The sequence below is a fragment of the Cynocephalus volans genome, chromosome 14 (genome assembly GCF_027409185.1).
Source record: "Cynocephalus volans isolate mCynVol1 chromosome 14, mCynVol1.pri, whole genome shotgun sequence".
Taxonomy (NCBI): Eukaryota; Metazoa; Chordata; class Mammalia; order Dermoptera; family Cynocephalidae; genus Cynocephalus; species Cynocephalus volans.
In genome coordinates, this window is record NC_084473.1 from 7,285,868 (window position 1) to 7,357,956 (window position 72,089).

The 72,089-nt window shown below is 41.4% G+C and overlaps 2 protein-coding genes across 2 annotated transcripts; one reads left to right on the forward strand and one right to left on the reverse strand.

Moving 5' to 3' along the window:
- Positions 1–18,810: 18,810 nt before the first annotated feature.
- CMPK2 (cytidine/uridine monophosphate kinase 2) lies at positions 18,811–31,147 on the reverse strand. The gene is made up of 5 exons (XM_063078670.1): positions 30,495–31,147; positions 28,891–29,005; positions 26,262–26,463; positions 21,454–21,687; positions 18,811–20,293 (listed from the first exon to the last, which is right to left on the reverse strand). The coding sequence occupies exons 1-5, from the start codon at positions 31,101–31,103 to the stop codon at positions 20,176–20,178; spliced, it is 1,278 nt and encodes a 425-aa protein (XP_062934740.1). The 5' UTR covers positions 31,104–31,147; the 3' UTR covers positions 18,811–20,175.
- Positions 31,148–39,039: 7,892 nt separating this feature from the next.
- RSAD2 (radical S-adenosyl methionine domain containing 2) lies at positions 39,040–58,773 on the forward strand. Its single transcript, XM_063078668.1, has 6 exons — positions 39,040–39,391; positions 45,327–45,488; positions 50,058–50,287; positions 53,673–53,822; positions 56,662–56,694; positions 58,385–58,773. Exons 1-6 carry the CDS (start codon positions 39,040–39,042, stop codon positions 58,547–58,549), a joined length of 1,092 nt encoding a protein of 363 aa, XP_062934738.1. The 3' UTR covers positions 58,550–58,773.
- Positions 58,774–72,089: the final 13,316 nt, after the last annotated feature.

The following is a 72,089-nucleotide window of genomic DNA, read 5'->3' on the forward strand; positions in this document are numbered from 1 at the left end:
CCAGGACCCACCATTAACTGGCCACATGGCCTTGGGCTGGTTATGTAACTTCAAAATATCATAGCAGTAGCTGATTCATAGGCTTGATGTGAACAGTATGTACAATGATGTGTGTAAAATCCTTAGCAGATGTTGAGTGCTAGTCTTTTATTGATTAGAGTAGTGACTGTTTCTAAGGGAGGTACATTCTCCCTTGAAAAAATGTTTAGTTTTTAACTACAAATGGAAAGTGGCCTTCCTGAAAGTTTTTAATTCATAAAATAGGGTCTCTTGTGTTAGGTGATGGGGTAAATGCTTAACCTTATGCTACCTAGATGGCAAAAGTGCAGTTCTTAACCCTTAAGTTAGACAACTAATAAAATTAAATGATAAAGCACCATTGTTCTTGACTTAGGGGAAAAATATCATGGCCATGCTCAGACTCTTGGGTAAATCCTCTCTCATTGTGGCGATCCTGCCGGTGGAAAGTGATGTTTACATTTACCTCGCGTAATCATTTCAGCTGAGAAGTCTCATTTTGACAGCTGTGAATATTAGTACGTGTCCTTTTTTTCTGAGGCCAGAAATATGTGAAAATTTGGATGTGCTCAACCAGGTAGACAGAGGAAAAAGAAGGGAATTGACCTTAACCTGTAGACTTTCCTGGCCACAACCAAGATAGCTCCTTTTCCAGTATCTAATCATCCTCACAGCCTTTGAGAAAAAAATCATGACATCTTTGATTTAGAAATGGAAAAATGAATTTTATTGAAATTAAATAACTTATCCACAACCAAAGAGCTAACAGTAGTCAAAATCCAAATCCCACTTCAGGTCTGACAGACACTATGGAAAATCTGTTCATTCATCCAAAAGGTATAGATTGAGATCCTATTAGAACTAGCGCTGATCTAGACATTGAGATTATAGCAATGAGCAAAATAAAATCTCTGCCTTCAAGGAGTTGTATACTCCTGTGCAGGAGCACAGACACACACATACTTATAGATACATACATATCTAGTTACAGATATGGACACGAATGCAGATATAGGTATGGAAATGGAAATAGATATGGATATTAACATGGATATAGGCGAAGGTAGAGTTATGGACATGGATGTAGATACAGATGTAGTTATGACGTCAGATGGAGGTAGAGCCATGAGCATGCACATAGAACTAGATAGAGACAATAATGAGCTAGAGCCAAGGGGAAAAGAATGACGAAAGGCCCTATTTTAGTCCGAGTAATGGGGAAGGCCGTTCTTATTAGTAATGCTAAATAGAGACCCGTAACCCTAAGTGTGATGAACTGGGAAGCTGATCTGAATTGAGTTTTATGGGGTGCTGCACAATGAATAGACTGAAGGGGGCAGTACAGGGTACAGTCAGCAGAAACACCAGGAAAGAGCTTAAGGGTCATTTGTTCGCAGGGGAGATCGAGCCAGTAGGACTGAAAGGGAGTGATAGAAGTGGTCACTTAGTCACATTCCACTGCTTTGATATCCCTAGGGAATTTAAAGGGGGTTCTTTGTACAAAGGACTGATTGGCAAGGTTTTGTGGGAATCAATGCATTGGGGAGCACAGGATACAGTGATACCACGCTTTCCCATGTTATTAAAACAGTAACAAAATGGCACAAATACTACATGCCCTGCGTTATGATCCTGTGAGAATTTTAAGGGTTTCAAGACTATGAATGAAGTCCATTTCTTATACAGGTGAAGTCATGGCCCTCTAGAAATGGAGGGGCTCCTGGTACTCTTCAAATCTAATCTTCTTATTTTGCAATTAGAAACTTATTCAAGGTCACATGTCCACTTATTTGGGAATGATACCTACAGCTGGTGGCAGCCAGGAGTTCCTCCATTTACTACCTTGTATTTATGCACATAAAAGAGAAAACATCCATAATTTTTTTAGTTAAAAGAATGACCACAGTTCTTCCCATATTTCACCTTCGATTACTATCTCCAAATCCCCTAACCCAAACCTTTGATGCAAGCTCTCTTCAGGTAGAAATAGTCCAAGAGCTACCAGTCAGGATATGCACAGGCATGGGGAAAACCCCTTAGTGACAGTTCTAACTACAGAAAATGTGGAGAGAAATATTCTTTTAAGATTTCAAATAAGTACACTTTTGCTGATGGATTTTTTTTTTTTTTAAAACCACAACTTTAGAATAGAGGACTTGGGTGTTTTATATCTTTTCAGTTAAAATTCAGAAAATAATCTTACTTACCTCAAAGATGAACACAAAATGTATGAGGTTTGGAAGAGCTTACAGATGAGGTTCAGCCAAAAGTGAAATTTGATAGCTCCCCCAAATTCCTTATTATTTTAGGGAAATGGGACATACCCTCAATTACAGCAAAATAAGCACAACCATTAATGTCTACATGTGTTAATAAAAATTTTGGAGGCTCCACAGTAAAGTTTACAACATGCTTGTCTAAACCATGGTATTCTGAACCGTGATTGCTCAATAATTACTAGAGCTTGGACCTTGCAGAATCCATTAGCTATACTCAACATGAGCAGTGCCATTTGCATCTAGAGTTATATAATGAGGGAGTGGGGTGGTGAGGTTTTATGAGCAAATAAACAAAAATATATAAAAGCCCCAGTATGTTTCTTAATGCCAGAGCTCAAACCATAAACTTCACAAAGAAGAATGTATATGCATATATATATATATATACACGTACATAAATGAATATGTGTGTATGTATATTATTTACTGCATCAGATATGCTGACAACATATTGCATTGCACAGAGCACTACGAAAAGAACTGCAGAACATACTTCTATTCTTGCATGCATCTGCTGTTAACAAATTATATGACCCTGGGCAGGGCAGGTCCCTCTCTGGGCCTCATTTTCCACAACTATTAAAGAAAGAGATTGAAGTCTATGATCACTAAGGTCTTTCTTTGAATATTTTTCTGACCCCAGGGCTGTGTTTAGAATTCTTGAAGCAAGAAATGAGCCACTTTTAAAGATTTGCTACTTTGACCTAGAAACATTCCATGTTTTGTCCTTTGTTTTCCCATTAGAGCAGACACTTAAATAAAAGTGAAAGGGACGACTGTTGTTTTTCCAGGCATATTTTGTGTGTAATGAGGAAAGTGATTATCTTGGCAAAAGAACAGCTCCCTCTTAAATATTTAAAATCAGCACTTTCCCTCCCTCTAGTGGAAATGTAGCATATTCGCTGTAAGTGGAATTGGTTCAAATATGCATCAAACAAAAAGAGAAAAAGAGCTAGGATAACTAAATCATAACCAGGGACTGAGCCAAATGCAATTTGTTACAGGTTTTCCACACAAATGTCTTAAATGTTTTACTTGCTTGAAGAAACTCAAGATTAACAATGAAAATCTGCAAAGAAAATTTAGACCAATACATAGTCTCCAAATGAAGCACATGGGCTCAAATGAGATATTTTGCATTTAATTTATGCCTGCAAGCATCATAAAATCAGTTCACTTATGAAAATCATCAAATCAAAGCAATTGACAGATTTCAATTCAATTTAACATGGTTTATGTCTATTTTATGAGAGATTCTGCTGATGTCATCTCTCTGAAACTTTTGCTGACACCCCCAGGCAAAGTCAATCATGCCCTGATTTGTCTTACATGTTTATGGCAACCACAGGAAGGACCTCGATGATTACACATATCCTTGCATATGTCTGCATTTTCATGCAGGAAGTGCCTTATTCTCATAGTTTTCCTCAGAGTTGTAGAGGAATAGAGAGGTGGGACATGGCATAATTGGAGAAATTGTGACTCCAAAGGCATTCACATTCAATTGTCTAATAATCACTGTACTGATTTTTTGTTTTTTAAAGTGAAATCAAACAACCTCGTGCTGGCTGAATTCAGCCTGATAGACACTCCAGCGACAACCCTGCTTAGCCCTGGTAGAGAGTGGGAGATTTTCCACAAGGGAGAATTGTAATAAGATTTCACTTTAAAGAGTGAACAGGATAAGCGGAAGGTAGATAAGGGGGTCAGCTGGGCGACCACCGCAGTCACCCAGGAGACGAGGGCTGCACTTCACGAGAGGAAAAGCTATGCACAGAGTGTTCAGTCTTCCTGCTAAGGATGACCAGAATCTGGGAAAAGCATCTTACCTGGAAGATGCTAGTAAAACAAATAAACAAATGTCCGCCTTCGAGGAAACTGAGACTTTGTAGGAAGAACTGTAAACAAAGCAATAAGTAATAGTCTCAGACAGAGAAGTAAAGATATTGCAACCAAAATAAAGATAGTTTTAAAAGAACATCTAAATAATGCAATAGAGGCAGGAACGAAGAAAGGGAGGGAGGGAGGGAAGGAGGGACTTCTTGAATTTAGAAACCTGAGAGCAAAAATGAAAATCTTAATAGAAGATTTAAATACAAAATTGAAGAAATCTTACAAAATGTGGTAAAGGTATAAAAACTAATATGTGAGAGGAAGTGTGAGATGGCGAGACACAAGTCCTCAGTTTCCTCTCTCCAGGCTTTGCTCTGGGACCTCAAGCACAGCTCAGTGAGGGGAATGTGGAGGACAGAGAGGAAGCTCTAGCCCCCCTCCCCATTTTGGACTTCCAGCTTCTTTGCACCAACGTGGAGCAAGGCCATGCCAAAACCATCCAACTGTGCAGAGTGACTATTCAGTTTCCTGACAGTTGAATGTGCCCTGAAAGTTTGTGAGCCCTGGAGAGGAGGCTCCAGCAGGGCTGGGACTGAAAGGCAGCAAGCTGGCCAGCAAGGCGACCATGGCTGGGGTGAGTAGCACGCTCACAGCTGGAGGACGGCATGCCAGCAGGACCCGCATGGAAGACAGACACCAGTGAGAACCAAGCTAAAGCCAAGTTCATCGCAAAGGGCTACTAGACTCAGATTTCAGCTACCTGTGCGGGCAGAGCAATCCACACCCAGTGCAGAAAGAATAATGTGCCGTGTCCCATCTTCCAATCATTCTTTTTTTTTTTTTTTTTTTTTTTTAATTTTATTTTGTCGATATACATTGTAGCTGATTAATGCTCCCCATCACCAAAACCTCCCTCCCTTCTCCCTCCCCCCCTCCCCCCCAACAATGTTCTTTCTGTTTGCTTGTTGTATCAACTTCAAGTAATTGTGGTTGTTATATCTTCTTCCCTCCCCCCCCCGATTTGTGTGTGTGTGTGTGTATGTGTGTGTGTGAATTTATATATTAATTTTTAGCTCCCTCCAATAAGTGAGAACATGTGGTATTTCTCTTTCTGTGCCTGACTTGTTTCACTTAATATAATTCTCTCAAGGTCCATCCATGTTGTTGCAAATGGCAGTATTTCATTCGTTTTTATAGCTGAGTAGTATTCCATTGTGTAGATGTACCACATTTTCCGTATCCACTCATCTGATGATGGGCATTTGGGCTGGTTCCAACTCTTGGCTATTGTAAAGAGTGCTGCGATGAACATTGGGGAACAGGTATACCTTCGACTTGATGATTTCCATTCCTCTGGGTATATTCCCAACAGTGGGATGGCTGGGTCGTATGGTAGATCTATTTGCAATTGTTTAAGGAACCTCCATACCATTTTCCATAGAGGCTGCACCATTTTGCAGTCCCACCAACAATGTATGAGAGTTCCTTTTTCTCCGCAGCCTCGCCAGCATTTATCGTTCATAGTCTTTTGGATTTTAGCCATCCTAACTGGGGTTAGATGGTATCTCAATGTGGTTTTGATTTGCATTTCCCGGATGCTGAGTGATGTTGAGCATTTTTTCATATGTCTGTTGGCCATTTGGATATCTTCCTTAGAGAAATGCCTACTTAGCTCTTTTGCCCATTTTTTAATTGGGTTGCTTGTTTTCTTCTTGTAAAGTTGTTTGAGTTCCTTATATATTCTGGATATTAATCCTTTGTCAGATGTATATTTTGCAAATATTTTCTCCCACTCTGTTGGTTGTCTTTTAACTCTTTTAATTGTTTCTTTTGCTGTGCAGAAGCTTTTTAGTTTGATATAATCCCATTTGTTTATTTTTCCTTTGGTTGCCCGTGCTTTTGGGGTCGTATTCATGAAGTCTGTGCCCAGTCCTATTTCCTGAAGTGTTTCCCCTATGTTTTCTTTAAGAAGTTTTATTGTCTCAGGGTGTATATTTAAATCCTTAATCCATTTTGAGTTGATTTTAGTATACGGTGAGAGGTATGGATCTAGTTTCATTCTCCTGCATATCGATATCCAGTTATCCCAACACCACTTGCTGAAGAGGCAGTCCCTTCCCCAGTGAATAGGCTTGGTGCCTTTGTCAAAGATCAGATGGCAGTAAGTGTGTGGGTTGATTTCTGGATTCTCTATTCTATTCCATTGGTCAGTGTGTCTGTTTTTATGCCAGTACCATACTGTTTTGGTTATTATAGCTTTGTAGTATAGCTTAAAGTCAGGTAGTGTTATGCCTCCAGCTTTATTTTTTTTGCTGAGCATTGCTTTGGCTATTCGTGGTCTTTTATTGTTCCATATAAATGTCTGAATAGTTTTTTCCATTTCTGAGAAAAATGTCTTTGGAATTTTGATGGGGATTGCATTGAATTTGTATATCACTTTGGGTAGTATGGACATTTTCACTATGTTGATTCTTCCAATCCAAGAGCATGGAATATCTTTCCATCTTCTTGTATCCTCTCTAATTTCTCTCAGCAGTGGTTTGTAGTTCTCATTATAGAGATTTTTCACCTCCTTGGTTAACTCAATTCCTAAGTATTTTATTTTTTTGGTGGCTATTGTAAATGGGCAGGCTTTCTTGATTTCTCCTTCTGCATGTTCACTATTGGAGAAAAGAAATGCTACTGATTTTTGTGTGTTGATTTTGTATCCTGCTACTGTGCTGAAATCATTTATCAATTCCAAGAGTTTTTTTGTAGAGGTTTTAGGCTGTTCGATATATAGGATCATGTCATCTGCAAACAGGGACAGTTTGACTTCATCTTTTCCAATCTGGATGCCCTTTATTTCCTTCTCTTCTCTGATTGTTCTGGCTAGTACTTCCAACACTATGTTGAATAGGAGTGGTGAGAGTGGGCATCCTTGTCTAGTGCCTGTTCTTAAAGGAAAAGCTTTCAGCTTTTCCCCATTCAGGATGATATTGGCAGTGGGTTTGTCATATATGGCTTTAATTATGTTGAGATACTTTCCCTCTATACCTAACTTATAGAGGGTCTTTGTCATGAATGAGTGCTGAACTTTATCAAATGCTTTTTCAGCATCTATAGAGATGATCATATGGTCCTGGTGTTTGAGTTTATTAATATGGTGTATCACATTTATTGATTTGCGTATGTTGAACCAACCTTGCATCCCTGGGATGAATCCCACTTGATCATGATGAATAATTTTTCGTATGTGTTGCTGTATTCTGTTTGCTAGTATTTTAGTGAGGATTTTTGCATCTATATTCATCAAGGATATCAGCCTGTAGTTTTCTTTTTTGGTTATATCTTTACCTGGTTTTGGTATCAGGATGATGTTTGCTTCATAGAATGAGTTTGGGAGATTTGCGTCCGTTTCAATCGTTTGGAATAGTTTGTAAAGAATCGGTGTCAATTCCTCTTTGAATGTTTGGTAAAATTCTGCTGTGAATCCATCTGGTCCTGGGCTTTTCTTTGTTGGGAGCCTTCTGATAACAGCTTCAATCTCCTTTATTGTTATTGGTCTGTTCAAATTTTCTACGTCTTCACGGTTCAGTTTTGGGAGCTTGTGTGTGTCCAGAAATTTATCCATTTCCTCCAGATTTTCAAATTTGTTGGCGTATAGTTGTTTATAGTAGTCTCGAATGATTCCTTGTATTTCAGATGAATCAGTTGTAATATCGCCTTTTTCATTTCTAATTTTTGTTATTTGAGTCTTCTCTCTTCTTTTTTTTGTTAGCCATGCTAATGGTTTGTCAATTTTATTTATCTTTTCAAAAAACCAACTTTTTGATTCGTTGATCTTTTGAATTGTTTTTTGGTTTTCAATTTCATTCAGTTCTGCTCTGATCTTAATGATTTCTTTCCGTCTGCTAACTTTAGGATTGGATTGTTCTTGTTTTTCTAGTTCTTTAAGGTGAAGTGTTAGGTTGTTCACTTGCCATCTTTCCATTCTTCTGAAGTGAGCATTTAATGCAATAAATTTTCCCCTCAATACTGCTTTTGCAGTATCCCACAGGTTTTGGTATGATGTATCATTGTTTTCATTAGTTTCAATAAACTTTTTGATTTCCTGCTTGATTTCTTCTTGGACCCATATGTCATTAAGTAGAATGCTGTTTAATTTCCATGTGTTTGCATAGTTTCCAGAGTTTTGTTTGTTATTAATTTCTAGTTTTAATCCATTGTGGTCTGAGAAGATACATGGGATAATTCCAATTTTTTTGAATTTATTGAGACTTGATTTGTGACCTAATATGTGATCTATCCTGGAGAATGATCCATGTGCTGATGAGAAGAATGAATATTCTGAGGTTGTTGGGTGGAATGTTCTGTAGATATCTGCCAATTCCAATTGGTCTAGAGTCTTGTTTAGATCTTGTGTTTCTCTACTGATTCTTTGCCTAGATGATCTGTCTAATATTGACAGTGGAGTGTTCAGGTCCCCTGCTATTATGGTATTAGTGTCTATTTCTTTCTTTAGGTCTAATAGAGTTTGTTTTATAAATCTGGCTGCTCCAACATTGGGTGCGTACATATTTATGATTGTTATGTCTTCTTGATGGATCAGTCCTTTTATCATTAAGTAGTGTCCCTCATTGTCTCTTTTTATGGTTTTTAGTTTAAAGTCTATTTTGTCAGATATAAGAATAGCCACTCCTGCTCGTTTTTCTTTTCTGTTTGCATGGTAAATCTTTTTCCATCCTTTCACTCTTAGTCTGTGTGAATCTTTATGGGTGAGGTGGGTCTCTTGTAGGCAGCATATAGTTGGGTCCTGCTTTTTGATCCAGTCAGTCAGTCTGTGTCTTTTAATTGGGGAATTTAAGCCTTTAACATTAAGAGTTGTTATTGAAAGGTGTTGATTTATTCCTAGCATTTTGTTGGTTGTTTGGTTGTCTTAGGTGTCTTTTGTTCCTTGCTTTCTGATTTACTGTTTGGTTTCTTTGTTTGTTGGTTCCTTAGGTTGTAGATAGTGTTTTTGTTAGCTTGTTTTCTCTTCATGAATGCCATTTTTATTGTACTAGCGGGTTTAGATTTTTCTTAGGTTTTTATGGCAGTGGTAGTTATTTTTCGGGAACCAAACCCAGTACTCCCTTGAGGATTTCTTGTAAGGGTGGTCTTGTGGTAGTGAACTCCCGCAGTTTTTGTTTGTCTGAGAAATATACTATTTGCCCCTCATTTCGGAAGGATAGCCTTGCAGGGTAGAGTATTCTTGGCTGGCAGTCTTTGTCTTTTAGTATTTTGAAAATATCATCCCATTCCTTTCTAGCTTTTAGGGTTTGTGATGAGAAGTCTGATGTTAACCTGATTGGGGCTCCCTTATAGGTGATTTGACGCTTCTCTCTTGCAGCTTTTAAGATTCTCTCTTTGTCTCTGAGTTTTGCCAATTTGACTATGACATGTCTTGGAGAAGGCCTTTTTGGGTTGAATACGTTTGGAGATCATTGAGCTTCCTGGATCTGAAGATTTGTGATTTTTCCTATACCTGGGAAGTTTTCTGCCACTATTTTGTTGAATATGTTTTCAATGGAATCTCCATTTTCCTCCCCTTCTGGAATACCCATGACTCGGATATTTGAGCGCTTGAGGTTGTCTGATATCTCTCTCAGATTTTCTTCCATGTCCTTGATTCTTTTTTCTTTCTTTTTGTCTGCTTGTGTTATTTCAAACAGCCCATCTTCAAGTTCAGAGGTTCTCTCTTCAACTTCGACAAGCCTGCTGGTTAAACTCTCCGTTGTGTTTTTTATTTCGCTGAATAATTTCTTCAGTTCAGCAAGTTCTGCTACATTTTTTTTCAGGACATTGATTTCCTTGTATATTTCCTCTTTCAGATCCTGTATACTTTTCCTCATTTCATCATGATGTCTAGCTGAGTTTTCTTGTATCTCATTCAGTTTCCTTAGAATTATCACTCGAAATTCCTTGTCAGTTATTTCAAGGGCTTCTTGTTCTATAGGATCTAGAGTATGAGATTTATTAACTTTTGGTGGTGTACTTTCTTGATTTTTTGTATTTCTGGTGTCTTTTTTTTGGTGTTTATTCATTGTGGCAGGGGGTTTCACAGTCCACCGGTTTGAGACTAATGACTAACTAGGATGTTGCTGTGGTTGCTAATTTGGTATGGCTCCCGCCGTGACTGCTCAGTTGGCCTCTAGTGTCTTGTGTGTGTGGTTGCCTCGGGTCTTGGGCTTCTCCGGGGATCCACCTTTCTGGTCAGCTTGTACTCTGCTGGGCTGGTGGATCACGTAGCACAGGGTGTGTGATCTCTGTTGAGCTTTCACTTTCTGTACAGGACTTCTCCCCGTTCCGTGTGCTCTGGCCCAGGCTGTTAGATCGTGCAGTGGCGACCCCACCGGGTGTGTGGTTTCTGTCGAGTCTCCCCCCTCTGTGCACACTGTGCTGGGCTGGGGCGTGTCTTCTGCACCCCTCGTCTATCAGCTGGGCCTTCAAGACCCTGCTCAGCACCGCCTCGCCCAGGAAGTCTATCAGGTTTCTGCTAGGCACAGATAACCGGTCTCTCTGGGTGCCTTTGTAGCACTGTGTAGATCTTTCTCGGGTCTTGTTCACCTTTGTATCCCCCCGGTATAAACCGAGTCTAGTGCCTGCCTGCAGCCTGCTCTCCGGCAGGTTCAAGCGGACCTGGGAACTCTCCTACCACACTATTCCCAATCAGAAATTCGTTAGGCTTTTTTCCAAACTGGTGGTCGCAGAGATGTTATCTGCCTCCCAGTAACAGGAAGTTTACCGGGCCGGAGTCCAGGGTGTGGTGGAGTGACAGTCGGCCCGCCCGTACTTTCTAGCCCTCCCAACACTGGTCGGGACGCCCCACACCCCCAGCCCCGCCAGAGAACCGCGGAGGGGGTGGGAGAGGAGGCCGGCCCGCAGGGTCCGGAAAGCCCCGCGCCAGGCCAAGCAAATGGGCTCAGTGATGGCCGAGCAGGGCGGAGCTGCCCGCACCTGGGAAAATGGAGGCAGCACCGGGGCAGTGAGTGGCCTGGTGGTGCAGGCGGGAGCCGCATGGGCCAGGGATCACTCACAGTGCTGTGCCAGGTCGGGCGCTCGCTCTGTCTCTGGTTTGTTGCCTTCCGTGTTCTCGGCGCTGCCGCCTCGGGCTGTTCAGTCGCGGCGCCGCTCGGGCGCTCCCAGGAATCTTCTTTAATGCCGGCCTGAAACCTCGAATCCTGAATAGGGCAGCTGGCCGCCTTCAGTGCGGCCCCAGCCTCCGGGATCCTGGCTGCATCCACAGCAGCCCTGGCGCCGTGTTCCCTGTTTCAAGACTCGCTTTTGCAGCTAAGAATCAGTTCTTTTCCTGCTCCACACTTCAAAGCTGTTGCCTGTAAATGAGGCAGCCTCTCCTGCCGGGGGCAAAGTGGCGTTGAGCCCCCACGACCGGCCAGCAGCAGCAGTCCTCCCTTAAGAGATGGCCAGAGGAAGGTCCACAAGTTTCCCGGCTGCCTGAGGCCCAGTGGCCACCTTTTCCACCTCAGCTACTCCGCGCCAGCCGCCGCAGCCGCCGCCATCTTGAAACCCTCCTTCCAATCATTCTTAAAGCCACCCAAACAACACTCTTGTCCCCAGGAACCCATTTGCCGTCTTGGAGAGAGGACAGGGCATGCCTTTGAGAACTGAGAAATCTCTGACACTGAGCAGTTTCTCTTAAAAAAGAGTGTGCATTACCTAAAGAGACAGTCAAAAACTTAAATTACTTAAGTTCTAAACCAGAGAGGACTAAACTTTTTTTTTCTTTACTAACCACAGCTGTGCTGTTCATGAGAAAGACCAGATTATTAGTAGGTGATATAAGAGACAACATTTTCTCCTGCTTGTGGATTGCAGCTATAGACTGGATGAATTCCGAGAAGCTTCTAGACTTTTGAAGTGAGAAAAACATACCTTTCTTGAAAGAAAGGTCAGCACCCGTTTTTCTTCTCCCTGCTTACAACAAGGGAATTTTTGGTAAGTGAACAAAACTGCATTTACAGAATCCTTAACATTAATGTGCTAGTGAATGTATTTGCCCACGTGAGTGTAACTTAGTGTCTGACCTGGGTTCACGATTGAATAAAAAAAAAAAAAAAACTAGCTTGAATGTAAAGAAAGTAAAAGTCCAAAACACCCTTGTTCAAAATGGCATTTCTATTTTTCCATGTTACAGTACAAAATATGGAAAAGTTTTTAAGTTACAGAAGAAAAAGAAAAATTTCTGGTTATCACCGAGAAAAAAAGTATACTCAGCATTCTACCAAAAGGTCTTACCCTGTTAACAAAATTTCTCTGGAAAAGAATTTGGAGATAAAGAGAGATTATATTTCAGTTGTTTCTATAAACACATTATGTATTTCTTTCTCCTGAGTAATTTTGTTTTTCAGTGTATTTGGTGGTCACGTCTAGAGAAACAGTAGTACCTGCCTCCTTTTTAGTTAGGCTCTCCGTAGTGTTAAAATCAGGGATGTTATGCAACCAGTTGCTTGTACCCACGTACACAGCTCCTATGTCTCAGATATATTTTAACTGGAAGCACAATATATCTCATGCAGGTATCACCTAGACAGGTTTTTTTATATCTGGTAACAATTGGGCTTTCTATTGTAAAGATCAGAGTATTACTTTTAGCAAACCTAGGAAAGCAATTAGTAATGATGTTTAACATAGCAAGGATAACTTTCCATTTTGGGGGTTGGGGGGAATTTCAGGGTGTTCTTCATTGGGAACACAGAGTGATGCTGACACTAATGGAAGAGTTTCCTGACTCATCAAACATGCCCGTTTCTTACTGGAGCATAAGATTTGGCCAAAGCCATTCACAGATTATTGTCCTGTGGCTTTTCCTGTGAGAAAAGGAAGTAGGTTAGCACAAAAGAAAATAAGAAATAGGGGAAGGAAGATAAGGCTTTCATGATGGCAGGGAAATCTTGATCTGTGATCGTGGGAAAACTGTCTATGTCTTACGATGCCATCTACTTCTGGGGAAGAATTTTTCTGATTAGCTTTCCCTTAAAGCCTTTAACAGGTGTACAGTTCCAGGAGTCTGGAGGGGCCTTTAAGTTGTGAAATGTAGACCCAAGTTGCAAGGCTCTAAAGCTTTGCTGCAGTGTAGGTGCTAAGAAGAGCTTGGTAGGGTTCTTTCCAACAGGATTCAAAGACAGTCTTTTCCTGATGTTGTTTCTAGAAGACCCAGTCTCCAGGTTTTAGATTATGAGAGGTTTGACCATCCTTGGTCAGTGGACCATGGAAAGCCTCTTTTACCTAATGGAAATAAACTCTGGCGTAATACATTAAAGCCTTTTAGTTTTCCCAGTAAAATGGGTTCCTCCATTGCTGAAAATTTTTCCAGAGACACATATTAAAGAAAATATATTTTCTAATAATTTCTTAGCTACTGTTATAACATCAACTTTCCTACATGGGAAAGAATTTATCCAACCAGAAAACATGCAGACTTACAAGTGTATATTGATAGCCCGTCGATGGTAGGAGTTGAAGGAAGTTCATCTTCAGATGACAAATGATCTGTTAGGTGGTGGAAATGCGTCAGCTGAAGTTTTTGCTGTTTTCTCAGAATTATGAATTTGGAAAATCAGTCATTGGTTAAAAAACACTTTAGAAACTTTAGAACAGGTGCCCCATCAATATTCTTCTATAAGTTAGATCGTCCTGCATTTCCTGTGATGAGCCATGGAACATATGGCTTCTAACAATGGAAGTTTCAAGAGCTGGGGAGGACTGGGCAGACATCCCAGCTCTCTACAAGTCCACAGTTACATTAGATTTGCATTATCTTGAATGCTTATTTTGTCTCTTCAAGTCAGATGCATTGCATTCCTTCTTAAATAGATCACCATAGGGTAGTTGACTTGGACCAATCTCATGGAGTTCATTCAAATACATACCTTAACAATTTCAGTACTGGTTGGCTTAGCATGAAAACGTGTCAAAGCATTTCCTTGGTATTCAATTAATTCTTATTCTTGATGTTGTATTAGCAATTTAATGGAGCTAATCAGTTTTTTTTTTTCTTTTTTCATTAGAGTTCTTTTTATTCTCACCTAGTCCAATGGTGTAATCAGAATTTTAGTAATTCTATTAACAGTGTAATTTTGATATTCATGTTCAATTTCTTAGGAAAACTTATAATTTTCTTTTAATCTTAGCCAGATCGATCACACACAAAGTTTATTTTATGAGATTTATGTTCTCTAAGCCTTCCATAACTTCTGCGTGCATTTAGTTATGTCTGTCCTATACTCCTCTTACTTACATCTTGAAACAACCCAGTCATTCTACTTTAGGACAAAACTTTCTCTCCTTTTTCCTCAACAAAACAAAACATCTTTATATCTTTAGCCTTGTCTTACCATAAGCACATCTTACCTCTTTTTATACTTATATACACTTTTAGTCATACATGTTAGTTAAAATTATTAACCCATAGTAACCTTTTGCAGATTGAAGTCTGGCTTGAGGAAGTAACCGCTTGAGCTAAAGCCGACCCGCCATAGTAACCTTTTGCAAACTGTCTGTCAAACCAGCAATCTTGTGGATTGGTAATTTATGAACCATAATTTCTAGAAGTATGTGCTTTCTCATAGTACAATTTGTCAATGTGGCATATAATGTGTTTATTAATGGTTCCAAATACCTTTAGTCTTTCCATAATAAGAAACTGTGGAGGAGGCAAAATTTTACCATCCTCCTACTTTTTTCTTACTAGACCTTAGGATTAAATTGATGTTAAGTTGTTTATATAGATTTCCCTCAGCCTCAGCTTTTCATTCTTGATGATTAAGAATGCTAAGTCTTGTGGTATAGAAAGGACATCTTTCATATGAGAATTTATCCTACTTACATCTAGTTAATACCTTTATTCTTAATTGTTATATTTGGATTGTTCATAAAGAAACTATGTTAAACCAATAGCCATCAGGCTAAGTCAGTTTTCCTGCTAACAAACTTTTGTAATATAGACACAACAGCTGATTTTATTAGTAAACCTAGGTTTTAAAAAAAAAGGGCAGCACCTGTATGAGATATAACGCTAAAAACTCTGAAGACATGCCTGTTTTAATCAAACCAACAATATTCTCACTTATTAATGATTACTCAAGTCCCGTGATCTCAAAAAGCATTTGGGTCCATTTTTAACAGAGCTCTTTTCATTTAATTTGCCATTATCATTAAGAGATTTAAAAAATTATCACATACATATATACATCATATATTCATGCAGACATACATAAATACAGAGACAAAACGACAAAAGTTTTAAATGTAATGCAATCCCAGCTGATTAAATCGCAAGCCTCCCCTTCGTTTAGCATGTTCCTCCTGCCCAACCTGCCTTAACTGGGTCTTTTCCTTCACTCTCCTTTCTTGGTTCAGACAACGATGGTATTTGAGCCTGAAGTTTCAACTCGGTGCCTTTGAGATGTTAATTTTCTATATTATTTTCTCAAGGACCTGAAAACTATAATTTTTTTTAAACCAAGTTGCTTTGAGTATTTTTTTTCCAGAGTTACAGTTGTTTTCTATAGAAAGTTCAGCTATGACAAGACATGACTTAGCCATGCCAGAAGCAGAAGCAGTGAGGCACTGTTTGGGCAGAAGACACGTAAGCTGAAAACATCTAACATCTGTTTAAAAATTATATCACACCATATGATAACCCAAAAAGTATAAGAAAAAGACTATGTCTTAAAGAACAAAATGTCATGAAGTAATTTTGAATAAGAATTAGTACTTCTGTATCTTTTTCTGCTTCTATACTAGTGATCGATGCATTTGATATTTTATAATTCAGTGGGAAAAATCTTGATTTCACATTAGCAGGAATGAAGAAACTCCATTTGGGATACCATCAGGGAAGGAAAAAAAATAAAATAAAATTTCAGAGTCTTCTGAAAACCAGGTCTATTTTCTACAATAATTTAAACTGTCATTTGAAAGGTTGTGTAGGACAAAGATAAATTTGGAAGATGCCTGACCATCTCTCAAAGCCAAGCTCAATTCCCCTTCCCATGAAGTCTTTTTTGTTAAACTGTGTTTCTATCAATACTTTTTTCACAACTGCCCGTGCCACACCAAATAGTCCTTTATCATGTATTTATTTCTATATTTGAGAATATTAGTTAGAAAGGAACTGATAGATGTTACATAAACTCACTATATAGTAAATATTAGGTATCTGTTAAGATACAAGATAAATTGCTGCAGAATAAAGAGTGACAGAGAGAGAGAGAGAGAGAGAGAGAGAGACTCCCAAAGTGCAATGCCTTAAACAAGATGGAAATGTGTGTTCCTCTCACATAACAGTCCAAGGGTAAGCAGTCCCGGCTGTTAAATGGCCTCTACCCCCTCAAAATATAACCTCTATTTCTGGAGCCAAAGTGGCTGTTCCAATCTTTGTTATCTTCTGCTAAGTAGAAAAGTAGAAAAGGACCAGGGGATTCAAGCACAACCCTCTGTAAGAGCAAGAACAGACCTGAAGTGGTACATATCTAGCTGCTCACATCTCACTGGCCAGACCACCCTTCGGTGGCACATATGGCTGCAAGGAATTCCAGGCAATGCAATCATTATGCAGGAAGCCACACAGTCAGCTAAAACTGTTACCAGGAAAGAGGCAGTAAATGAATGTGGGGGAACAAATAGCACTTTGTCACTTCTTAGGTACGTGAAATTCATGAGGATTACGTCCTGACATTTTCTGAAATGCCCAAACATGCAAGCACCTCTCTCTCTTATAATGGACACCTGAAAGTGCACACTGAGTGATAAATAAACACCGAGCTGCCCAAGGTCATGATGATGTGCTCAGCTCAGCCAGCTCTCTCCATAGATGAGTGATAGATGATTTTCTATTTTGTCCTCACTGACCGACTCAAATTCATGGACGTGTGCCTTCAAGTTTGCTTATGAACATTTGAAACTGCTCATTTTTGTCAGTGCTGAGCCCTAATTGCTTACCAGAATCAAATCACACACACACACACACATACACACACACACACACACACACACACACACACACACGCATGCACGCACGCACGCACGCACGCACACACACACCTGACGGGTAGTCTGGTTTGACTGGTCTGCAGTGGTGGGGGGGGAGTTTGGCATCGGTCTTTGTGAAGCTTGTGTAGGTGATTCTGATGCATAACCGGAGCTGGGATCTGCTGACCTAGGACTTTCTGACTCCATGGCTGTGGGAGATACAAAGCAGCACAGGGTATGTCTCCCGCCTTCAGAGGTATTGAACGGGCTGTTCACCTCACTGTCCATATCACCTCATTAGCACTTCATTACATGTTCGAATTCTCTAGTGTAACTGTGTCCAGGCCATAACTTTGAGGATTAAACAGGAAGCATAAACTGACTGCCAACTTTGATTTTGGGTGCAATGTCTTTCACACAGTTAAGTGTCATGGTTCCTTCTCTTGAAGCACCAGAGCCTAGCAGACAGAAGGGAAAGTGCACAGTATCAAGTGTGTTAAGTTAGAAGCCCCAATCTGACTATTTTTTCTTTGAAAAACTTAGTTTTTGATATCTCATGGGCTCTTTTTAAGCAGTTTTAGTCTCGTGTTAATGGGGGTGTTTTAGGTTCTTGGTACAAAAGATAAAAAAAATATATAGGTTCAACTGTGTGGATCAGAAACCCCAACCAACAATGGCTTAAATCAGATAGAAATACACTCATCACAGGTACAAGCTGAGGCAGGTGGTCCAGGACTGCTGGAACAGTCCATGTTAGGCACCAGTCTACAGTATCATTCTCATCTCCTGGTCCCGGCTCATTACCACCTCCAAATACAGCTGCTATGAAGGGCTCAAGGGGCAAAATCCCCTCGTCGTTTCATATATTTCTTCTTGCATACTATTAGGAAGAACATAGCTGGACAGTTGGCCACATCTAGCTGTAAGGGAGCCTTGGACGTGTACTCTGAATTCTCAGCAGCCATGTGCCAAATTAAACATTCTATTACTACTGAAGAAAGAGGGAATAACTATTTGGGACAACTAATGGTCTGTCATAGGAACAGAGACAAAGCTCACCTGGTAGTGAGCAGAGCCAAGTAAGTGATTACTTGCCACCAGTTTTTGGGTAGGAGATGCTGTCTTACCAAATGCTCATAAGTCATATACCTACCAGTGTATAAAGAGCTCAAGTCTGCAAAGAATGAGCTATTAAAAAATTCCTTTAGTATTTGTAATGAGGAAATGATGTTTAAAAACAAAACAATCGCCCCCCACCCCTTCCTCTGAAAGCATGTTGACCTCACACTTTCCACTCAGGCTGCCAGCTAACACCTTTCACCTTCCTCGACCAAAACCTCCGCCTGTGTAAGAGCTGCACAATATGACAGGGGACTGGAGAGACACTTTTCAGACAAATCACACCCATGAAGACAGCACAGATTAGAAATCCACAGCAAGTTTATTCATTTGTGAGGCACATAAAGAAAGCACTAAATATTTGTTTTTCTAGGCTGCCACTATATGCTTTTCAAAATGCTTAAAGTAAGTGATGCCAATAATATAATTAGATACCACATTGCAAAGAATCTTAATGCTATTTATCCACTTTAAAAAATATTTTCAATTAAAGCCAATTACATATTTACATACACAGATAACTTATATAAAAATTACCTATAGCCTTTTTGAAAAATAGTGTGATGTTCATACTAAACTTTATTATCATTTAAGATTCCATAGGGTAAACTTGATAAGGCCTTAAACTTAATTACTTGGGAGTAATGTCTTCTTAAGAAATGGTAGTCAGGATAAAAATAATTTACAGATTCATCTGTCTTAGAACTGGAGGAAGCTTTAGGTAATCACCTGGTTCAACCAACTACTTAAAACAAAAATTACTATCACTTTTTAGATCCAGAAGCATGGACTCTTGATGTTAAATGACTTACTCAAGGCTCCATAGCTATTAAATTTCCCTCTTTCTCAGCTCCTTTTATTTAATCAAACAAATCTTGAAGTTGATTTCATGTGTAATCATAAGACATTCAAGTGCAAGATAGTTTACTAAGAAATCCCGTTCCAGGATCCACTGTACTTATTGAGCAAGATAAATTAAATTTGTTTAACGAAAATACACAACAAACATTGCATTTAACTTGTTGGCTTAAATTTTAATTAGTGAATCATAGCCCCTACTATGGAAACACATGATATAAAGATCAATATAAATAAATTGCTGAATTGGCTACGTGAAACACATCTAGATCAGTGCAAAACACTCATTATATTCAGAGCCATATTTCAGAAGACAGGAAAGGAATGTAAATAAGAAAAATATAATTCAGAGAAGGTTGGTGTATTTGCAGTTAGAGTATCTTGGATTGAATGTCTTTATATTTGACTCTGAAGTGCTAACTCAGGACTATCGAAGGGGCTCTGAGCCTCAGACACAAGATTGTGTCTCTTTGTGAGAGTCCCCTCCCCACAGACGGCTCTGTAGGTGTGTCTTTGGACAGTGAGGACACATAGGCAGGCTATGGAACAACTCCTGGCTCTAGGTTTTGGGGCTGAGATGCCGTGGGCCTATCATGATGGAACACAGCCAGGTTTGGAAGAAGCAGCCAACTCTGGTGACCTGGAGGTATCACCAGCATGTCCGGGGCTGCAAGGGCTCTCTGCGGATCTGGTAGATCTTCCTGGTTGCCTCTGTACACCTGATGTTTTCTGGATAAGACTAGCCTTCGAGAGATTAGGTAGTGATGGAGTTAACAATATGTTCCAAGAAAATGTTTAATACACTGGACAGAAAGCAATCGCAGGCCTCTCACTGGAACATGACCAGTCTCAAGCTTGATGAGTCCACCAGTATGAAGAAAGTCCACTGACTGGAGTATAATTAGAATGTCTAGTCCTCAATTTTCTGCCACACAATATGCTTGTGCAACAGAAATCTGGGAAAACTACATAACAAATGGTGGTCTCAAACAACACCTAATCTAGTAAAATGTTACTAGAGTAACTACAGAGTAGTTGGCCAGAGCAACTACAGTCAATTACAATGATTCTGGATTATACTTAAAACCTTCTGCAGGACCTTTTCTCTGGAGGGGCTGGCATCAACCACATGGCAGCCAGGATTCTCCATCCGCTGGTAGCACACTTCGACCCTAGGGACAGGCAGAACAAAGAGCCGGCTTACTTCTTAACACAGCCCTTCATGCTAATGTTATTTTCCTGCCATAATATAAACAGCTTGAAGCCAGGTCCTCACCTTACTTATCTCACCGCTCCCCTCGGCAGCGAGCTTTGCCCACAGAAGACATTTAAAGCATGTTGCTTAATAAATAATGTTAATAATAATGTTTAATAGCTAGCATGTACTGGATACCTATTAGCTGCCAAGCATTAGCATTCTGCATGACTCTTCTCATTTAATACTCAGAATAACCTTAGGAGGAGAACCACTCCCATCCCCATTTTGCAGAAAAAGCAGCTGAGGCCCCAAAAGGTTAGATAAGACTGAAATAATACCTTCTCTGTGAATCTGTAATGAGGTTTAATTATATTAATACAAGTAAATGGCTTAACATGGTGTCTTTATACACAGCAGTTGCTATTGTTATTTATAACAGCAGTATGTTATGATAATAATGCTATCACTGTCCATTTCTACACCCTGTTTCTGCTTTAGCTTTAAAGCGGTGCTATAGGACTTATTCATACTCAGCCACGAAGCAGTAAGACTGACCAGACTCTCTTCTGCTACTGTGTTCATAACTTCCTTCTCTCTTCATATTCAGAAAGATCTTGCCTTTAATCTCAGTTTTACTACTTAATAGCTATGTAAATTTAGTCAAATCACTTAATCCTTTCAGCTTTAGTTTTGCAAATTGTAAAACATGGCTAAGGTTTTCCTTGCAAAAAGGTAGGGTAACTCAACATTATAAGTAAAATGCCTGATGCACGGTAAGCACCTAACAGATAAAAGTCACTTTGAGTTTGTGATCCAGAACTCTGTGCCCATTACATAAGGTTGGGGAAACTGAGGTACAGAGACACGTTTCTCTTACCCAGGTTCACGCTGTTGATGCCTCAACCAGGACTAGAAGCAAGGCCTGATCCCTAGTGAGATACTCATTGCTTTAAAATAACAATGCTGTAGCTTATGGCAACAAGCCCATTGGGAGTAGCTGAAATAACTTCAAGGACACTGCCACTAGCATTTGAAAAACAGGAACTTCACTTCCTCCACATTCCCAAGGCCAGTGCCAGTGGCTGGCTTCCCTGAAGGGACATCTGCTACTCACATCACCTCGGGGACACTTACTTTTGACGAAATATGCTGTTGGCCTCAAGTTCAGCCTCTTCTCTGGTCTTCTCCATGCCCCGGCCCTCCAGCCTCTGCACTCTCTCCTTGGGACTCACGGTGAGCAGCAGGACGAGGTCAGGTTTGAGCAGGTCCTTTGGCCACTGGTATACAGAGTGATGGGCCGGGGGCAGGTGCTGGAGCCCCCCACTCACCTCGGTGGCTATGGCGTAGGTGGCCGTGCTGTGCCAGTACCTGAGAAGGAAAGGGGCGGTGAGTTTTCTGTTTCAGGAAGAAGTCAAAGTACTTGGCATCTGAAAATCAGCCAGTGAGGAAACTGAGCCAGGGCTGGCTCTGCAGAATTTTTTCCCAGTTTTGCATAAATTAAATAAATAAAATTAAATTTCATGAAATAAAATTACAAAAATTATTTAAAAAATGACTTTAGGGGAGGAAAAGAAAATCATAACTGTAAACGAAAATCAAACCAGGCCTCTATTTCAGCATGCCCAATGGCTTGCCAGTGCCTACAAATGTTCAGCCTTGTTGTGAGACACGGAACATCCTTCCCTGTCTGTCCCTGGTCTGTCTTCATACTTTTTCCTCCAGCGAGAGAGATGTTCTCAGCTGCAAAATTCCTCCTCTTCCTTCACAGTCCCACTCCTGTGACGCTCCCAAGCAGAATTCATTGTTTCCTTCTCTGTGCTTTCAACTCCCTTTATACAAGACTCTATTGAAGAATGTCCCTTTGTAAATTAGAGCTAATTGTTTACAAGTATGACATCTTTTGTCTCCTCTGCTAGATAATTAATTCCTTCAGTGGGAAATCTTTCTTAGTCATCTCTGTACTGCAAAACCTGAAAACTCTGTCTTGCACATAATTGGTATGCAAGAAATGCTCTTTGGATGTATGAATAAATGAATGAGAATTATCTTACTTATTGGCGTAGCTTATTATACTCTTACCCTGTTCGTGTCATATTCCAGTGCTAAGTGACTAAATATAAACTCCAGATCCAATATCAAAGGACCGACACCTACAACAAACATTTATGATATAAATATCCCAGTGTAGAGAGGTATCCATGGCCTTTCCATGGTCTCTATTTTCAATATACCACTTCTTGATTCTTTAAAATCCAAATTCTTCCTCATTTAGACTTGAGCTACTTTCCACAGTGAAAAGGACATAGTGAAGCCACCGTGTTATCTGGGCCGGGCATGTGTTTTTAACCTTCTGCCACCCACTTGCTTTGTGGACACAGGTAAGTCATGTAAGCCAATATAGTCTCAATTTCCGCATCTGGACAATGGAAATCATACAAGCTTTGATTTCCTTTCACAGTTGTTGCAAAAATAAAGTGTGCAAAAAAAAAAAACTATCTCACACCGTCATTATAAGACACTACCCACTTCTTATTGGACGCTGGCCATAACTAAAGGTGCATCATTTCAAATGATAACATGATACAAACAGTACTGAAAAGGACAAAAGTAAAAAATTAATTTGGGAGTTGATCAATCCTAATACCATCCATCCTTCAAAGCCCTATCCATCTCCAAAAGCATGCTCTGAGAACTTCAGACTACTGTAGCTGCCTCTCCTTTGATTTGCGCCTGGACACCCTCCCGTGTGTCCTTATCTGACTCTCAATGCTCACAAATGTATACCTTCACCTCTGCTATCAGATGTACTTTGTCCCCTAAGCTCAAGCAGGGCCCGGGTTTTCTTTTCCGTGGCACTCAAACTACAATGTGCACCGTGTTCTGCACACGGTCCTTATGCACTGAATTAAATGCTCAGCTATGAATACAGAGACTGATATCATCTTAATTTAGAAAGTCTTCTTTATTGCAGAAAGACCATCAGCAAGAATAGAGTTTCAAAGGTAGTAGGGGTGATTAAGCTGCCAACCTTAACCACAGCCACCATCAAAAATTATACTCTCCCATCTTTTTCAGCTAGATGATGGTGTTGTCTAAAATGAATTTCATTAAAATCTTTAAACAAGAACAAAACCCACCAAGACAACAAATAACTGTTCTTTTCTTTCCATCTGACAAGGTGATACAGTACCTCTTTAAAGAACGAAATTGCAGACAATTCACAGACACAAAGAAGAAAAATCAAGGGAAGAATTAGAGAACTGTTTTCTATAGAGTTCTCTCATTGACAACACTGCTGCTCATCTTAAATAATCATACCCTTTGGCCATCAATTTCAGACTCTTACCACTATTTAGTATTCTCCAATCCTGCCATCAGAGAAACCACATTATTTCAAATCAAATGCAATTTGCCGACACATTATACACAGCTTATATAACAATGCTGTAAATTTTAACAGCAATTTACAATTTCCAGAGCACTTCCACGTGCCTCGACTTGCTGGATATTCATCACAAGTCCTGACAGCAGGCAAGTAAGGGATGATGCATAGCCCCTTTTAAATGATTAGGAAACTGGGAGACAGAGCAAAAGCCCCTGCCTCCATGCAGAGGCTGGTGCCACTTCAGGATTTGTGGAGGTCTTAGGAAATAATGTGCTTCATAAAGTCCTTCTAGAAAAATTTTAGCTTTTGCCCTGGAAATAAAGGGGGCTGTATCAAAAAAGACATCAAATATGGGAGCATCAGGCACTTTAATAATATGGGAAAAAAATATTATCCAAAAACAGTAACAAAGAAGTAAGATTTCTTATCCTTCTCAGTTCATTCTAGGATTCCTTAGAACTTGCCAGCTTTGAAATAATTATCTTGCCATCCCCAGTAAAACCACCTACTGGCTGTTACAGCCTAGACTACAGCAACAGCCTTCCAACTAATTTTTACTGTTTGCACCTCTGCCCACCCCAACACCAACACACACTTTATTCACCACATATGCTCAGGGTGATCTCTTTGTGGACTACTTCAGACCTGCAGAAAAGAGTCCAGAGAAAGATATCGTTTCAAGAAGAGAGCTGAAGTTCTCTTTCTTGATACTGCAAACTAGCATTCAACTGACCAGCTCACCAGGAGCAAGTGGAAAAGCTGGAATAGTTAAAGTCTGGCAGTACTAAATGCAGACGAGGCTATGAGTTGAAGGGAACTGGCAAACACTGTTGTGGGGAGAGGGGTGGGCTGGAAGTGGACTACACCACTTTAGAAAACTCTTTGCAATACTTACTGAAGCTGAGTGCAAACTAACCTATGTCTCTACAGTTCCGCTTCCAGGAATCCATGTAACAGAACTGCGGACACATGTGCACCAAACATGTGTAAAAATGTTCATGGTAATACAGACGAATCTCAAAAACACAATGTGGTATGAAAGAAGTCAGATGCAAACAGAAATTAATGCAGAGTTGCATTTATGGGCCATTCAAAAATAGGCAAAACTAATGTATGATGATGGCAGTGGGGACAGTGGCTACCACTGGGGAGGAGTATGGGGAGTGATGGGGAGGAGATGTGGCGGGTTTCCGGGGCGTGGCAAGACTCTCATTCCTGACCCAGGTATAGGTTTGCTTGCATGTGTTCACTTCTTGAAGTTCTGAAGTACATCTATAACTAATGATCTTCTCTAAACATGTGCCAGACCCCAATGCAACTGCTTACCTTTCCAAAAGTAAATAAAACTGCAAAGAACACAATAAAATGAACACTCGAGTAATATTAAGAAATAGTCCAATTGAATTGAAGCCTCTCTGAGCTCTTTGTCAAGTGCATTTCTCTCTACTTCCCAAGGGTTAGGGAATTAGGGTCTTCAATTTTGGTGCTTGATGTCCTTTACTCTCTCCACATTTTGCTATATGCGCTGTTTTGCCTGTATTCCACTGACTATCTTTTTACAAATTGACTTTTTTTTTTCCATTTTCCACTGCAGTTTTGTAATTTATTCTCATGGACTCACTGTACTCATTGACACTGCTGGGTGTACTCCATTTATACAGATGCCAGCATTTATTTGCTCTTTCTCCTGCTGGTGGTCTTTTGCTGAAATGACTCCTGTGAGTGTCTGTTGGGCAGGTGGAAGCAACCTTCTCTTTTGCTTCGTCTTCCCGAATTGCTCGCCAAGTGGCTGTGCTGGTACCTATCTCCCGCCTGCAGCTCGTGAGGGTTTCTATGGACCCAAATCATCTCAGACCCTGGGTATTAGGAAGTTTTAATCAGTTTCCACCAACTTGACAGGACAAAGTGGAATCTCATTGTGGCTGTGATTTCCCTATCCCTAAGTCCTGGTAATTTTAACTTAGTGTTTTGCACTCAGAATAAAATCCACTCTTTACCACAAGCCCTGCTGATCTGCCGCCACCTTTCACTTTCAATTCATCCAGAAAATACCCACCATCCACCATGTGTCCAGCACACTGGCCTTTTGTTAGTCTTCGAATATGGAAGCTTCTTCTGTCTCTAGACTCTGCTCTTGCCAGTCCGATCCCTCTCTCACAATGCTTTCTGTTGCCCTGGCTCTTTTTTTATCAGAGCTCAGATCAGTGGTGCCTTCTTAGACAGGTCTTTCTAAGCCATATCTAGTGGGGATCCAGCCGATTTATCCTCTGCCTACTATTTACTGTCCTCTGATAATATCTTACATATTTGTCCTCTTGATTATCATCTCCTTCAATGATAAGTTTGCTCCATGAAAGCAGGCATTGTCTATCTCATTTACCATTGAATCCCCTGAATTGACAGGTGCCCAATAAATGTATGCTGAATAATCCAATGACAAATGAACCACTAAAAGTACAGATTTGTGAAGCTGAGACTTTTGTTAATATCTCCACATGCACACACATGCTTATATGTTTGGGAGAAAATGCCAGATTCAAGGCATCTTTATACCTACCTGTCTACAATCACAGGAGATTTGGTAGATTCTTTAGCTATTTCAGAAGCCACAATATAATTGCCCAAAGAGTAAAAAGCTCTTCTAATAATGGTTGGTTCATCATCAAAGATTTTCCTCCACTGGCCAATGCAAGAGGGTGGTGACTTTAAGAGGACAGCCTTGAGGGAATCTGAAACTGACTGGGTCACTGTCGTTTTACCTGCAGATCATACAAAAAATACATCACGTCTTAACTCCAGCCACCATATCACTACCAAAAGTTAATATTAACTTAAGGCAAAGAAATTCTTTCGACCTGTAAATCAAAGGAGTTGATTAAATAAGACAATTCTTTATAAAAAGTTCCAGACCCATAGAAATAGGTCCTGTTTGGTATTAGAATACTTGGAGAGAAAACATAACAGTCCTCTTGAATATGAGTTAACAATAAACTCCGTGTCAAGGGTCCGGACACAAGAGCCCCTGTTATGGGCTACTTTTATTTCCAGCTCAAGCTTCTGCTCACCTTCTCATGTCACCTACCCTTTGGATACTCTCTCCTCTTATTCCAAGTTCATTTGATCATTCTTTGAGGACTGACACACGCATGGCATCCCCTGAGACCCTCTTCACCCCACCTCTTTACCCAACGTCTTCACATTCTGCTTTGCTGCTTCTATCCAATCCCTTTCCAATGTCAACCCTGGTTCTATCCCTCTTCCCTGCTCTTGTCCCCCTGTGCGTGGCCTTTAGAGCTTTTGTATCTGGCTTTATTCAGGTTCCTGCTCAAGGGTGTGGCTCGTTCTGCCTCATTTCCTGGCTCTCCTTTGCACAGCCTCAGTGGTACACTCCTCCCAGGACCCAGTTCATACGTTTCAGCTGCTACCTGGAGCACAGGATGGGTGGTGATGAAAATATAATCAACTCAAGGACACTGCCAGATTCTCCAATCTCCTTCTGTTTAGTCTACATTTTTCCCCCTCTATCACATACTGAGCATTTTATTGCCAACTGTTTATTCCTCTTTTTTCCCCCCCTTGGGTTGTCAAGATGGATCCTGACAGTAGCCACAGGTTCTCAGTGTCTACTCTCAGCCAGGCATTCGACACACAACATGCTTCTAATTCTCCCAATGACCCTGCAAAATAGTTATTACTTCATCATCGGGTGAAGAAACTGAGCACTGGGGAACTTTACAGATTTACCAAACTCACCCTGCTGATGGGCCTGGATCTAGGAGGCAAACATCCAGCAGGAGGAATCACTAGCTTATGTCCTTTTCTCACCTCTGCATGCGATCTCCCTGTACATTTTGTATGTGTGCATGTGTGTGTAGAGGTGTGGGAAATCAGCTACAGTGTGGGCTCCGAGAGATGGCATGATCTGCATCTGCACAGTGTCTTTTCCTGGATGCTCAGGGGAATGAGAAAAGTGCCAGGCACTGCAATCACAATGCTAGCAGAGCAGCATCCTCCTGGCAGGCCAGAGTCCTTAACTGTGCATTACCTCATTGCATGCTCGCAGCATCTCCACAGTGGGGCCCAGGCATTTACTTATTTATGTGCTTACGCTGAGCAAGGCAATCTAAAGGCTTCACAAGTGTTCAGTTGGCCAATCTCCATGATAACTCTGTAAGGGAGGTACTCTTATTATTGCCAACCTATATAAACTAAGGAAACTGAGGCAAAGAATGTTTGTAATCCCACAACATCTAAATTAGCTCTAGGGACAAAATAAATGTTCAACAAAACATGCTGGCTGAAGGATTAACATTATTGAAATCCTCTCTGAGGCTGAAAAAAAGAAAAAAACCATGATTGTGCTACAGCATAGCACACACTCAAGTGATGATAGCAGGTCTCCATGAAGTCCAAGGACACTGCCCCGCCATTCAGATGGAGCCAGGACAGTCACTGTGAGCTATCCACCTGTGCCACAGCCTACCCTATGTGAAACCTGCCTTTTATGTTATTAAAAATGAAAGTCTGCAACTCCTCAAGCTGACACAGGAAGCAGAAACTCCTTCACACAGAACAACATGGACACTAGTGTTCTCCAAGACCCACCTGCTCCTTGGGTGTCTCCTGCTGCACTGGGAGCAACACTTCTCCCTCTTTTGTGTTTTGATCTAAGTGCAGGCATGTCCATCGTATTTTCATATCTACGTGGCAACTCAAAAGGCTTTTTTCCTCTCCTTTTCCTAGCTCCACATTTTGCTTTACAAGGGGCCACTGAACCCCCTGTTGTTCCTGAACACACCCCACTGGCTCAGGCCTCTGCACCTCGGCCCCTGCTGCTTCTGCTGCCTGCTTCCCTCACCTGATCAACTCCTTCCTAGTGTACTTAAGGCACAGTCCAGGTATCACCCCTGGTCACACGCTCCCTCCCCCATGTCTCCCGCAGAGGCCAGATGCAGGGTCCTTCCCGTGTCCGCCAGCACACAGGACTCAGCTCCCCGCTTCACATCGCTTCATACTGGCGGCCTTCCACACCTTTACCTCCCAGGGCCTAACTAGAATAGTGCCCGCCACACAGTGGATGTGCACACAAGGCTCTGTATAAAGTCCTTTTCTGCAAGAACTGTTTCTGTTTCTTAAACTGATCAGTTAGTGTCATTGCCTACAAGTAAAAAGTAATATTTTCTTACCAGTGGCGTCCAGTCCTTCGATGGCAATAACCGGGAACTTTCCCTTCTGGACCTGCTGCGGGCACTGGTCAACCAAGTCAAGCACTGCCTGGGCTTCAGGGATAAAGGACGTGCACTGTAAAACAATGTCTGTCCATCAGCAATGGAGCAATGGGGCTTTTGCAGAAACCTTCTCTAAACTGCTGGGGACAAGACTGCCGAATGCTAATAAGGCCTGTTATACTGAGCACCATGCCAGGCATGCAGAATTCATGGTATTTTGAAGCCAGGATGGGCTGGATTGACTTCTTTTATACTAGGTAGCTGAGGCTCAAAAAGGCTGTAACTGACTGGATCCCTCAGCCCACGGCCCTCCCTGACCAGCTTCCCCTAGAGAAGGAAAGCCAGGAAGACAGGGTAATGCAGCAGCCACAGAACCTCTGGCCCAGCCTGGAACAGGGTGTCCCAAGTGTGAGAAATCAGCTACACTGTGGGCTCTGAGAGAGAGCACGATCTGCATCTGCACAGTGTCCTCTCCTGACCGCTCAGGGGGCTGAGAAAAGTGCCAGGCACTGCAATCACAACGCTAGCAGAGTAGCATCCTCCTGGGAGGTCAGAATCCTTAGCTGCGCATTACCTCACCGCATGCTCACAGTGTCTCCACAGTGGGGCCCAGGCATTTATTTATTTATGTGCTTACTCTGAGCAAGGCAATCTTCTAAGTGCTTTGCGAATGTTAAGTTGGCCAATCTCCATGACAACTTTGTAAGGGAGGTACTATTATTATTGTTAACTTATAAACTAAGGAAACTGAGGTAAAGAATGTTGAAGAAACTTGCTAAAAGTGATACAACTAACAAAAGTCAGAATTTGGATCCAAACGCAAGCAGCTGATCTTGCATTCTTAACCACTCTGCAACCCTGTCCCATAAACTTTTAAAATATATATGAGATCCATCTCTAAGATCCACAGGGCATCTCAGGAGGCCAAGCCTGGACACCTCAGACCCTGCCTCGCCTGTGGTCAGAAAGAATCTTCAGTCTCCTTCGTTAAATATCTGGTATGAGTCAGATCGTTCATTAATCATCAACACTGCAAGATAGGTATTTTACAGATGAAAGAGAAAAAAAAAAAAAAAACTTAGAGTAGAGTATCTTGCACAGGTCCACAGCCAGTAGGTAGGTAGGTGCTATTTAAGTTTCTCAAACTCCCAAACTCATACACTTTCCTCTGCACCCCAAGAGCCCTGTGTGGTGGCCATCAGCAAACAAAATTACTTCCTAGATGGCATTACCTTCCACCATTCCCAGTGGCCTCTTTACCTTTTCCGTAATTCTTTCAGCATGCATTACAGCAAGCATCACGCCACTGGGTGCTGGGGTATGTTGCACATCAGCCTGCAAGTTCCTTGCAGACAAGAACCTTGAAAAAGCCACAGTGTCTAATACAGAGCCTGGCATATAGGACGCCTTCACTCACTGATTTGTGAACGGGGATAAACAAACCGTCCAGGTAAGAAAAGCCTTTTTGGCCACCCTCCCCAAGAGCAGACTGGTTGATCCAGTTCTCTGGTCTGGAGGGTCCAGATGCCACCCAGAGCTCTGGGAAGGAACAAAACTCTTACCGCCTCCAAAACTGACCAGGCAGCGTCCACGTCCGGGAATACAACTGAGCTAGGCAGGTCTGGCACCACGGGGTGCAGCGGGGGCTCCCGGGTGGGCGCCACGCGTGCACGCCCCACCTGCACCTGCCCGCCGTCCTGCAGGGCCCAAAGGCGCTGCCACAGCTGGCCGAGTGGGTCAGCCTCGAACTCGCCCAGGTGCGGACGCGGGGCTTCCTGGCACGTGCCCAGCAGCTCGAGCAGAGCGCGCCTGGTGTCTGGGCCATCCTGGGGGTCGCGCAGCAGGAAGCCGTGCTGCAAGCAGCCGGCCTGGCCGCCTGGAGAGTAGCAGAGCAGCCTGCGCAGCTGGCACCGCTGGAAGGGGCCGCAGCGCAGCTGTTGGAGCAGGCGCTGATGGAGCCGGGCCGCCTGCACCCGGACCCCACAGCCGGTGCCTGGGGCTACCGGCACGCATAGCGAGTAGCTGCGCCCCGGGGGACCCAGCAGCGCGTCCAGGCGGGGGTCGGGACGCGCGCCGGGGACGTCCGCGTCGCCGGGGGCGTCGGCGCCCAGGGCGAAGTGAGCCAAGGTGCAGTCGGGGAGCTCCAGGGCGAAGCAGCGCGGCGTAGCCATGGCCCAAGCGCAGACCCCGCGCCGCGCGCGCAGCGGCCCCGACAGTCCCCCGAGCGGCAGCGGGCCGCGCGGGCAGAGGGCCAAGGCCATGGGCACCTCCCCCACCCCGCCCGCCGCCGCGCCGGGAAAACGAAACCCGCGCGCGGGGAGGAGCCGCCTGGAAACGAAAGCGACGCCGCAGCGGGGCAGAGGCCCTGGGACGGAGGGTGCCCTCCCGGTCTGTGCTTGTCGCCGCGAGATCTGCACAGGAAACGGCCAGTGCGTGGAGGACACGCGGGGCGCCGCCGGGCCCCGGGTGCGCGTGGCCGGCCTGCGTCGTCCCCGTGTGTGTGTGTGTGTGTGTGTGTGTGTGTGTGTGTGTGTGTGTGTGTGTGTGTGTGTGTGTGTGTGTGTGTGTGTGTGTGTGTGTGTGTGTGTGTGTGTGTGTGTGTGTGTGTGTGTGTGTGTGTGTGTGTGTGTGTGTGTGTGTGTGTGTGTGTGTGTGTGTGTGTGTGTGTGTGTGTGCGCGCGCGCAGCCTCAGTACCCTGGGCGTGACCATTCGGCCACTCGCCTACGTCCACCCCCAGCGCTGACCGCCCGCCAGCCCTCCTGAGCTGCTTTCCTACCTGGACAGGCAGTTGTTGCACTCACCTTTGCACAACCATTTCCCTCTTTTTGGAATTACCCTCCCCCAACTTTTGCTGACTCTTAGTCGCCCAGACTGGCACCTCAGCATGTCCTTTCGTACATTAAAGTTCCCTGCACTGCCAGCCACAAGCCAGGCATCAGCAGTGTTGCTGCCTTGCAGTAACAGTGTTCACGTAGTTATGTGGGATTTGATGCTTGTTTTACTCACGAACTGATGTCTTTCAAAAATGATCGTCAAAAGAAAAGAAAAGGGTAATATTCTGGGGGAATATGTCAAAAAATTTAGAACTGAGACAAAAATAGAAACTTTTAGATGAAGCAAAAGCAATGAAATATTTATGTCTTCATCAAATTGGAAGTAAGTTTGGGATTATGTTTAATTCTGAAAGAAAAAACAAACTTTCTAACATAAAATATCATAGATATGTGGTTGAAGTTATGAGCTAATTGGAAGTATAAGATGTTTTTAGCTCTTTGAGGCAGAATTGTTTCTGCTCTCTATGAGTGATTTGTCTTTCGGACATTTAGCGTGCAGAGATGTTTTCACGTGTATGTATCGTCCAAAAGTAGGCGTCTTCCACAACTCCTCGTCGTTCTCTAGGACAGTGCTGTGTCCTCCCGTAGGCCTTTCTCCACCTCTCTGGATATATTAGTCTGCTAGGGCTGCCATCACAAAATGTCACAGACTGGGCAGCTTAAACAATAAAACAATTATTATCTCAAGGTTCAGGAGGCCAGAAGTCCAAGAGCAAGGTTCTAGCAGGTGTTGACTCTTCTGAGACCTTTCTTTCTAGCTTGCAGATGGCTACCTTCTCTCAGCATCTGCACATGGTCTCTCCTCTGTGGGTGCATCTCTGGTGTCTTACTGTGTATCCAAATACCCTCTTCTGATAAGGATACCTGTCAGATTGGATTAGGGCCTGCACTAAGGGTCCCATTGTACTTAATCACCTCCTTAAAGGTCTTGTCGCCAAAGGCAGTCACATTCCAAGGAATTGGGGGTTAGGGCTTCAACATATGAATTTTGGGTGGACACTGTAGCGCCTCTAACCACCCCCTCCCCAGTCTGGGTTAGTAGCCTCTCCTCTGTGCTCCACCAATGTTATTTGTGGCATAGGGCTTTCACACTCTACAGACACTGCTCAACAGTCTGTTTCCCTCCACTGAGCACCTTGAGGGTAAGCAAGAAGCCTAGCTTATTCTTAACTTTTCCCTGAGCCTCCCACAGAAAGATCTGTCACATAGTTTGCTAAATGAACCATCATATCTTTTCTTAATTCAAGTTCTGCTGTCCGTTTACCTAGCTCTGCCCTACAAGGAGATGTAAAGTTAATGACACTGCAGTATGTGGACTCAGTCAATATTTAGGATGTGTTGGAGATACTGAAGATGCAATGTCTTCATTCATAAAAGAAAAATCTCTGTCCTATTTTTGAGTCCTAGTTTCAAATTCCTAGGAAAGAGACTCTTATGGTCCCAGCTGGATGTTTAAATTGAATAAATTTGCCTGTTGCAACCTACCCTTGTGAGTACAGAGAAGAGACTCTGAGAGCTGGGAAGATACTTCAAAGAGGTGTCTTTGAGTGGATGAATTGCACAGACATATTCTTAAGAAAAGCCCTAGTCTTCAATGCTTACAGTATCAAACAATAAAAAAAAAAAAAAATGAAATTCTTCTAGCCCTTCTGCTCGTGGGGGTGCGGGGGAAGGAGAATTAACAAATGTAAATGCAGTAAGTAATAACTAGCAAAATGAAAAAAATAACATTTATTTTGTAAAAGATCCTTGTTTTTGAAAACCTTTTTAAATTTAAGCGCTTATACATAGTCTACTCAAATGGAAAAAAAGAAAGAAAATGAAAATTAGAAAAATAGGAATACATGAGAGGATAGAATCGCAGATTAGAAAGAACACCAAAAAGAGAGAGAATATTACATACAATTCTACATTAATAAATTTGAATATCACAAAATAAATGATGGGCTTAGAAAAATAGAATTAACATCATTAAAGAGTGATGATTTTATAACCCAAATACCAGTAAAGATGTTGATTAAAGTACGAAAAAACACTGAGCTAGTTCTATAAGTAACTTCCGTATCAAGGAACAGATAAAACCTCTGCTACACAAGCCTTCTGTTTCTTTTTTTTTTTTTTTAAGTTCTTTTTGGCATGTTTGTGGCTTCCAGTTTGGAGGGCATTATACTGTAATGTGGAGTTGATTTTCTCAGTATGAAATGCATCTCACATAGCTACCTGTGAGGGAAGAGTTACCAGGACAGGTGCAGATGCTCACTCCTTGTGCATCTCCACGGGAGCCTGAAACCATGATTGATACTTGGCCAAACCTTGAAAATATGGCCCCCCAAAGGTTCTTTATGTTAATGATTGGAGATTCTGTTGTGTATGTCATGGTCTGGAGCAATTGACCATAACATACCAGCTTGTCAGGATCATGTTGCACAAAAGTCAAGATTGACAATGTGCCTCCCATTCATGGTTGGGGTCGAGAGATTTGGTTACTGTGGCTGGACACCTAGCAGGATGTGCCTGTGTGTCCAGCCTCCATATAACTCCAGACCCTAAGACTCAGTTAGGCTTTCCTGGCCAGTGATTTAACACATGTCCCTGGAGTTCACTGCTGGGGAGAAAGAATATCTTGTGCAGCCAAGATTGTGAAGGACTCAAAAGCTTGTGCCTGTCCTCTCTAGATTCTGCTTCATGGACTTTCTTCTGTTGCTCTTGCTCTGCATCTTTTTACTGGAATAAACCCCCGCTGGGAGCACAACCTGCTCCTGAGTCCTATGAATCCTTTTAGGGAATCAGCAAATATGAAAGTGGTCTTGAGGCTCCTAACATACAACCCAATACACACATACACACACAAACACACAAAATGAAAAATAAAATTTTAAGGAAGAGCATTTACTCTTATTTTGAGGTGCTTTGCTATTCCATTTCATTTGTTTAAATGCATATGCACACACATGCACACACACACAACTACAACTTTGGACTCAGAGATGAGTAAAAAGAAAAGCCAAAGAGTTAAAGAAGATGTGTGCAGAATACATACAACCAGCAATGTGCATAACACAATAAATTCCTACAAATCAATGATAAAATGCAGAAAACCCAACACAAAAATGGGCAAAGGATTTGAACAGACACATCACAAAAAGAATGTCTAAGTGGCTAACAAACATATTTTAAAAGTGCTCAACATCATTAGTCATCAGGGAACTGAAAATTAAAACCACAATGAGGTACCACCACACACCTACCAGGATGGCTAAAATTAAACAAAACAAAACAAAAACATTACAGTGAAAACACCTAGTGAGAAGGAAGGTGTGGAGCAACCGGAACCCTTATACTATTCTGTTAAGCATGTAAATTGCTTCAATCACTTTGGAAAACTGTTTGGAGGCATTGACTGAACAGGAACGCATGTATACCTCATCAGGCAGCGATTTCACTTCTGGATTCCACTAAATGGTTTATGCATATCTATGTGGACCAAGAGACACATACAAGAAAACTTGTAGCATAACAGCAAAACATTTCAAGTACTCCTCTTAGCAGTATAATTAAATGAATTGTGATATATTCATAAAATGTAACTATATAGCTATGAAAATGAACACACTGCTGCCAAACCACAAAGATGATGAATCTACAACTAAAACAGTGAGTGAAAGAGGCTAGACACAAAAGAATATACACTGTGTGATTTCATCTATGTAAACTTCAAATGTAGGCCATCCCAGAGTACGGTTTTAGAAAACAAGGTGGGGTTATCTTTCAGGCAGAAGTAGGGTTTAGTGCCTGGGAGTAGGTGTGTGGAGACTTCAAGGTCTTCTAACGTTCTATTTCATGATAAAGATGGTCATTACAGATATGTATTCATTCTGTGAAAATGCATTGTGCTGTACATTTATGAATAGTGCACTTTTTTGTGTATATCATGTTTAAATAAAAGATTTGCAAAAAAATACGATGGTAGTAGCAGCTAGATAAACAGATCCCGCAACCTAATGCCTCACAGCCACCATTCAGCATTACTGCAGTGGCTGATGCACCTCTGGGCGTGTGCAGTACATGAACGATATGCAGTTGTTTGGAGGGGAAAGTCCTTGGCTTTTTCACAAGGCCCTGACAAATCAACATTTGGCTGTTATCCAGTTACTTTGGAAGGCCTCTAGAGATGGCCAAATCCCAAGGAGTAGAGAACAAGGAGGGGGCAGCCTTGGCCTCCATCCCACCCCACCCTTATCTTGAGCAGTTGTGAGAAAACAACCCTTCCTGGCCTCGGAAACTTTGGCCAGGTCTCTCTCTCCCATAATAGATCATTCTCTTTTCCCTGACCTTCTGACAGCAACAGACAGCAGGACAGGCAGCAGGAAGGAACAGGATCCTGTTAAAACCAGTAGCCTTTGTCCCATTATTCAGGAGGGGAATTAATGGTGAAGAGGGGACTTGGAGAGTATGTTGAGAAAGATCTAGAAGCCAGCCATCGTTGTCAGATCTGGCCTGGGAGGTACAGTGAATAGCAGTCCTGCAAATTTGCCAGAAGTTAAATTCTATAGGTTTTAATTGTCTGTGGAGGCCTTTAGTTAACACTTATGGCTATAAAATCTATGCCTAAAGCTTTGAGGCCTTGTGTAATTCTAAGGTGTGTGGGGAAAGAGAAGTTATGAGGGAATAAGCATATGTTCAAAGAACACCAACATGCCTACTGACTTCTTCATAAGCTCTTTGACAGCAGAGGCTCTGACTTATTTATTTTATGTTTTGTTTATATTTATTAATATTTTTACCTAATACATAGTAGGCTCTCAATCAACACTTGTTGAAGGAAGGAAAGAGGAAAAGAAAAAAGAAAAGAAAGCATTTCTGAATCAATGAATGAAAAAATGACTGAGTAAAAGATACTGGCCTGGCTAAAGCAGACATAGGAATCAATAATAAAATAACGTGGTAAGAATGATCAATCAGTGAACAGTATTGCAAGCATTTAAATCCCAGCTCAAATCTTTACTCCCTGTGTGAGGTCTCCTCTGCTGTAAAATAAGTTAGTAATGCAAGGTATAACACAGCGCCTGGTTCACAATGCTATCTATATGTACACTAGATATTTCTGATGTATTATGCCAAGCACTACCTCATTGTATATGTAAGAGCCAAGGGAAAAGAATCCCCTTCAATCCCCTGAAGTTTCTCTGGAAAATCATCAGATAAACACAGATTAATATGAAAAAAAGGCATAACAATTTTTATGATATCATAGTTTTATGTGACAGAGGAGCCTTCACAATAAAGACCCAAGATACAGGCAAAATTGTCCATATTTATGCTTACGTTCTATGAAGCAGGCACAGCCATGTAGAAATGTGATTAGACAAGAAAAGTATGATCTAGTGCGCATAGACTGAGTGGGGAAACCCGGCAAGGCCAGTCTGTTCAGATTCTTCTTGGCCTCTCTATGTAGCATTCAATCCTCCAGGGTATAGGGCAGAGCATGTTCTGGAATGGGGGTCTTATGACCGACAATCAGACAACGTAGGTCAGAGAGTTTCTTTATGGCCAGTTGCAAGACAGAGAGGCATGGGAGAAGATTAGAGTGCCCTATGACCTGCTTTGGGAAGAGGGATTCTCGTTTCTGCAGCTTGCCTCAAGGGAGAGTTAGACTGAGACAGGAAGACAGGAGAAGGTCACAGGAAAACCTTGCTTTTGAGGCTGTTTCTGGGGCCTTTGCTGTGGGGCATCACTTTCTGGGTCCCAACACTTAATATACATTATGTCAATGAATCCTTAAAATACCTTGTGTGAGTTAGACATTACTATCCATATTTCCCAGATGAATCGCAAGGTCAGGCAGGTAAAGAAATTTACCCAAAATTGTACAGTACTAACTGAACTAGGATTCAACACCTGAAATGTTTTGCTTCATAAAGCCTGTGTTGTTATCTTTTGTGCCAATACCTAATACTTGATTTGAATTGTAAACTGACTTGGTTTTCATTTCTTCACATTCATGGTTTCTAGCAAAAAGTGATTCCTAACTGAGCCAGACCATGTGGGAGAGTCTAAAATAATTTTGGCTTAGATTTCAAGGACTTGGGTCATATCCATGGTTGCAGACTTGGTCAGAAAGCACATGCTTATTATTTTGGAGAATTTGCTTTCAGTTTCCCTCTTAGGGAAAAGGAAAGTCATTTCGGTTCCATTTGGAAAATGATACTGTTAGAATAACATTAGCTAACCCTAACTGAACACTTAGTTTGCCAACAGTTCTAAGTGATTCACATAAGTTAGCATCTTCATTTGTCGCAAAAATCACATGAATATACGGTTTTGCCAATGAGGAATGGGAGTCCAGAGAAAAAATGTAACTCACCCAAAGCCACACAGCTGGTGAAAGCAATGATCTGGGTTTGCAGCACCAGAAACTTAACTACTAGGCTGCTTCCAACTTCCCACCAGTCTCACGAAGGCATAAGACCACACGCTCAGGCACCGTTCTGATGAAAGAGAGCGAAAAGGAAGATTTTAGTATCAAAGTCATTAATACTTTCTAAGAAAACCATAAAAATTAAATGAGGTGCAGCAGTACTTCTTGCCAATGAAGCAGCAGCTTAGAAAAGCATCCAATTTTCCTGGGCAAAAGTGTCTATCAAAAATGATACAGAAATACAGGGTAAAATAAATGGCTACATTTGAACACTATCACAATGTATAAATTGAGCTGAATAACTAAAGAAGGATGAAGGCATAAATTCCATTCTGTCCCTGTGCCTTTTTACTGTGAGCTGAAAGGGGCCCGAGGCTAACAGATTCCACGTCACCCTCTATGGGGCAGTCCATGGGTTTACTATTTGGCTTTAGTAACAAATTTTCTCCTGTACACCCATGTGAAGGACGTTAGGGCAGAAGCTGCAATGTGGTTATGCCAAGAGTGAGTAATACAGGAAGCAGACAGGTAGATGTGTCTGTGTATCTGCATCGGCCTCTACCAGGTCTAGAGACAGATGGCGAGAGATCTGACGCCTTTAACTCCAGCAGGTTGGGAAGACCGTGGCTCACAGGAGTCGCTGAGGTGGGGAGATGACTCTCCTTCTGAGCCGTCAGTCTTGGCTCTGTTTCAACTTTCATTTTCAGGAATTGAAAAATCGAAACTCTAAGTCAGTGGAGAGTCAAAGGTGTGTCCTTCCTCCCCTGTGATAGGACGCACAGAGACACTGCTGGTTTCCACCCTCATATAAAAGCGAGTCTGCCCGGAGCAGGGGCAGAGCCTGGGTTGGCGCCATGTGGATGCTCATGCCCACTGCTTTTGCTGGGAGGCTGCTGAGTCTGCTCCGGCAGCCTCTGATCTCCGTGAGGAGGAGTCTGCAGCTGCTGCTCTGCTGGCTATGGGCAGCATTACGGTCGCCAGGCACCGAGAGGGGACAGCAGCAGCAGATCAGGGAAGAACCAGAGGAGACCAATGAGGACAGAGAAGAAGAGGGCATCCACCTGCCCACGATCCCCACCAGTGTCAACTACCACTTCACACGCCAGTGCAACTACAAGTGTGGTTTCTGCTTCCACACGGCCAAGACGTCCTTCGTGCTGCCCCTCGAAGAGGCCAAGAGAGGACTGCTTTTGCTTAAGGATGCTGGTAAGTCCCCAGCCCCAGAAACAGAGCGGGACACTCAGCCACAGGGCAAAGGGCAAGGCAGTCGTGGGCGGGGGCCGTGCACAGGCTGCAGAGTTTGTCATGTCCCATCGCACAGTGAGTGTGCTGTCCTGCAAGAAAATGGGAAGGCAAACTTTGGGGTGGGCCGTCCTAAATCACAGAGTTGGCCTAGAGTGCTGGGTTGGTAGAGCAAACCTGTCCCTCCTGCCACTTTTTTTTTTTTTTTTTTTTTTTTTTTTCTGGTGACTGGCTGGTGCAGGGATTGAAACCCGGACCTTGGTGTTATCAGAACCACATTCTAACCAACTGCACTAATGGGCCAGCCCCCCTCTGGCCACATCTAAGACAGCAGAGGTCTGTACAAAGGTGGTCCCTGTTGCCCCCGTGTTTGGAAAGAGGCAGTTTGGGAAGATTGCTCTACTTTCTGAGTTTGTCCAAAGCACTAATGAATTAGGTTTTTCCAGAAATTGTTAATGAGGAAAGTTGAAAACAAAAACAAAAACTTTGACATAAGGCTAGCAATAGTTGAGTCTTTTGTTTTATTGTCTGTGCTCTTAACGTGAAACTTTCAAAAAACATTTTTAATAAATCGAGGGTACTTTGAAAAGTTCATGGACAAATGGAGTTAAAAGATAATAGAACTCTACCGTGAACTTTTGAAGACCCCTCACGTACAGCATGCATGCACACAATTGCACACATCCTGGCTGCTCGCCTAGGTGGATTGTTTTCACAAAGTGAACATACTCAGATAAACAGCTTGCATATATAGAGGCACAGGCCACCTTCCAGCCACTATCCTGGATCCCGTGGTACTCACCAGCTGGTCTTCTAACATGCAGATACTTTTTCTTTTTTTTCTAACACACAGATAGTTTTGCCTGATCCTGCACTTTGTGTAAATGACATCGTACATTGTGTACTTGATTGGATCTAACTGACTGTGTTTCACATTGTGTTTGCTACATTATCCACAGCCCCTCTCACAAGTAGAGACCTACCTGGCCATTCTCAGGGTGGTCTAGCTCAAGTTACCATCATTTCTCACCCAGATTGTTATAATTCACCTCATTATATCTGCTGTCACAGCTAAAGCAGGTCATCTTATTAAAATACAGTTTTGATGATTTAACTCCCCACCTAACTCTCCTACATGATATATGAAACAAAACTGCTAGCACTGTTGTCAGGGCCCATGGCAAGCTCAGCATCCTCTGCCTGATGCCTTCGGTCCCCTGCGCTATGGACACGTCCTGCTACACCCATTCTCTCTGACACCGCATCTTAAAGCCCGTGATCACACTATTGTCTCTTCCTGGAAAGTTTGTCCCCCAAATCTCTGTTGGTGAACTTTCAAAACTCCTTGGAACTCTCCGTGGTCTTCTTCAAGCAGAACTAGTGCCTTCTGCCCTCATGGGGGACCTCACTGCACTGCTTACAAATGTGGATTGCAGCACTTTTAAAACTGTATCATGGCGTTGTGTTAGGTTTGTTGTTGTTGTTTTTCTTACCTGAGTCCTTAAAAATTTAAGTTCCAAAGTTGAATCTTAGCCTGCTGTGTGTCTCTGTGCCTAGCAAAATATCTAGAATGTAACAGGGACTTCATAAGTGCTTTTAGATAAATGAATGAATGCCAGGAGATGTGGTGTGGTAGAAAGATCTCAGAAGGCCAGGGCTAAAATTCTGCTCTAGCACTTGCTAGATTTGCCAAGACATTTAACTTTTCTGAATAACAGTTTTGTAATCTTTAAACTGTGGACAATCATGATAACTGATATGTCAACCTCAAAAGTTGATACAAGGCACACATAAGAGAATATTCATGTATTTTTGTCATAAATGATCACCTATTACAAATAGTTATAGCTAATACTTTTATATAACGACCTCTCTTTAAGTACATAAGACCAGAGTTAATTAAAATGCTCAGATGATTTTGAGCAGCCTGGCCCTGCACTGGCCACTCCATCCACCTCTGCTCCTGGTCATGGGCCTCTGAGAGCAGTGACCTCCTCTGTTTTTTTCTCCACCACACTCCCACTGTTAATCCTGACATTTTCACATAATAGGCCCTCAATAAAAATGTACTAAATTTTTAAAAAATAAAGAAAAGAAATATCACTTCTGCTTCACTATAGTAGCTATTTTATTATATATGTATCTGATAACATCATGTTGTATACCTTAAATATACACAATAAAGCTTACTTTAAAAAGGGAAAAATTAATAAAATGCTTGCAGTTAGTATGGGTTATGTTTCCTATAAGAGATATTTCTGGATAATAGAGGAAAACCTATTTCGGTGGTATTTAAAAATTTAAATTTACATTAAAATGTAAATACACATTATTATACATTACATTTAAAATTAAAATTTATTGTTCTGGCTGAAGATGCTTCTAAAATATATTATTTACTTCCTTGGCTTTTAAACAGAGAAGACCGGACAGAAATTAAATGCAATGAACATCAGCTGCTGGTCTGAGCTGTGTAACACGATTGCTCCTCGTCCTTAACACCACTGTGAATCAGTCGCTCCTTGTCTATCTTATCTATGTCTCTAAATCCTGTTCCTTCAACTTCTCATCCTTCCGTCCCTTCTAAACGTGCTCCTCAAATTCATCAACAGTTCTGTGTCACTGGCCAAAACACTGTCTCCCTTTCTCCAGTTTATCTGCCCCTACTTAACCGCATTTCTTAGGTAATAATGTTTTTCTTGGATTGTAATGATCATCACACAGGCAACCTCCCAGAATGACAGATTATAAACAGTGAGATAATACTATTTCTCACTGTCCAATCGTAGATGTATCTGACAGCGAAAGGAAGTGTTAGAAATAGCTAAGAGATGTTATTTGGTCTACTGTAAACCAGGATGGAGGGCAGCTGTGCTTATACAGATCAAAGGCTTTGGCGTCCAGGCTCCATTCTTCTCTAGCTTTATGATCTCAGATAAGTTATTTAGACTTTCTTGGCCTCAGTTCCTGCAACTAAAAGCTAGATAATAGTTTCTTCCTTTGTGGCTTATTTTAAGGATTAAGTAAGTATATTAACCATATTATCTTGAGCAAAGCCTGGTAAGGCCAGATGCAGATCAAGAGAGAGAAATGGAAATAGGTTTACAGTTTTGTCACCACAGTTCCTTGGGGAGAACACAGTATGCCACCCAGGACCACACAGGGAAGCACCAGGGTCTGTCACCAGGCAGAGGGAGAAGAGGAATTATAGCAGGAGCCTTGACTATGGTTTCCACAGGAAGAAACAGGTGAGGCATGGCCAGCAGGCTTGGCATGGGCTGGTCTGAATGATTTCAACAGGCTCTGGGGCACAGGAGCTGTCCCTTGTTGTCTGGTACCAGGCCCTGGGATGAATAGGGCGGTAGATGGTGGCCCAGAGTGAGAGTTCTATAGAGGAAGTGGCTGGGGTGTTGACCTAATTGGCTACTGAACAAGAGGAATTGACTGGCCAGGACCTCAAAACTGGGTTAGGACCACGCTTACAAACTATACTGCAGTGAGATTGCACAAATTATGTTGCTAAGGACAGTATTTGGTACCTGGCAGGTACAAAGTTTGTTGAATGGTTTGACGAATGAATAAATAAAATTCTCAGGGATATTTTTGGTGTACTGTTTGCCCCTTAACAAGAACCTCGGGCCTTTCTGCTATCCCAGTCTTTGTTCCTAATTAATTTATTCCTATGACCAAATCTGTTTCCAGTTCTTGCTGGGTCTGATGCTCGCTCCTCTGGTTTTGATTCTAATGTCTGCTTCCTTTTCGGTGACCTTTCCTCTTCGTGTTTCCAGCTAGCAGTTGCTCCCCTCTAATCCGAGTGTCTGTCTTGTACCTGCTTTCAGCACCGTCGGCGTTCTGGGATGCGCACATCTAGGACGTCATTTGGTGGAACATGTTGTTTACTGGTAAAGCGTTCATTCTGGAAATGACTGACGTGGGCCACTAGCACAGAGCAACCTAATAAAGACTCAGTGAACTGAGCTGAATGAAATTGAACTAGAAATTAACCCCATAATATCACTGTGTCAAAATCTGAATTTCAAGATGTTCTGGGCCTTCCAGTTAGTCCTGGTATATTTATCTCTATTCCCTCTAATCTCTCTTCCACTCCACTAAAATTACAGTAAAATGATTGAAAGAAGGGGAATAAACCCACAAAGAAATCAACAAAGAGCTGTAACTGATTTATGGTACAAAGCTAGCTTCAACACGTGTCTGCAGGAGGAAGGGCTGTAGGAAATGCACTGGGTTGCCCCATAGAATGCACAAAGTTTCAGAGGTTGGCACCATCATATCACGCAGAAGGCTGGTGCGAGGCAGGAGGCAGGAGGGAGAATGGATGGAGGCGGGCCTACTGTTCTCCCCACTGTGGTCAGACAAGACCCCTCCCCGATTCCTGAAGGAGACAGAAGGTTCACTTTCTGAATAATCTGAACTCCAAGAGCTGTGCGCTTGGGACTGCAGGTGCAGCAGGAGGAGGAGGAAGTCACTGAAGATAAGTTCAATTCTTCCCAGAGGGCAGGGAGCCCCCGAGCCCCTAGAAGGCAGGCAGACAGGTGTATGTGCATAGGCTGGAGATGGAAACCCTGCTCAGGGAAAACAAAATGACCTCAGAGAAAATACCAGGAATCCTGGCGTGTGGGAATTACCCATGGAATAAACTGTTCACCTCTCTATCACAATGCAGTAAAACCCTTGCATCTGACCAGCTCCTCCTGCGTCACAGAAACTCCATTCAACTATTTTGTGCCTTATTCAAATACAAATGGACAAATAACAGCAGCAAAAAATAAGTGGCAGATGCTAAAGCAAATAAAAAGAGAGGGCACGGGAAGAAGAAGAAAACTTCAAAAAATCTACCATTAATAATCAGGGAGATATGAGAAAGAATTACATATATGAAACAAGAATAGAATGTTTAAAAAGGAATAATCAGAAAATGGAAGTGTTTAGAGAACTAATAATGGGGTTTCTAAAATGAAAATTTTAATAGAAAGACTAAAAGGTAAAGTCTTAGAGAAAGGAGACAAAAGGGACAGGACAGACAATAGGAAGAGAAATGATAAGAAAATAGTGGTTAAATCCAGAAACTCCAACATGCCAGCCAGAATCAGCATTTCAAGAAAGAGAGAAAAGTAAAAATTGAGAAGAGATAGGAATTATCAACAAAATAAGAGAACTTTCCATAAAGAAAGAGCTGTTTTTAGAATGAAGGAATTTCAAGTGGCCAGAAAAATACATAGAGATTCCACTAAGACACATTGTCTTGAAATTTCAAAACAGGTAGAAAGCTCCTGGAAAGCAGGAAAAACCATGTACTTATAACGCGTTGTAAATGGGAATGTTATTAAACTGCTGAACACCACCATTAAAGCCGAGCAGACAAGAAGCAATGCCCTTCAAATTCTGAGTGCAAAAATGATTTCACCCAGAATGTTACTCCTGCCAAATTGTTGATCACAAATGTATTTTGAGACATACAAGCCTTTGCTTTAACTCAAATTTTATGTTTATTCAGCTGGTCCACAAACCAGCATTCCAGACTGGGATAGAAATGGTTGTCTGCTTTGCAGATCTCTGGGTCGCTTCCTTGTACCTTTGGCTTCTAAGCAGTTCTATTCATGTGTGTAACTAATTCCCTACACTCAAGGGCATCTATTTTAAAATCGGAAGACAAAAAAAAATCTTTAATATGATTTGTTTCCAGGTTAAACTCTGAATAATACATGGTTATTCCCATAGAGTGGGATTGATGCTGGGAACGAGGGTTAGGGGATGGGAGGGTAATAAAAGATTTTTATTACTGTTATATTTTTATGTTGAGAAAATACTACTTTTGCCATTAAAATAATAATGGATATTCGTAATGTGGAAAAGTTCATGTTTCACCCCTCGCTCACAGGTATGGAGAAGATAAACTTTTCAGGCGGAGAGCCATTTATTCAGGACCGGGGCGAATACCTGGGCCAGCTGGTCAAGTTCTGCAAAGAGGAGCTGCGCCTGCCTAGTGTGAGCATTGTGAGCAATGGGAGCCTGATCCGGGAGAGGTGGTTCAAGAATTATGGTACGCTTGGCTGGGTGAGCTTTAGTTATTGTTACTGTGGGTTCCTGTATTTCCTTCCAGCCTGGGCCTTAGCCCAGACCTGCTGGGCAGCTGGAGGGAGGAAAAACAAATCTTGCTTATTCTAATCTCTTTTCAATCTGCGCATGGCATTGTGGCAGTTTCAGTTCTGCAAGGCTCTGAGTACACAGGTATGGAAAGACAGATAACAAGAAATATTAGGAAACATAAGTATCCTGTACATTTCAATTTAGCAAATGTTAAGACTTATGGTCTTGGTTTAGTCACTAACGGAGAAAATTAACACATTTTACAGCCACGTAATAAAATATCTCTGTTGGAGTTGGATGCCCAAGACTCAATGGCTAGTTGTACTCGTGACTCAGGTTTATCAGAGCAAAGGATACAGAACAAAAATAGCAGAATGAAGACGTGCATCACGAGTCAAGAGACAAGGCTTCTGACTCTTCCCCCACTGGGGCCTCTCAGGTTGTGCATTCTTTCTAGCCATGATTACAGGGTCATGTTTGAATGTCTTTGCACAGGAAGGCTCATTTGAGTCCTAGGGTCTAAAGCTTTTATGCAGGGCTTATCATTTAGGCATCTACTGCTATATAACCAGCCATGGAAACAGACTCAGGACCCCTAACAAGGCATCCAAGTACACCATAAATTTTGCTAAAAATTCCTGACAAGTCTTGACAAGTTGACTCAACATGGCCCATTGCTACAGGCTTACACACATCAGCAACTGGTGACATACAGAATATTGTAGCTGCCATATGTGCAGGTGGTGGCCAAGATTCCATTATGGCTCCAGGCGCTCCTGGAAAGATGTAGGACTCAGCAAACAGATCTGCCTTGTTAAGTCTTCCTTCACAAGAGCTTTGACAAGAAAAGCTGAGAGCAGGAGGAGGGAATATCACAGAAATACAGAAAAGGTTGGAGAGATGGCTGAATATAGCAAATGACTTAGAAATTCTAAGCTGACTTGGAAATCAACTAGGTAAAGCTTCAATATACTTTTCATTTGGTTTGATTAGAGACCACATGTTTAGTTAGTTTCCTCTCCCAATATAAAATGCTATTGGAAATTTATTTTAAATCAATTTTTTAAATATTTTCAGTTATTTTAAATAATGAATGATTGCCTTATTCTGGCTCCAATTTGTGCAAGATGCTTTGGGCAAATATGTTGCATATGGGTTACATGAAATTAGCCCCAAAATAGGAATTAAAACTACTGTAATTGTAATGTTAGGGAATAGTTGCTTACAGAGTTCTGAGGATGCCCAGCTTCTATAATTTGAAAATAATTTTAAGAAAAAGAAATCAACTCTGGAAAGTCACAAAAACTAAGAAAACTCACATAATCAATGGTGAAGAATAGCTGGGCCACAGAGAATGCTTGCTCTGGAGAGCTAAGCTGAGAGCATGGGGCAGCACTGGAGACTGAAGGAGCAACAGGAACCTTAGAGTAGAAACTGATCATACAGAATTCAATGAAGGCTGGCCAGTTAGCTCAGTAGGCTAGAGCACTGCATTATAACCCCAAGGTTAAGGGTTCAGATCCCCATACCAGCGAACCACCAAAATAATAATAATAATAATAATAATAATAATAATAATAATAATAATAATAATAATAATAATAATAATAAAGAAAGAAAAAAAAAAGTTAACACAGAAGTCAGTGAAGAAGAGACCAAAACAAAGCTAATTCTCAACTTTTCCATGGTCCAACAGCAACCCACTATCACAGCTCTTCATACATTGTGCTGCAGGGAGGGGCCTATTTATACTCAGGCTTCCCTTTATCTTGGTTTTCAAGGAAACTGACACAGTTGTATCTGACATAGCATTGGATCTCTGTAAATATTTCGATGATGAATCAAATATGCAAGAAATGTCAAGGAGAAGCTAACTAGCTCGGCAACACAAAACGATGGAAAAATATTCCATGCTCTTGGATTGGAAGAATTAACATTGTGAAAATGTCTATACTACCCTTGATGATCTACAGATTCAATGCAATCCCCATCAAAACACCAATGACATTCTTCACAGAAATGGAAAAAACAATCTTACCTTTCATATGGAACAACAAAAGACCCTGAATAGCCAAAGCAATCCTGAGCAAAACAAGCAACCTGGCGGCATAACACTACCTGACTTCAAATTATACTACAAAGCTGTTGTAACCCAAACAGCATGGTATGGTATAAAAATAGACATTCAGACCAGTGGAGTAGAATTGAGAACCCATAAATCACCCCTCAGGCTTACAGCCATCTAATATTAAACAAAAGGAACAAAAATCTACACTGGGGAAAACACTGCCTCTACAAGTGGTGCTGGGAAAACTGGATATCCATATGCAGAAGAATGAAACTAGATATGCATTTCTCACCATACACTAAAATCAACTCAAAATGGATTAAAGACTTAAGTATAAGACCTGAAACTGCAAATTACTAAGGGAAAATATAGGTGAAACACTTCAGCAACTAGGTCTGAGCACAGAACTTATGAAGATGAGCCTGAAAGCACAGCAGCAAAAGAAAAAATAAATAAATGGGACTATATCAAACTAAAAAGCTTCTGCACAAAGGAAACAATCAACAGAGTGAAATGACAACCTACACAGAGTGAGAGACAATTTTTTCTAACTATGCATCCAACGAGGGATTAATATCCAGAATATACAAGGAATGCAAGCAATTATACAGTTAAAAAAAAAAAACAAAATCAAACAAAAAAAACCCCCACAAATAATGCAATTAAAAAATGGGCAAAGGAGCTGCACATGTCCACTAAAGGGGAGGGGAGGGGGTAGCAATCCAGGAGATAAGCTGAAGTTCGGTTGTTAGAAGAATCCCTTGATCGGAAATTTTCCCTTTGCATTTTGTTGCTCTGTTTCCTGAAAATCACTTGGATATGCTCCTGATTTGTTCATCTACTGCTCTCATTCTTTGGTTCCCACTCATTCTTTCACTTTAAGAAAAAAACGAGTAATTGTTGCAGAGGTCTCTGTATTTTGCTGCCGCCCATTTGTAAGAAGCACTTTTCCCAAATAAAACATTTTTTTTTTTTTTTGTCTTTTTCGTGACCGGCACTCAGCCAGTGAGTGCACCGGCCATTCCTATATAGGATCCGAACCCGCGGCAGGAGCGTTGCTGCGCTCCCAGCGCCGCACTCTCCCGAGTGCGCCACGGGCTCAGCCCCCAAATAAAACATTTTTTAAAAAGGGAGCCAAATAGACATTTTTCAAAGGAAGACATACAAATGGCCAACAGGTACATGAAAAAATGCTCAACATCACTAGCCATCAGGGAAATGCAAATTAAAACTACATTGAGATACCACTTCACCCCAGTTAGACTGGCTATGATCAAAAAGACAGTGAATAACAAATACTCGTGAGGGTATGGAGAGAAGGAAACACTCCTACACTGCTGGTGGGACTATAAATTAGTACAACCACTATGGAGAACAGTATGGAGGTTTCTCAAATAACTGCATATATAGATCTTCCATAAGACCCAGCAATCCCACTTCTGGGTATATATCCAGGGGAATGGAAATCATCATGTCGAAGGGATACCTGCACTCCCATGTTCATTGCAGTGCTGTTTACAATAATCAAGATATGGAACCAACCTAAATGCCCATCGATGGATGATTGGATAGGAAACTGTGATTTATATACACCATGGAATACTACTCTGCCATGAAAAAGAATGAAATACTCTCATTTGCAATAACGTGGATGAACCTGGAGAAACTTATGTTGAGTGAAATAAACAAAGCACAGAGGGATAAATACCACATGTCCTCACTCATAAGTGGGAGCTAAAAGAGAAAAAAGGAAGGAAAGAAAGACCACAGTGGTGCATTGTACTTGCAAATGGAGAGAACATTCCTTGGGCTACAAAGTGGAGTGGGAGAAAAGGGAGAGGGAAGGGAGGTTGGGGATAATTGGGTGGGAAACATGGGGTACAAATGCATCTTATGGCAATGGGTATGATGCCAGTATGAATCTGGCTCTCACATCATGGGCAGGAGGGGTGACAATCAGCTTTGCATCTCATGAATATTCATAACCAATAAAAAAAGTATAGAGATCTGCTACAGAGCAATTTTACCTGTGCCTGTGTGATGGGGAAAAAAAAAAGAGAAGTAAATCTATATTGCTCATAGATGAGTCTAGAGACCTCCAAAATATGTACTGGCCTCTCAAATTACATGATACCTGTGCAGAAATAAATGGAAAGGCTCATTTAAATATATTAATAAGTGATTGCACATATACATATGCAGAGTTTTAGAATGATTAAATGTAAGTATCTCCATCATTTCATTATGAGTATATATGCTTTTTTCAAGATTATGTTACATGAGTACCAAGTATATATAATTCATATCTCGGTGAGTTTTGTAGGTATAAAAAAAGGTCTTTTAAAAATGAAAACAGAGATGCAAGCAAGATATGTTTTATTATAATGAGATACAAATGGTCTGAAGGGCTTAGTCCTTGGATAGAAAAGATTAAAGATGATCACTTTCTCGCAGGTGAGTATTTGGACATTCTTGCCATCTCCTGTGACAGCTTTGATGAGCAAGTCAATGTCCTCATTGGCCGTGGTCAAGGAAAGAAGAACCACGTGGAAAATCTTCAAAAACTGAGGACGTGGTGTAGGGATTATAGAGTCGCTTTCAAGATTAATTCAGTCATTAATCGATTCAATGTGGAAGAGGACATGAATGAACAGATTAAAGCACTCAATCCTGTCCGCTGGAAAGTAAGTACACAAGTTCACTTTAGTTGAACTTAATCGAGAAGAGATTTTATTTTTTCTTTCTTAAACATATTTATTTATTTTTATTGAAACAATTGATTTCATATATTTGCATGGTACAGATTTCAATCTCAATACATGTGCACAATACATGGCGATCAAATCAGGATAATTAGTATACTCATGCTTAGAAAATATCAGTCTTTGGTGGGAGAGGGGGAGGCGAAAGGGATTAATGAGAAATTAGTTAAGGGTCAAGAAGAGACTTTCTTCGATGACACAGAAAACAATATTGATACAGAGAACTTTGGATTTGTTAAGCCAGCCCAGAAATCAGGTCCTTGGTCTCTCCTCCAGCTCTGTTAAACTTACAAGTATACTTTTCTTTGCCTCAATTTCCCCTTCTGAAAACTGGAACTGATTCTGTTCCGGAATATTGGGAGGATAAAGACAAAAAAAAAAAAAAATACTCTAAGTGTTTGGAGATGTTCTGAAAAATATGAGGGTATTTCAAATAATTCATGGAAAAATGGAATTAAAAGGTGATACAAATCTTTCCGTGAACATTTTGAAAACCCCTCATATGTTCATATAAAGCCCAAATTTCTTAAAACTGTCGGCTTATGTAGAGATGGATAGATGTTCTTCAGAAGTTCTGATGCTACTAAGATTCCACTGAAATATTAGAAGACATTAGGATAAAATCAGCCCCAATTGTAGCAAGATGAAGCTTTTATTCCAAGATTCATGCTTTCGGATTGGCCCCATTACTAGCTACTGAAAGTCTAAGGTTCACGCATTCACAAGCCAGCTCGACACACACAGCACCCACAGTGTGCAGACTGTAAGTTCACTATCAATTCAAGTTTTTTACCCTTGACTTTTCTTCAGAATCAACTCAGAGGGCTGTTTAAGAAGCAGCTCTCGGACCTCACCTCACATCCACTGTCCTGTGCCTGTGGAGGCGGGCACAGTAGGGAGGGCTTGCACGAATCCTACTTTCAGCAAGCTGGCCCGGTGCTGGTGGTGCAGCTATCCAGAATCTGTGCCTGGACCCAAGCAGATGCAACTAAAGATAAGACGTAGAATTCAGTTCTAGCAAGAAAAAGCAATGTGGGCAAACTCATGTAATATAAAGCTATGTGTGGAAGGCTCCATGCAGGAGGTGGCATTTGGCTGTGCTCTGAAAGATGAAAAAATTTCCATAGGTGGGGAAGATATGACAAGGAAAGTCACATCCAGACTGGAGAGCAGGCCCGTGTGGAGAAAAGCTTTTCTTTCAAAGTTGCCCTGAATGCTCTTTAAATCCCATGTCAGCATCCTACTTAGGAACGGGAGATAGGGAAGGAATGTTATATTATTTTCTTGAGGCAGTCCTGCAATATGTGGAACAGGGTTAGGGGAAGCTGGAAATGCTACTTACTTTCAAAATTTTTAAACAGGTATGTTGAACTTAAACTTTTGGATACATATAGAAGTAAGCTGGAATATCAGCCATACTCCTGGGCCTAAAAGGAACTGGGGGGAAAAAAGAGAGAGAGAGAAAGCTAGAGAAAGAGGTGAGATAGGAAGGACAGGGACTATGACCCCACAGGGAGAGAGAGACCACACCAGGGGACTAAGCCCCGAGAACCGCAGGTGGCCAGCCCTCTCCTTTACCTCCTCTCTCATCTCTGTCCCCTTGTGCTGTTGCTGCCTTCTCATTACTCTCTCTGGCCTCCTTTCTTCAGATATATATAGATATGCAGAGATGGATAGATATATTTTTTTCTTTTCTCACAGCTTTGGTTACTCCTATTCATGGCCTTTTTCTCTGATCTTTTGATGCCCACTCTCGCTTCCATTTGTCTGGTTCATTCCACATTTGCCACTTCAAGATCCTGACTCTTTTGGAGGGAGGGGCTTAGCTCCTGCCTCTTTGGAAAACCAATTTCTCCCAGATCATTGATGTCTGCAGATTGTTAACTGATGTAAATGGACACTCTGGATTGGGTGCCCCTTCTGAGTCCAAGCACCCATGTGGCTCAGAACCTGGTTTCCCAAGGTGGCCTCCTCTACCGTGAGGCTGTCGACCCACAGGCATCATGAGTCATGTGCCCATGCAACTGGACTGAACATGCACAGGGTTAACTCATCATGTAGGATTCTTCAAGAGGGGGCTTTGCTGTTACCCGTAGGCTTGCTCCAGCAGCAACCGAGAGGGCTGCACCTACCCCTCCCCATCCAACCCCACCACCTTTGACCATTTCCCTCCTGCCAGCTCCTGCAGGCTGGTTTTCTCCCACAGAAGCCCTTCCACTCCAGCTGGTTGGTTGTGGAATCTTCATCCCTGGGGCAAACACCCATAAGGTGTCTTCACTCCTCTGATAGTGGAGTTTACTTACAATCTAAACCTACATGCCAGGCACTCCCTACCTGACAGGTTTTTCCTCACCCTGACCCTGAATGAGGCAGGGGTGGGTGGGCACAGGGAGGAGTAACAGCCCCTCCCAAGGCGCTCACAGTCTATTGAGGAAGAGGCCCTGAAAGCAAACAGGGAGCATGCTGTGTGACCAGGGCCAGATGTCAGAGGACTGCAGAGCACAGAAGAACAAGAGAAATAGTGTGAACAAAGGCAGCAATGCTTAGAGCATCTTGAAATTAATTCTAGCTGAGTGCAATGGCATCAGAGTAGTTCAGAAGATGGCATTGATTAAGTTCTGTGTAGAATAACCCTTTCCATAAGAACCCTTCAGCCCTGGGCTCTGCTCTGGCTCTGTGCTGGATTAGCTGTCATTCTTTGTCAACTTGGACTAGTTGCTTGTCTTCTCTGGGGCTGAGTTTTTCCTTTTCAGATGATATGGATAAAATGTAACACATATGCACACACACATTTATTTACTTAAAAGAACGTTGCAAAAGAATATTAATGGCTTTGGGAAACTGTTCTCATATATTGTTCAAAAAAAACCCCAAAATTCTCTAGAGTCCTTAATAAGAATATATGAAAAATCAGCAGAAACAACAAAGTTTTGAAAGTCCTTTTTTCTTGGTTTTAGGATGACAAATAATTTGTTTATTTCCTTATGCTTTTTTATGGTCCATATTTTCTTCAATAAACATCCATCGTTTTGTAGACTGCAAATATTAGACTATAAAAGAATATCAAACATAATCTAGACCAGTTTTTAAAAATTTGTATTTTAATAATGTTTGTGCTTTTAACACCATATTTCTAAATTTCAGGACTAGCTCTCATATCTCCAAAGAAATGTCTTTATTGAATGTTCCTTATTTCTAAGAGTTTTCTTTCATTAGAAGAGATGAAACTTGGATTGTGGGAAGTCAGCTTTGGGGTAAAAAATGGTGAAAAGCTCTTTATAAAGCAAACACTACCCTTGTCTTTCAGGTCTTCCAGTGCCTCTTAATTGAGGGGGAGAATTCTGGAGAAGATGCAATAAGAGATGCAGAAAGATTTGTTATTAGTGATGAAGAATTTGAAGGATTCTTAGAGCGCCACAAAGAGGTATCCTGTTTGGTGCCTGAATCTAACCAGAAGGTTGTACAAAGCAGAAGTGGTTTTGTTTACCATTTGTATTAGCTGTTTCTGTTGCTTATAACAGAATTCCTGAAACTGGATAATTTATAAAGAAATGAAATTCATTTCTTACAGTTTGTAGGATGCGAAGTCCACAGTCTAGGGGAACATCTGGCGAGGGTCTTCTTCTTAGTGGGAAGTCTAGAGCTCTGTGGTGACCAGGGTGTCACATGGTAAATGGCTGAGCAGGAGAAAGCTAATCTCCTCACTTGCTCTCCTTTTAAAGCCATTAGAACCATGCCCATTGCCCCCATTAGACCATCAATGGATTAATCTGTTCACCAGGGTACAGTCCTCTCAATCTAATCACCTCCTAAAGGCCCGTTTTTCAATTACATAGTAGGATTTCTTGCCCTCTTAACATTGTTATAATGTAGATTAAGCTTCCAATACATGAACCTGTGGGGGACACATTGACCTACAGCATCATCACACATTCAGGTTGATTCCAAAGAGGGGACTCTCTCACCTACAAGCTCCACACATGGTTATTTCAGAGGATTCAGAGTTGAGAAATGGGAGGAGTGTGGTCCCAGGGCCAGACCGGGTCAAGACCCACCGCAGATCTCCACCTCCCAGTGGTGGGGTCTTTAATGAGCTGGTTTCCCCATCCCCAAATGGGTAGAATCGTACCAGAAGCATGAAGTTGTAGTAAGATAACAATTTTGTATTGTTAGCAACAAAATAAACCACTACAGCTTTTTGAGAAAACATAATGGTAATTTATAGTAATAATTTTTAAAAATGTTCACATACTTCAATTCAGAAATTTCACCTTAAAAAATAGGAAATATTTAGAGATGCAGAAATATTTATGTAAAGGTATGTTATTGCAGTGTTAAGAATAACAGGAAAAAAATCAAAGGTAGCCTAACATTCAGCATATAGGGAACAGGTGAATTTGTATATTCAAGAAGGAAATGCTATACTGATTAAGAAGCATATTTCAAGAATATTAAGTGACAAAGATAAAGTCTTACAATATAATATTAGGTAAGATGATATTAGGTTCAGATGAAAAACGCTTTTCAGGATCAATGTGACGTTTAATCCTAACGTACAAAAAAAAAAAAAAATGCATCGATACATGTCCTGTGGTTATCTTGGAGTAATGGAATTATTAGTAGTTTTTGTTCACCTTTATAATGTTTTGGACTTTAAAATTTTCCAAAATAAGAATTAGTTTTACTATTTGAAAAGTACTGGAAGAACAGCTTCTCTCCTCTGCCATCTCAAATACACGTACAGCAAACTCTCTCCCACACGCTCACATAACATTAGGAATTCCAAGAGCAGAAATTCTCTCCTTACACTGTAGATCTTGGAGGCTCTTGATATTTTAAGTGGTTAGAGTTTCAAAGGTCATGTTGAACCAAGCATGAGTAAGAAGATCCTCCCGGGGCAGGGCGGCCACCAAAGAAGAAAGGGAGTAGAGGAGGAAAAACACTCCTATTTGTGGACTATTTTATTTGATGTTTTTTAACTCAGTCAATTACATAGTTAAAGTGAGATCAAAGAAAATATAGTAGGTTCTAATAAATGTCACTGTTGAATCCCTCCTTTGTACAAAGGACTGTTAGCTCTTTTGCTCATCTCAGTTTTCACAAATGCTTCCTGAGCCAGGTTTTATTGTCCCCAGTGTGCACAGGAGATGAGAGTGAACCTTAGGCGTTCACTGACCTGACTTCTATCAGAGGCAAACCCAAGATTTTGATGACCCCAAAGTCCATGAACTTTCCAGCCAGTTCATCAAATGTCAGTGTGTACATGAGTCACCTGGGATCTTGTTAAAGCCAAACTGTGATTCAGTAGGTCTGAGGTGGGCCCACGACTTTGCCCTTTGAACCTGCTCCCAGGTGACGCCCCTCCCCCACCTGGTGTTCAATAGCAGATGCACATTCGGCCATGCACAGAGGTCAGCAGATTATGGAGGGAGGCACAAATCCGGCCTGCCACCTGTTTTAGTACCAGATGCAAGCTAAGAATGATTGGTGAAAAAAATCAAATCAACAGAAGTATTTGTGATAGAAGAAAGTCATATAAAATTCAATTTTGGGGGCTCATATAAAATGTTTCAGTGGAGCTCAGCCATGTCCCTTCTCTTACGTATTATCTACAGTGGCTTTTGGGCTATGGTTGCAGAATTGATTAGTTGCGATAGAGACAGTGTGGTCTACGAAGCAGTAAATATTTACTGTCTGGCCCTCTACAGAAAAAAGTTTGCCGACCCCTACCTATAAGGGCAGGTATAGAAGGTACAACCACCTATAGGGAGCACAGGTATACCTTCTGTATGCCTACCGAGGGCATCACGATTTACAAGTAATGTTAAGGTAATATTAAAGTCCTCAGATAAATCCACCTTTTAGCTCCCAGCTAATAGTATGAAAGAGAGTTCTGCTTTACAAATTGAAAAGGGGGGGAAATTTGATGTATGGTGGACACAGTCACTGGGAACACTGAGTGACAGAGAAAAGGGCTTTCCACAGCTTGGGGGTGGGGGTGGGGAAAGAATCCTGGGATTTCATTGTCAAAGAAGCCTGCAGGGTGCAGGTTCTGACTTCTGACTTTTTCTGAAAAGGGCGGAGAATTCAGGCTGCTTCAGTCTGTTGGAATTTGAATGGACACAAACAGATCCTCATCTTCTAAGGCAAATACCAAAAGGCACTCAAACAAGATGAGAAATGTTGGATTCAGAATAATAAAACACAGACACACAAACATTGCAATATAGACAATGGAGAAATCATACTGAAAAATACACTTGAAACTAAATTTGTATTTCATTTCTCCTTTGCAGATGAAAGACTCCTACCTTATTCTGGATGAATATGTGAGTATTTCTAACAAGTTATAAAATTATCCCTTAAGAATTAATTAGGCAGCAATGCCAGAGTTGAGCTATAATGAACATGACCAGTTAGTACATATTTGTACATCTTAATTAGCATTTCGTAGTTTTATTATCAGTGATTATTATTAATATTTCTCAGCCCTTGCTTCACTATGTCAAGTTCTGTGCTAAGCACTTTGACAGACCTTAGCGTGACCCTGTGGCCCTGTATTTGCACTAACCATCGGGCAACGTTGTCTCCACGTGGCTCTGCACCTCTGGATGTTGCGTTGGTCCCAGCATCACACACAGCAGAGTCTTCTGTTTTTCAATATTGGGCTGTATGTTCTCCAGTGACAGGCCACCCAGCCTGCTCTGCAGGGAGGTGATACACTTCACGTTATCTTGAGCAACCCAGACATAGCCTGCTCACCCTCTAACTGAAACCGCTCGATCGTTAATTAAGCTGATAAAGACTTGCTGTTCCTTCTCAAATGCTGCTGATGTCACCCCTACCCCACTGCCTTCCACAGGAAAAGGAAAACCTATCCTTCTCAAGATTGGAAAACAAATCACTTTTCCCTTTCCCCTATATATTTATTTATTTATTTATGTTTGGTCTAGATTCATAACCTTTGCCAATATTTCTAGCAAGGGACAAATAATTCCATCCAAAGAACTGTTATTAAGAAATGAGCTACAACCAAAACCACAGGTCCAATATTTAAATTGGATTTGTTTTTTTTCAAGTACTTATTATGGCTTTTCAAATAGTATTATTTTCAAGTTAATCAAAGATGCTTTACAGCCATTCGATTTCTTATAAACATGAGCTTTCTTTATACAGCAAAAGGGGAAGGATGCTAAGAAAAAATGTTCAGTTTACATATCCAAGGTAGGGAAGAAAATTCAAACAATTTATTTTTAGAGTGCAAATTATCATGATTGTCTGGGGATTTCGACCAATATTCCTCAGCAAACTATCTGGTCTCCACATAGTTGGAACAAACACAATTGAACCAAAATTTGCTTTTTCCAATTTAATAATACTTGGATTCCACAGTGATTACTTGAGCTTTCTCAGAATGCTTGGTGCAGGTCATTAGAAGTGTGAGGACCCCACTCCTGCCTACAAAGCATTTAATTTAGGATGGAAATACAGGGCATATGTGGCTATTTTTGATCTGGTACCTGCTAATCTTAGGAGCTCCTTTCTGATCATTCTCTCCCTTTCTGAAAAGAAGCCTTTATTAATATTTGCACTTACACATGCATGCACACAATTTTCCTTCCAGCAATATCATCCTCCTGCAGTTTTCTAAATATCCCATACTAGTTTATGCTTTTATGCTTTTCTAATACTTTTCCTTCCAATTCAAAATTTCAAAACATAATTACAACGTCAGTATTTTGTGGGAGGCTTTCCCATTACCACTCGCCCACCCCCCAGTGGAGGAAACTGTGTTCCATGTCCAAGGAGCCTTGCAAGGAGTTTGAATTGTCTTCCCGACCTTGGATGCATAAACTGAACATTTTTTGTTATCGTCTTTCCCCTTTTTCAGCACAGTTCTCAATAAATACTTGTTGATGTGATTAGAATATCAAAAATTGTTTTGGATTGGTACCCTAAATTGAGTTTTACAGGATAAATTATATGGAAATATATCCATTTCTGTCATGAATTTTCTAGATGCGCTTTCTGAACTGTAGAAACGGACGGAAGGATCCTTCCAAGTCCATCCTGGATGTTGGAGTAGAAGAAGCTATAAAATTCAGTGGATTTGATGAAAAGATGTTTCTAAAGCGAGGAGGAAAATATGTATGGAGCAAGGCAGATCTGAAGCTGGACTGGTAAAGCTGAAAGTGGATCAAGAATTCAACTCACCTGTGGGGAGAACTCCAGGTGCGGCTGCCATGGTCTGCAATACTATGAATTGTGCTGGTATTTCTCAGTGGTTGAAAATGTAACTTCCTGTTACACATCACATCTCATTATCTGTGGTCACTGGACATACAAATAACTTGGATAACTGAAACCCATAGATAATGCAAAACCATCAACTTTCGTTCATTGGCTTGTTACCTTACTGTTATTGAGAAAGAAACTTTGTTTTTGAGTTTGATTTAGCTAAAAAAGGGAGAGTACAAAGGAACAATGACCAAAAAAAAAAAAAAAAAAAGTTGCCTAGATAAGCCATCTGTATGCAGGGTCTATCATCCAGGGCAAAGATGCATTTGTAAGAAATAAGCTCCAATAATATCTGTGGGGACGATATTTAATTTGGACTTGATTTTTTCAGCAAGGTTTATTGTGATTCCTGTATTTCAATATTGAAGCTATTTTTTATGTTTTTCAGTTTTTTTGTTTGTTTGTTTGTTTCATTTGACAGAGTCAGTTCTTTTCTGCTAAATACTGAGATGCCCATTTTCACACCTGGAAACATTATAAAATATCTTCCCCAATTATTTCCACTTGTCGTAATGCTCTTTCCTTTCCTGTCTTTATGCCATTGCAACCCAGCTTTTTCCCCAGAAGTATAGAAATAGTCAACAGATGTTTAAAAGAACAGTAAATGATAATATTATGAGTTTTAAATGTGTATCTAGGAGGAGATAATACATGTCAGGACGGTGTGGCTCTCCCAGCACACTGTGACTATTCAGTGAATTAGTTATCCACGTTGCCTCCCTCTCTCTTCAAAGATTCTTAGCAAAACCAAGATACATTTTTCATTTTGTAATGAAGTTGACATGGGGGCAGTGCTTTAATTGCTTTGCAAACCTGTTATTCAAGCCACATGAGTCTGTCCAGAAAAAAACATGAGTTTATTTGAGTTAATGGTTGTCCCCATATCTCTGAAACGTGACAACCTGCTGGTTGTCATCCTGGATTGGCATGAGCTATTCTAAAAGAACACTGGAAGCCATGTGTAGAGAAAAATTGAAAGAGTATAGAATGGGCCTGGCACAATACAGTATTTCTCAATTAACTCTCAGTCAGTTGAAATAAGGTACAATCCAGGTCAATATGGGAAGAACCAGTGTCTTCCTTTTCCAGCTTAACTTAAAATGGGTCAGGGAACAAAATTCTCTCCTTGTGGAAATATCATATGCGATTTGTTTATGTAACCTAGACAGTATCTCAGTGCCTGGAAAATAACAATTTCCTATAATTTTTTCAAAAAATCAAAATCATGGACAATTTTTTTGCCCAAGCAGACAGTAATTTAAATTCAACTGCAAGTCCAGCTCCTGTCACTAGGTGGTAGTTAATTGTTGCCTGATTTCATTAAGCTGCCAAAAAGAAATTTTACTTCCTAATCTACTTTTAGGACTTGGTGATTTTGAAAGGTTTGACTTTTGTGGCTTTTTTCCCTCAGAAAAGGTATTTGTACTTCACTTTTTAAGTCACTATAATTCAACTGAAATATGTGTGTGTCCCATCCAAAACAGGATAGATTTGTCTTGTATTTTCTATTTTATTTACATTTTTTTAAGAAGAGAGAAAAATGAATTAGAAAGTTTTTCCTTATGGGTTTTGATAGTATCTAAGCTATGATGACCCTGATTTAATGAGCATTAACGTAAAACAAATTTTCACTCAACTTGAGTGTATTTTGCTGTTCTGCACATTATTCAGCAAGAAAATGAGTTCAACAAAGAAAGGTCATGGCCAACAAAGAGAGCAACAAAGACATTGTCTGATATACAGCAGGTGCTCAATCACTGTTGTTGAAACCAAATCTAAATCTGCAGCCCAAATCTTCTTAGTTGGAGTGAATTTTCCTGTAGTTGAGGAAAACTCTATTTTCCCCAAAGGAAAATATAACATAAAACAAAACAGTATTGCACTTAAGAAATGTGCAATTTCAAGTATATTTTCTAGCTGTTTTATTCACTGTTACTCCTCCTTTCTTAAGCACTGTCAGGCCTTGATGTTTAAAATATTCAAAGGTCCATTCTTCATACAGGGAAGGAATAGAGACTTTGAGCATTATAGAAAAATTCACATTCAGATTATACAGTGTTTTACTTTATTTTTCCAGTTTTAAATATAAGTGTTAGTTTTGTGAAACACATTGTTTTTATTGGGGTAAACAAAAGATAATTAACTGAGGTACCTTGATTTAAGTGTTCAGGGCAAATATTTTGTGGTGTTTTAAGTTATTGCTTCAGTCTACATTATAATGGCATGAATGGAATTTTGTCCTAAAAAGCCTGGAAAAAATAGACATGAGTAGCAAATTAATTTAAAAAGTACTAATCATCTCTATTATTTAGTGATAAATGATGTGACAGTAACATGCTTTATTTCAAGTTTGAAGACGAGTGAGGTCGTTTGTCTGGATCATGTAAAATATGGGCTCCTGGTGTATCTCTGTCTGGAGAGTGAATTCCAGCTGTGGGGTAGATAGACACCTAAACAATTGAACAAAGCAGCAGAAAGTCTCTATTTGGCAATAATTCATAATATATGCTATCTTCTTGTTGAAAGGACTCTGTTTAATGAGCTGTGATTAGACAGAGACTAGTCATGCTACAAGATTTTTAAGGCTTTGTCTCGAGTGTGTAAATAAGGTCTTATTTTTAGGAAAATATATACATATTGTTTTTTCATTTGTGATGCCCTTGGGTATTGGTCTAATATATTGTAACATGTTGTAATATATTAAAATATTTTTGTTACACCTCCTTCTGTCTCAGTGGCTCAGTGTCACAAAGCCTCTCCTCATGTGTGTTCAAAGTAATTGTGTGCTGTTACAAAACTGTGATTGCTAAAGGCAAGTACACTTTGAAGATTGACAAGGTTATCAATAATTAATGAGTTCACTTCAGACAACCCACTCAGCAGTAAGAGTGAGTAGGGTTGAGCCCCTGGGGAAAATACTCTCTCTATTCTAAAATGAAAGCCAACATCTTGGGGACTCAGTGTCCAAAAATCTCAGAAGGAACTGATTCCTGCACATGGGCAGCAATGATGGTACCTCTGTCCTTACCACCAGGGATAGTAGGTGCCACCGTGTGACCTGGTTAGCAGTCCAAGATTGGGAGGGGACAAGGGCTGGGAGAACTAAGCCAGCTGTCACAGCCCCAGCCCATGAGACAGCAGTGCCTGATGCAGGTATTGCTCTGGCAGTGTCACTCACCAGAAGTTGTTCTGCCAGCTGCGGAGGGTCAGGGCAGCAGCACGTTTGCACACCATCCCAGAGCCAGGCAGGTGACCCTGAAGCATGCACCTACCTCTGCATGGAAGAAGCCCATATGAAAGGGGTGACAAGTTTCCCACCAACAACCTAGTCTGACAACTGCAGAAGACTCAGGAGTGGTTGGGAAGCCAGGCAGTCTGCAGAAAGGGTCAAGGAGGGACCTGGACTTAAGGACGGACCCCACAGCAGAGGGGGAGGCATCTGGTGTCACAGAGTGTTCCAAGAGTATGCAAAGCTCCGGAGCATGCTGGTTCCTGGCTCACAAAAATTAGGCTGACCTTTGCAATCTGTTGCCACTAGCATGTGAATAGCGTGTGCACCCCCTCTCCAGCCACTCTTCCTCAACTCCCCTTTCTCTGGCTCTCAGAGCCAAGGGCTCTACATTCCCTGGACCCAGGACTTGAGCTTGGTCAGGACTCCTAACCTGGACTTGGTCTTCCTTGGCTGTGCAATCTACTCCCACGCATGCCTGTGAACTTGAGCTCTGGCTACGAACGCTCACTTCTTCAGGAGCATTGTGGTCTTCTTCCTTCCCCACCCTGTATACCTGCCCACCCTGGGCTGTCTCTTCAGGAACTTGGAGACAGTGACCGAGACTTGGTCATCGTGGCTGGCCCCATGACACCACATGGGGGAGGCACGACTCCATGCTAAGGCCCCTGCTGGCATGTGTCTTATCATGTCAGGGTAAATTATGCAAAAATCCCTCATGCGTTATGAGGATAAGTATAGCAAGTTCAACTAAGATGCCGTTAAGATGGGCTTGAAAGATCAGAAAGATTTTAACATTTATTTTTTATGATTCTAAAAAAAAAACCCTACACTTTTGGAGAATATTTGAAAACAGAGTAAAACAAAATGAAGAAAATAAAAATTGCCCATAATTGTATCACCCAGAGGTAACTCCTGCTCTAGTGCATGTGTTTCCAGTCATGAGTACTGTTTAATAGAATTGAGTTCATATTCAGTAATTTTATTTTCCACTTAATATCTTCTGAAGGTTTTTAAAGCCAATTAGCAATTAGCATTTTATACTTTAATGGGACAGCCAGTTCTTAACAATTCACACTAACAGATGAGAAGACATTCATCGGCATTCCAAAAACCACAGTTAATTTGGAAAAAACATTGAATTTATTTTTTGAGTTGTTTATATATTTATTTATGAATGTGAGTGTATCCCATGTCCTGGGAATTCACTTTATTTTTGTGTGTATGTATACACTCAAAAATAAAGTGAATATACATGTGTGCATATATGTATATATATGTGTGTGCATATATGTGTGTATATATATATATATATATATATATATATATACTGTGTGTGTATATATAATCAAATATTATACATAGTATAGTAATAAATCAAATCTTCTCTGTGCAAACTCATTCCTGTAGGATATGAGAAACTGCCCCAAAGTTATTTATTTTTTCATGTGGGGCTGTGTCAACTTGTCCTGGAAACCCCCTCAGCAAGATGTCTGGATAGATTGGCCTCTCCAGATTGGAGTTTGGGGTATAATCAATTTTCAGAGCAGCTCCTCCATGCAAGTTGCTATTGAGGTGTCAGAAAACCCAGTGCATAAGTGAAGTTGATGTTGTCTGTTTTTATGAAAAATATCTCATTACTCTGTAAATCATAACTCAGATATCACGTTTTCTAGGAAGCCTAACAGATAGGCACTCAAATGCTGGTTGAGTTGAACTGACCTGTATTAGTCAGCTAGGGCTGCTTTAACAAAAACCACAGATTGGGTGGCTTCAACAACAGAAGTTTATTTCTCTGGAGGCCGGAAGTCCAATATCAAGGTGCTAGCCAATTCACTCCCTGGTGAGGGTTCTTCCCTGGGCTTGTAGATGGCTCCCTTCTCCTCATACCCTCACATGGTGCAGAGAGAAATAGTGAGAGCTCTCTCTCTTCCTCTCCTGAAAAGGCCACAGTCCTATCAGATTAGGCCCCCACCCTGTGATTTCATTTGACCTTAATTATCTCCTGCTATGGTTGAATGTCTGCCCCAAACTCAGCAGAGCTTGATCCCCATTGTAACATTGTTAAGAGAATGGTAAATCTAGTTACGGCATTTGAAAGGTCAGGACTTTAAAAGTTGGATGGGATTATGGGGGCTCTGCCCTCATGAATGGATTAACCCATTCATGGATTAATGAATGGGTTAATGGTTCAGTGGGTTATCAGGGCTTTATAAGGAGAGCACGTGGATGCGGTCTTGCCCAGCCCTCATTGCATGATACCCTGAATCACCATGGGACTCCAATGAGAGGTGTCACCAAGAAGAGGACCCTCATCACATGCACACCTGGACTTTGGACTTCCCACCCCTGAAAAAGTAAATTCCATTTCTTTATAAACTACCCAGTTTTGGGTATTCCACTATAAGCAGCAGAAAACTGACTAATACACCTCCTAAAGGCCCTTTCTTCAGATACAGTCACACTGGGGGTTAGAGCTTCAAAATATAAATGGGGGGGAGAGAGAATCCATTCATAGCTTGACCAATCATTAAGTATGGGAAGGTGTAATTGTCTAACAGCCTTGACCTGACTTTATATGATGCCATCTAAACAAGGTCAGTTTTATTGAAATAGCTAATAGTGTGAGTATTATGACCTGGTGATGCCCCAAATTGCCCTCAGCAACTGCAACACAGCCCGAAATATCTTCATTGTCATGGAACTTGTGGTTTATCCCCTGATTTCCTGGGAAATTCAAAGAGTTTCAGGAAGTTTCAAAGGTTCATCTCATTCCTACCATCTAGAGTATTCATAAAGCAAATGTACTTCACAGGGCCTGGTGTTCCAAAGCCTTCTAGCTTCAAATATTGACCTTGCAAAGGACAGGAGATTTTCCCCAGGCTATTGAGTCTCTGTTGCAAGAGAAGAATCGTAACACAGCAAGGTTGCTGGCTCTAAGACAGACAAGTTACTAATTGATATGTAAAGTTACTAAAAAGCTGCTGGAGGGAAAAGGAATGTTTGCTAGATCAGGCCTTTGTTAGTGGATCACTTAATTGTCTAACAGAATGTCATCTGACTTGTTTTTACTGAATGTTACCAGCTTCTATTGTAAAAACTTGTTAAATGGTATTTAGCAAAAACACCACCTATGTCTCTTCCTGTAACTTCGTGGTCTGGAGAATAAATGCAGGAAGAGAAGCCCAATTCTTGGTTAATTTCTCAAATGGAAGGATGCCTCATGCTTGAGGGTCCTGGGATATTAACCCCCTTCTAGGGCTTCTCACTGCTCAAAAGAGATGGGCTTTGAGTAGTCTTTGGAGACTCCGTCACACAGGGGAAAAAGGGTGACAAATCCGTGGGAGGCAAAGCAACACCACCAGGCTGTCCTGGGGATGTCCTCCCACCTTCCCCCTGGGTGCAGGTGAAGAAGGGAAAGAGAGGGAGGGAAAACCCAAACTGCTTCATGCCTGTTTTCCTACCATAGCCTTTTAGTTTAGAGGCTCCATTCAGGAATGGTTTTGTGCACGTCCACCGTGTGGCCAGACCTGTGCTAGACAGTGTAGGAAACATCAAAGTGGAGGAGTCAGGGTTTTCACCTTTGAGAAACTAGCAGATTTTAAGACAAGAGTTAGGCCTACAAGACAGGTAAGTAACAAGGAGGTGAAGAGGCAACAGAATAGCACAGGCTTTGTAGTCAGGCTGGCTTGAATTGAGACCATGTCAATGTCCAGCTGTGTGATTAAGGGCATGACACTCAGGTCCACAGAGCCCCAGTTTCCTCATCAGCAGACGGAGGGTCTGCAACAATGATTGCTGTGAGGACTCGAGTTACTTACACCACAGCCAAGGGTGATATCTAGTGACTGAGAAAAGTTCCTGGTGAGTTAACATTGTGTGGGAGCCGTGCTTCATAATCTAAAATAATGTAGGATAAAATATATTAACCATCATGTCATAGTTTCAAGTCCTGATAAAAATTGTCATGAGCAAAAAGAGTATCTTTGGGCTTTGGGAGAAAGCATCTCAGAGAATATGGGACTTAAGATGACCATCCATTCATTCATTTACTCATTTACTAATCACCTGTGATGTATCAGGTATTATAGTAAGTGTTAAAAATACAACATAAATATGTGTTGCTTTGTTGCTAATGTGCTCAAAGTTTAGTAGAGGAGACAGTTTTATTACAAACAGGCAACATAAATAATGTAGGATGTTAGAAGTAGCAACAGGTTTTCACACAGAAAACATGGCCAATTCTGGTCTGAAATTACAAATCTTTAAGATCAAGGTGATCATGACCCCAGTGCTCGGATCTGACAAATTCAGTAGGCTACAACTTTCTAAAAACTCTCAATTCAATTTTATAAAGAAGAGTCCAGTGTAGGCATTCCTAACTCAAGTGGCCTCAGACCAGAGATGCACGTGAATGTGTGAGGCACGTGGGGGTTAAGGAAACAGGGTAGTGGTACACGAGGTGATCTAGACCATGTCTGTCCCACTTGTAGGCATCTGAGTTTTATAAATCGTTACAGTTTTCAAATAAAATTGCTCTGAAAGGCCGACTTGTCCTATACGTCACCTGTTTTCGAATTCAAGTCTAAATGCCACCTGACTTGTACCATGATTCATTTATTCAGCAGTAAGCCAGGCATTGGCTAGTCACTGAGAAGCGATACCTTAATTGTTGTTCCTTTAAGGAAATCTTTTGATTCTCTGTTGTGAAGACTTTGAGTAGTTGCTCATATTCAATTTCTTTCTGCTCCTGGGCACGTAAGAAAATTATACTTCTCACCCTCTTTCAGCTAAGTGAGGCTACTAGCTCTGGCCAGCACTGAGTGCAAGAGATACGCCACCTCCAGCTGAAGCATTTACCTGTGTGGAAGACTCTATAGCATTTGCTTTTTGTTCCGCAGTGATTCTAGAGGAGGCTGCATGCTGATATGGCACAGCCCAAAGGTGGAGGCAACCGTGATCAGGGACACTCATAGGGAAGACAGTATTGGTCATAGTAAACTGCATATCTGAGACATTTCACATTTTGAGATTATTTGTTACTGTAGCACAGATTAGCCTATCCTGACCAAAATGCTCTCTTATTAATAACACTCAGATTTTCCAAGGTTGGTGACAAAGATACAATTTCAGTAGGGGTGGAGCATTTGGACTTCATAGTACCTCTTCTTCATATGACCAAGATTTACATTCCGCTTTGGGATAGCTCCACAACTGATGACATCACGATAATTTCAGCTTCAGAGAGAACAAGACACTGTTCCTGAGAGCGGACACACAATTCTCTTAAGTTAGACTATATGATCCTTACGGGTAGAGAATACACACTTAAGCAGCTAACAATTTTTGAGCCCGTATGAATGTGGCAAGCACTGTTTTAAGATCTTCGTGTGGATTTTTAAAAAATTCTCACAAAAACCACGTAACAGAATTGTTGGAATTATCCCCCGTTTTGTAGCTGAGGGTACTGAAGCTGGAGGAGTCTAACATGACCACACACGTAGCTAGAGATTGGTGAAACCTGGACTGACTTTGGCACCCAAGTCAGAGCTAAGCTCAGCAAGACAGAAGGGTCCCCTCCTCCTTCCCGAGCACCTGAAACCCAGTGTCCATGTTCCTGGGTTTTGTTTGTTTGTTGTTTGTTTTAACCCATGCAGCTGCTCATCTCTGGATGCTTAGATGCTGCGAATGTGTGTCTTCTTTAGGGGAAATGAAATGTAGCCTTACCCTGTGATCCTGTTATAAGAATAAGTTCTCAGAAGTACAGCCTGATAAATTCAATATTAACATGAAGACACGAAATGAGAGAAGGTCAGGGAAAGACAGATTGATATAGATGTTCATACACACCCAAAATGGGAAAGGAAGAGAGGAAGCTAAATTCTCCCACTCTAGTACTGCATTCAGTCGTGTCTAATGCTGGACACGCAGACATAGTGATACGGTAAGAGAACAGCAGAAGCGTGGTGAGCACAGCCCAGGCAGAAACGTCAGCTGACCAGAGGCGTCGGGGAAATGTTAGCACAGGCGTCCTTACTGAGCTGGGTAGACACCCAAAGGAGTGGAAACCATCATGTTGAAGGGACACCTGCACTCCCATGTTCATCGCAGCTCTATTTACAATAGCCGAGACATGGAGCCAACCTAAATGTCCATCAACAGATGACTGGATAAGGAAAATGTGGTATAACCCACACTGGAACACGACTCAGTCATAAAAAAAGAATGAAATTCTGCCATTTGCATCAACATGGATGAACTTAGAGAAAATCATGTAAGTGAAATAAGCCAGGTACAGAAAGAGAAATGCAAAATGTCCCCACTCATAAGTGGGAGCTAAAAAAAAAGTAAACAAATAAATAAAAAAGAAAGAAAGAAAGACACGACAATCACAGGAACACTTTGAACTTTCAAAAGGTGAGAACAGAACTGAGGTTACCAGCAGTGGGAAAGGGGGAATGAAGTGGGTAAGGGAGAAATTGGTAGAGGGCCATGAAAAACGATCATATTGTATAACGTTGAATATAATAATCACCCTGACTTGAGCATCACATGTTGCACACAGGTATCAATAGTCAACTCTGTACCCCACAGATATGAACAATCAACTATGTTACAATAAATAAAGTAAAATAAATAAAAATAGGAATTAACAACAACAACAAAAAGACCTAAAGTCTGGAATATGAGGAGGAACCATCCAGGCTGCCAAAGGGTAGAGAATTTATTGGTGTGTTTGTTTGTGTTTCTTATTGCTGTGACTGTTTGTGTTGTTGTTGCTGCTGGTGGTGGTGGTGCTTGTGTGTAGTGGGGAATTATTATGGACTGTCCATATTTTAAGGATGAATAATCCAAGGCTAGGAACGTTTAAAATCATAGCAGAATAAAAGTCAAATACTGTACAATCAAATAACAAAAGTTATTGGAAACAAAGAGTGATAAAGGAAAACAATCTCTAAAGAGCATTCTAAGTATGTTTCAGCCCAGAAAGGGTCTCTGTAGCCCCGAGTCCTATTCTTACTCCCCACTGTCCCCCAAAACTTTCCATCCTTAGGTGATATCCAAGGCCCTGCCCATCCTAGCCCAAGACCACCTGCCACCGTCATTTCTAATAGACAAACCCACTGGTCCTACCAAACCAGATGACCTATTGTCTGGAAAGTGTTTTGTGATTCCCCCTCTTGCAATCTTGCTGGAGCTCACTTCCACAATCCTGCTGTCTCAGGATGGGGTCTGTGAAAAATAGACCTTGAGATGGAGGTTGCTGTCAGGAGAAGTTCTTAGAAGCAAGTGATGGAAGAGTGAGTGAGGGAAGCAGAGAAACTGGGATGCATTGCAGCAAAACTGGGGCTGGGAGAGCCCTTCAGTGTTTTCCCAAGGTAAGACAAGCGGGGCAGCTCTAATCCTGCCTGGACTGATTGCTGGAAGCAGCTCCAGACAAGGGAGCTACCTTTGGCCGAGGATGATTAACGAAAGGTGAGCCTCAGCACCCAGCATGCCCAGCTGTTGGGGCTGTGAGTACCCTGGTGCTTTCAGTAGAGGGTCTGTGTGAGGCACTGAAGCATCAAAAGCTCACCCAGAACCAGTGGGTGGAAGACCATGTCCTGTTTCCCTGTGATTCTTTACTTTAAACCTCTAAGGCAATGAACCATGTGGCAGCATCCATTTGGAATGATCTCTGGGAACCCAGGATGTTGTTGGGGACACAGACCTGGGTTCCCTACTGTGTTCCCTTTCTGCCTATCTGATGCCTGAATTCCTTTCACATTTCCCTCTTTTCCTGGCTTTTGGCTACCTGCCACAAATGTGCTCTCATGTCTAAGACTGTATGACTTACCTGGCACTGCACTCTGATACTTTACTTTCTTTAAAGACACAAGTAGTTATGAATTACTGCTACTCAAAACCAGTCTATAATGAATGCATTGGTTAGTTTAGACTAGACTATGCTGCATAATGAACACGCCCTAACATTTCAATAGCTTGACACATATAAGTTTATGTTCTCCTGGGAATTATCCTACCAAGCGGCAACCCAGAGATTGAGATTGATTTCATCTGGTGGTCTCACCACCTCAACATGCAGCTCTATGATCACTATGTGGAGATGGGCAAGTTAGAGGGTCTTGAAGGTCTTCTCATTGGCTCAGCCCAGAAGCAAGACTCCTGCCCACAGTCTATCAAGCAAAATGAGCCACAGGCCCCAGCCTAACTGCAAGAGGGCTAGGAAATCCGGAGAAGCACAGGGATATTTAGTGAGCATTAAATGTCTGTCCACAATGAAATCCACCTGTTGTTGAATGTAATTTATTTCTTCAGAACTGAGGAAGCTTTCAAAAATTTTGTCAGGCCACAAGGGTCACATTCTATTGATTATTATAGCAAAGCAGTGTCATATAAAGTGAAGAGACCTCTGAATCAACTAGGAACCTTGGGCAATAGCACCATTTATGCCACAGCTTGCAGTGATCTTGGAACTGGCACAAGCCTCTTCAAACCTCGGTGTTTCCGTATTTGAAGTGGAAAGATCAGATGAAACTTTCTCTCTGGTACTTTTCAGTACTAAATGTGTATTCAGAATCTATGGCATTTGCATTTGAGTCATGTACTCGTAGAAATACTAGTTAGTAGAGAGCTATGGAAGACAGGACTCACTTATTTCACTTGACAAATATTTATTAAGTGCCTAGAACTTGTTCTGCCAGTGCTGGGCATAATAGTGAACAAGACAATATCTCTACTTTCTAGGAGAATACCAGGAAAACATATCTTCCTTTTTTTTTTATTAACCTATCAACCTTTTCATTCATCATCATTTATTTTATCACCTTTGTTTGGCACTTTTATTCTTATTATGATACTTGTTTTCTAAATTGTAGCAATATATATCTGAAGATATATTAGTCAGGGTTCTCCAGAGGAATAGAACTAATAGGATATAGATGAAAATACAGATATAGATATAGATAGAAAGATAGATAAGAGGAGATTTATCATGGGAATTCGCTCATGTAATTATGGAGGCTGAGAAGTCCCATAATCTGCCATCTGTAAACTGGAGACCCAGGAAAGCCAGTGGTGCAATTCAGTTGGAGGCCAAAGACCTGAGAAGTTGTGGGGGTGTGGTGGGGGGCGAGCTGGTTTAAGTCATGGAGTCCAAAGGTCCAACAACCAGGAGCTCCAATCTGGAAGGGCAGGAGAAGATGGGTGTCCTGGCTTCAACAGTGAGAGCAAATTTGCCCTTCCTCCAATGTTTTATTTTATTCAGGCCCTCAGTGGACTGGATGATACACATTAGTGAGGAAGCTCTTCTTTACTCAGTCCACCAATTCAAATGCCAACCTCTTCCAGAAGCACTCTGAAAGACACACCCAGAAATAATGTTTCACCAGCTATCTGGGCATCACGTAACACAGTCAAGTTGACACATAAAATGAACCATCATGGGGGCTAGAAGTCTGGAACCAAAGTGTTGGCAGGTTGGTTCCTTCTGAGGCTGTGAGGGTAAATCTGCCCCAGGCCTCTCTGCTAGCTTCTGGTGGTTTGCTGGCAACCTTTGGTGTTTCTTGGATTGAAGAAGCATCACCCCAGTCTCTGCCTTCATGTTCACATTGTGCTCTGCCTGTGTGTGTGTCTGTGTCCAGATTTCCCCTTTTCATAAGGACACCAGTCATACTGGATTAGAGCCCACCCTTCTCTAGCATGACCTCATTTTAACTAATCACAAATATGACAACCCTATTTGCAAATAAGGGCACATGCTGAGGTACTGGGGGTCAGGGATACAACATATAAGTTTTTGGGGGACACAATTCAGTCCACGACAATGCTGCTAAGTGACTGAAAGGGTGGATTTCCTTCTTCACTTACACTTTCTTCCTTGAAGTTTTGTTTGATGCTGCTTGAAGGTGTCTCTGCATCCTGTCCTGTGTAGATGCTACACTACGGAAGAGAGTATTTGAGATGTCAAGGTTAGGAAAGAAAGAGAAGAAACTTTCAGGGGAGGGAGATAAGAGTGCGGATGAGAGAAGTTTTCTCAGGAAGACTCTGACAGTAGCCAGGACTTTCCCGCATTCCTTGGCATTGCCCTGGAAAAGTCACATGATACACCTGGGGAGCTGTGCACCTGGGGAGCTGTGCACCTGGGGAGCTGCATACCTGGGGTTCTGTGCACCTGGGGCACTGTGCACCTGGGGA

Excerpts from the sequence above, each read along its gene's own strand:
- CMPK2 (XM_063078670.1), bottom strand. The coding sequence starts at position 31,103 with ATGGCTACGCCGCGCTGCTTCGCCCTGGAGCTCCCCGACTGCACCTTG. Across the intron at positions 29,006-30,494 it reads CCTGGTCAGTTTTGGAGGCG|TGCACGTCCTTTATCCCTGA; the intron begins GTAAGAGTTTTG and ends ATTGTTTTACAG. Across the intron at positions 20,294-21,453 it reads AACAGCATATTTCGTCAAAA|GGTCGAAGTGTGCTACCAGC; the intron begins GTAAGTGTCCCC and ends GCCTGTCCCTAG.
- RSAD2 (XM_063078668.1), top strand. The coding sequence starts at position 39,040 with ATGTGGATGCTCATGCCCACTGCTTTTGCTGGGAGGCTGCTGAGTCTG. Across the intron at positions 50,288-53,672 it reads TCAATCCTGTCCGCTGGAAA|GTCTTCCAGTGCCTCTTAAT; the intron begins GTAAGTACACAA and ends CTTGTCTTTCAG. Across the intron at positions 53,823-56,661 it reads TGCCTGAATCTAACCAGAAG|ATGAAAGACTCCTACCTTAT; the intron begins GTTGTACAAAGC and ends TCTCCTTTGCAG.